Source organism: Asterias amurensis, chromosome 6, assembly GCF_032118995.1.
Source record: "Asterias amurensis chromosome 6, ASM3211899v1".
Classification (NCBI taxonomy): domain Eukaryota; kingdom Metazoa; phylum Echinodermata; class Asteroidea; order Forcipulatida; family Asteriidae; genus Asterias; species Asterias amurensis.
Genome location: NC_092653.1, coordinates 19,034,557 through 19,103,237, shown reverse-complemented (window position 1 = coordinate 19,103,237; position 68,681 = coordinate 19,034,557). Strand labels below are relative to the sequence as shown.

The window sequence follows — 68,681 nt, the reverse complement described above, 5'->3', positions numbered from 1 at the left end:
AGTAAAAGGAAAACCACGCAATTTCGAGGCAAATGTGTGTGGATCATTGTATTCTACTTTTTGTACATCTTTCTAACCATATGCATTTTATAACAAACGGTTACAAACGCTTTTCAAAGACCAACTCGACCGATCCAAGGCAACGTGGTCCTTTAAGATTCGTTAATAATTCTTCAGTCCGAGAAAGAAAAAAAAACACTTTTTGCAAATTTAGGGCTAAGCTCAGTTTGGTAAATACTCCAAATATTAAAGGCACTGGACAGTATTGGTAATTACTCAAAATATTGTTAGCATAAAAACTTACTTGGTAACAAGACCCCAGAATTAGATTTCGAGGTCGCAAAATCAAGCATCTGAAAGCACACAACTTCGTGTGACAATGGTGTATTTTCTGCCATTACTATCCCGCAACTTTGACGAACAATTGAGTTCAAATTTTTTTCACAGGTTTTTATTTTTATGTATAATGTTAAGATACACCGAGTAAGAAGACTGGTCTTTGACAGTGTCACCATAAAAACTCACTTGTAAGAAGCGCTGCTGTTATTGTTAATTTTTTTAAGAAACGATTCCCTTCTGTTTAGAGGGAGGGGGTAAAAAAAAATGTTAATCTCAGAAACGTTTCATGCGTGAAACATTTCTCAGTTTACATTTTCCAATAATTTATACGGATTATTCTTCCTGCGTAGACATAACCTCTCCAGATTGTCGGCGATATCTCAAACACGCTACGACCATTTGAAATGAATAGTTCACATGTCAGTTTGATTGTATCTACATTTATATAGGTTTAAAACAATCGACCGGTTAAAAAAAAAAGCAGGTGACTTTTATTTTGAAATAAGGGGTCTGGCTCAACTAAAGCCATTGGACACTTTTGGTACAGAAAAAAAAATAAAAGTTCACAGATTTTCAAATAACTTACAGGGTTTACCGAAGGTGATGGTGAAAGACTTCTCTTTAAATATTATTCCATGAAACGCTTTCCTTTTTGAGAAAACATTCAAACAATATCAATTCTCGATAACAAGAATTACGAATTATTTTAAAACACATGTCATGACACAACGAAACGTGCGGAAACAAGGGTGGGTTTTCCCGTTATTTTCTCCCGACTCCGATGACCGGTTGAGCCTAAATTTCCACAGGTTTGTTATTTTATATAGAATTTGTGATACACAAAGTGTGTGCCTTGGACAATACTGTTTACCGAAAGTGTCCAATGGCTTTAAGGGTTCAGGTCCAATTATTGGAGCGTCTTAGCCGAGCCGGAACAGTGCATCAGGCTTAAGCTCTCCCACTGAACCATGTATGTGAGTTTTGGGTTTCAAGCATGGCACGTTGGCTTTGGTTTTTATCCCCCAAAATTTTGAATCTGAAAAGCGTTACTGGCAATTACTATCATTGGATTGTGTGTTCAAATATGGAATATTCGTCCTGCATACGGATGGACAATATAATCGCTCCGGGTTTTCGGCGATATGAAAGCGCGACCGCCATTTTGTTTGTCTTTTCATATAGGATCTATATAGGATCAACTCCAGGTGAGTTGTGAAAGTTTAAGGAATGGTCTTAGTATGCCCGATTTTAGCGATAAAGGTGTAAAGCGCCTTGATCTTGTTAATATATTGGGCGATATAATATAAGCGTCAAGAACTATCACTGATTATCCCAAAGTTACAGAGTACATACATTTCATTTTTGTATCGGTTGGCATTGAGCAAATACACAAAAACAAAACTTGATAATGCGTGGATGAAGCAAAAATAGCTTAAGATGTCCCAGCGTTTAAGATCATGCTAGAAAGTGCAAAGTTTAGCAAAGCATGTCAACAGCCACATCCGGGGCGATTTGTGCAGACAATTATATCAAGGGTGTGTAAATAGATTTTGTGCGATATATAAGTGACATGAAGACTTGCAGAGTGCATACATTTTTCTTTTGTATAGGTTGCCATAATACGCGAAAACCCCCTAAACAAAACTTGATAATGCGGGGATGTGTGAATAAATTTTGAAGCATGGTGTCTTCAGGTCGGGCAAAATGGGCTGTCTTGGTACGTTGCCATAAGGCTGACACACCATGGCAGAGAACATGCGCTAAGTAACCTTGAATTGAGACAGCCAACTCACACAACAAACATTTCTCTTTTCGAAGATGACGGTAAGGATTAGATCGGTATTGCAAGAAAAGATCCTCTACAATTTACCTTCAGTAAATATTTCATTATGTAACACCTTGTTGGTCAGTTATTGTTCTCGTGCGACCCGTTGGTTCCACGGAGGACACATCACGAAAAGGTCAACAATTTGTTGGCTTTGCTTTTTTGTTACACTTTGAGTGAGGCTCTCAGAACAAGGCCGTTGCTGAAATCTTTAAACTGAATATATTCGACAGCGATATGTTGCTATGGCTCAGAATGAAATAGATTGTGACATCATTGTACTTGTCATTTGTATTCGAACTATTTAAATAATATAATATTCTTCAGTATAGAAGAATTGGCTTAATGGCTAAAACCCTACACAACAGTTCATGTCCAGCTTTGGACTTAAATGTAGTGGACAATATTGGTAATTACTCAAAATAATTATTATCAAAAAAAACTGATTTGGTAACCAGTAATGGGGAGAGGTTGATAGTATAAAACATTGTGAGAAACGGCTCCCTTTGAAGTAATGTAGTTTTCGAGAAAGAAGTAATTTTCCACGAATTTGATTTCGAGACCTCAAGTTTAGAAATTAAAGTCTCGAAAGCAAGCATGTGAAAGCACACAACTTCGTGTGACAAGGGTGTTTTTTCTTTCATTATTATCTCGCAACTTCAACGACCAAATGAGCTAAAATTTTCACAGATTTGTTATTTGTTGCATATGTTGAGATACACCAAAGGAGACGACTGGTCTTTGAAAAATACCAATAGTGTCCATTGTCTTTAAAGGCAAGTTATTATCTGTGGTTTTAGAACCGTTCGATTGTTTTAATCTTATGCAGATGTATACAATCAATAAAACCAACATGTACACATTTCATTTCAAAAGATGGTCGAATATTTTACACTATTGCCATGAATCTGGAGCGGTTATGTCCGCGCAAGAATAATATTCCCAAATAGATACACAATCTGAGAAGAATTAACGAGGTAATTTGGGGGCATACATTGTTTTTTTTATATAGCGCCATTTCATTTAGATCACAGAATCCAAACCATCTCTTAACATACTTCGAAGTGAAATGTTTCCGAAAATGCTTTTTATAACAAAAGCTGCTTCTAACCAAAGGTTTTTATTGGCATTAGTTTATTATTGGCCATGCGCTCTCTTTATGTGAATCGAGCAATCGGACTGGTTTTTCCTCCGTCCCTAAATAATAACAAAAACTGGACCGTGGAAGACACACGCAAAATTTCGCTATGATTTATATTGACAATATTTACACCCAAAATGACACCGCGCGAGTTCTTGCCCCTCATTCCTTTGAATAGATCTCTCCCCCAACTTACCTGAACTCTGAGAAGTCGCCTTATCAGCTAATCCAATCAAGACTATCACGAAAAGTAACTTCATCCAAGAAGTTATCAAAGCCATTGTCAAAAAGCTCAAATTTAAAACCAAAAATGGTATCTGTAGTGAATGGAGATCACCGAATCCAAACCATTTCTTGTTTTTAATTGAAGCAATCCACCAAGAAATGCTATCGGCAGGGAAGCTCCTTGCTCCAGCCCCTGGCTCTCAACAAGGCAGAACTGAGAGTGTCATAGTTTTACCCAAACAGCCTCAGGCCAATGGCGCCACCGATGCTAAACCCTAAAACCCACCTCAAAGGTAGGAACAAACGTTACAGATAAAGTAAACCTAGGCATTTTTGTGTACAAGAGCCACAAAGTAAACAAGGGTGTTGTGTTTGAAGTTCCTATAACAGGTCCAGGTTTCAACATTGTAGTCAAAGTCTTTTAAGACGCTTATATTGACACAGCGACTGCTAAACCATTCGACAGTTAAACGTAGGTGTGGTTTGTGCTTTAAAAACTAAGCCCTTGTATAGAAGAAATATAAATTATGTTATGTGTGACCGGCTTTTTTTCTGAAGTGGCTTTAACGGTGTTTGTGAAGTAATTACGAATGGGGAACTTGATTATAAAACGATCACGAGAAGTTCTACATAAAGCTTATACACAATCAACTTCAATAACTCTAAACAACCAAAGTGTGGTTTTCAAAACTTCGTTCTGGGTTAGGATATAAAACCCTTTTTTTGTAATCAATCGATGGTGGTGAAGATGATAATTATTTTATGTTACTTACAGCATCGCAAGACGCAATATCAGAATGTTTTGCAAGGCACCATAATAAACGAGTTGTGTGAGATAAGAGTAATTTTAATTTATTTTTTCTTTGACTGATTTATGGTCAGGTTTTGATTTTAGATCATGGTGGTATTACAATTCGTCTTCCATAGCAACCTCCACGATGCAAAGACTGGTATGATCCTTCGCCATTTGGTGCAATCATTGGATGGTGTGAGATCGGGTTTTCCCTTGTCTAACGTGTGTCACGCATTGTTGTCTTTTGTAACTAATTTTATTCTAGCCCGCACAAGCTTGTATAAGTTCACAACAACGACCTTATAGTGGGATATGATTTTAAAAAGTTTAGCAGAAGTGTGAACGAGCAGAGCAAAGCTTTGGAAGCACCAAAAACTAGTTAAATCTAGGCTCCAAAAGGAAAATGACCGCGTCCAGAAGGTTGCGGCAATTTCACCCATATAGCTGCAGTAGCCATAGTCACTTGATCCAGACACGGCCAAAAATGTATGCCCAACCGTTGTGCACAAATTTTGACCTTTAATGTTACTGGATTCACAAACCACAGCTACTTGTGCCTCTGCACCTATCACCGAGTAACCCCTTACTTAACACATGAATTTTTCTATGAGCTTTGGGTTGTTGTAGACTTATAAAACCAACATCACTGCTCCCTTAAATAAGGAGATTAAAATCGCATTACCCTCCTGAAAAACCATTGAATTTAGGTTGTTGGGGTAAGGTGGAATCTGTCTTTTGTTGCAATTGTCATGCTTACATCACTTGAAGAGCGGAATGCCCTAAGTTTATTTAAACACGCTGAAAAACGCATGATAATTCGTATCCGTGATTTGATTTTTTTTCATTCACCGATCCGAACTAGCCTATGATTTGCACCGGCAAATTTCCATCTCCTTGTGTCGTGGCCGAGCGGAAGTGTCGTGGCTGAGCAGTTAAGAGCACCGAATTCAAACTCTTGTGTTTCTGATCAGCAGAGTGTGGGTTCGAATCCCCAGCCGTGACACTTGTGTCCTTAATTAAGCAAGACACTTAAAATCATTGCTTCGTCCTTCGGATGGGACGTTAGGCCGTTGGTCCCATTTGTTGTGTACGCATGAGTGCGCTTATCGAAAAGAGAAGGGGTTTCGCCACGGTGTTCCTGGTTATGGCTGCTGAATGTGAACCGTAGCAGGTGCTACACAATTGGGTCTCATAATTAATCACTGCAATAACATATCTTTCTAAGAAAGTTGTTCATCTCACCGCCTTGAGTACCTTTAGGTAGATACGTGCGCTATATAAGACTTCGATGGTATTATATTATTATTATGAAACGGTCCCTGGCCATGGGGAAACGGGTGTAATGAAAGCTCAAACTTATTGCAATTTCACAGAAGTATTATTATTCTGGGGACTTCAGATTTGCAAATATTTGTTGCGAACATCAAACGGCCACTCTTTATCCTAGTGGTATGACATTCGGCATGCCCTCAAACGGTGTATTGGCTCGAATTATACCCGAGTTGGCCGGGCTGCCTATACAGTGTTCCCCTATCAGATAAAGCACTATTTATCCGCAGCTATACATCACATGACTATAGCTCAGTTGGTGTAGAGCATCATCGGAGGACGTTTGGTTCAAATCCCGCTCAAATAAATTATCCTTTGCTTAACCCTAAACAATTAATAAAATTAACAAATCAGTTTCCCGTGTTAATGTTTATAACTTGATACTACATTCGCGTGTTATGATATGACATGTCTTTTGGGTGCGGCTTTATGTGGTTTCAAATCAAATCTTCTCTGCCAGGCAGTGGATACTATTGGTAATTACTCAAAATAATTATCAGCATAAAACCTCACTTGGTAACGAGTAATGTGGAAAGGTTGATGCTAAACATTGTGAGAAACGGCTCCCTCTGTAGTGACGTAGTTTTTGAGAAAGAAGTAATTTTCCACGAATTTGATTTCGAGACCTCAAGTTTAGAAAGCACACAACTTCGTGTGACAAGGTTTTTTTTCTTCCATAGTTATCTCGCAACTCCGACGACCATTCAAGCTCAAATTTTCACAGGTTTGTTATTTTGTGCATATGTTGAGATACACCAAGTGCGAAGACCGATCTTTGACAATTGCCAATAGCGTCCAATACAGCTGTATTTAACGGGGCAAATGTTAGGTAGAGAAAAGACAAGTCATTTCTCGATGGTAAACACTAAAGGCAGAAAGAACTCGAGTTGCTCAGAGTGGTTACTCTTTCTTCATTTTCTTTAGTGTGAACCTAGTGTTGAAACATTTTCCTCGGGGCACGGGAATCCAGCCAATATTGCCAGATTGAGGGTACACAACATGATGAAATCGTCACCATCTTTACAATGTGATGATTGTGCAAAAGTATGTTTGTGTTCAATTTTATTTCAATTCATGCTGTTAGCAAGTTTCAGTCTACTTGCAGGTGAATCATAGGCGAGTCCGGTTTATTATCTTTTTTTCTCCTGTTCACGAAGTGACTTTTAATTCCACCGAGTACTGTATTTTCTTTGTACCTGCTTCTATCGGACATGTCTTGCTATTTTTATGTGGTTACGATTGTTTTTAGGAATTAATGACTATTTTCAAATAGTAAAACTAAGACATGTGAGGCGCTCTAAACTAATGAAAATGCAGAATATTAATTGTAAGAGGTGTTATAATATAAAACATTGTGAGAACGGCTCCCTCCGACGTAATGTAGTTTTCGAGAAAAAAAGTAATTTTCCACGAATTTGATTTCGAGAGCGGAAGGACTGGATGGCCTCAATAGCGTGGATAACTCTTGGCCAATTTGCTCCGTTATCCTTGTTGTGTAGAGCTATTTTGTATGTCTTATGTTTCGAACTTTCTTGGGCACAGCTTCCAGGCGCGGATCCAGGAGGGGGAGGGGCGTGGGGCGCAAGTATTGTTTATTTTAAGTGGGTACGTTCTTTATAACAACCCTGCCCTTATTAATTATTTAACTCGCTACACACAATGGTTGATTGATGTTGATGTTTTTGTTGACGAGCCATTTTAGAGAAAGCGTAAGCTCTTCATGGGTAAAAATTAAAGCAACTGCTTTTACTTGCAAGTGTTTTGCTTACTTTTATTTATAAAGATTTATAGTAAAAGGCTATAGTAAAAAAATAATAATAACTTGACGTAAGCGCAGTTCACTACTTCCAAGCACCGATTCTTTGCTTACAGTATAAGTAGAGCCATGAAATTGATGTCTGGCGCGCTCTTTCATTGAGAAAAAAAACACTGGATCCGCCCCAGGAACGTCCCAAAAAGCTTGGCGCATGATGACGCGGACTCCCTAGCCGCAGCCCGTAGCTCAACTAGACACGGACTAAGTTCAACCATACCCACTGTTCAAAATTAACCACGGCGACCCCTCAAATTAAACCGATAACCCTACCCCTTTTTGTTCCAATCCGACCCTTCAAAAGTAATTCTCTAACCAACTTCGACGATTATCACAGGTTTGTTATTTATGCATTTTATGTTGAGATGGATGCACCGAGTCAGCAGACTGTGTTTGACCATGGAGATTTCTACCTCGATGCTTTGACAAAATAATTACTGTCAAGTGTCTTAACCAACCACAACAGGTTCCCCCCCCCCTCTCAAAATTCTAACTCTAACCGACCCCGACCTATCAAAATTGACCCTCACCAATCCCCTACCGTTACCAACCCTTCAAGGTTTAGCATAACCAACCATAATCCTTAAACTCTGTGACCCAATCTCTAAAAATTAACCCTCACCTTCAAACCCACACGAGACTCCCGTGCGCCTATCGCGTACGTGAGCTGCGTCCGAAACTTCGGCCGGCTACACATTGGTGAACTGGATAAACCTTAGCACGAGAGGGCAGCAAATGTAAATACATCACAAAATGGCGACGGGCAATATGTGGGAAGGTAAGGACACGTTGGAACTTAATTTGAGTTGTCGTTTATCATTTCTGGGGTCTTTTATTTGAGCAATTTTTCTCTGGAAAATTATTGAGGCTTTAATCTTGTATATTGGAAACTTATAGGGTGTTAAAACTGTTGCCAAAGTGTTGTTATTTTACCTACTTTTTGTTACTGCGTGACGCAGTTTTGCCCTTCCTCTTTTTTCTTTTTTTTTAATATTAATAAATTATAATTCGCTTTCTTTACAAAGTTCTCATCACATGATAACGTTGTTTCGTATGCTCAATCTCTGTGTGCTTCACACGTTATATTATTATTAGTTAACCTGTTTGACATCAGGACCACTGTAGTAGACTAGTAGAATGAGTATCAGTTCACTGGTCTGTCTCACTGCTCAGTCAGTACAGTGAGTGTCTGACAAAAAAAACCCACAATTCCACTTGCAATTAAATATTCTATTTTCTATTTATTTAGTCAAGTGTTATTTAATTACAGTTACACATTAGGTCTTAGGATAACTTTTTGTATGGCGCCACCACTTTTTCACTTATTTTTACAAAAAAGAGATATCTCATCGACTCCGAGGTAAAATTAGATATTTAAAGCCATTGGACCCTTTCGGTACAGGAAAAAAAAAAAAAGTTCACAGATTTACAAATAATTTACAGGGTTTACAGAAGGTAATGGTGAAAGACTTCTCTTGAAATATTAGTCCATGAAATGCTTTACTTTTTGAGAAAACGGTAAAACAATATATATTCTCGTTAACGAGAATTACGGATTTGTTATAAACACATGTCATGACACGGCGAAACGCGTGAAAACAGGAGTGGGTTTTCCCAGTATTTTCTCCCAACTCCGATGTCCAATTGAGCCTAAATTTTCACAGGATTGTTATTTTATATATAAGTTGTGATACACGAAGTGTGGGACTTGGACAATACTGTTTACCGAAAGTGTATAATGGCTTTAATCATATCGAATGAAAAAGTGGTGGCGCCATACGGACACTTTTCCACACAGTCAAGTCAACTCAAGTACGTCCAAATAATTGTACCCAAGTCAACTCGTACCCAAGTTAACTCATACCCAGGACAACTCGTATTGTACCCAGGCATGCCAGGATAACTCGTACCTAGGTTAACTCGTATCCAAGTCAACTCGTACCTAAGTTGTACTTGTAAACTTGTACGTAGTCGTATTCAAGTCATAGAATAGATAATTTGTATAAAATAACAATTTATTCACATGATACAATACATTTTATATTTTGGTACTGGCACAATGACTGGGGTATTAAAATAACTTTGGTATTAGCAGACTTGGTCTTGGGTACGACAAGGTTTCACCTGGGTTACAGGTTGAGTTCAAAATGTTAATAACAAACAAATACCTTTCTTATAAATGTACTTTTATTTCTTCCATCCAGACCTGCGAAAGCAAGCCAGACAAGTGGAGAATGAAATAGATTTGAAGTTGGTGTCATTTAGTAAACTTGGAACAAATTTCAGCGCTCTCAATGAGAGGGACATTAACAGGTAAACGCACTTCATTATGTTCAATGTTTGTTTTGCATCGGGGATAACAAATAATTTGTTTTCACCCATACACCGATGTGTATTAAGCACAGTGTAATTTGATAACAAATCCACAGGTACATCACTTGGGTGGGATTCGAACCCACGATCTTTGCATTGCTAGAGCAGATGTATTCCGTACTCCGCAGTCACTTGACTAAATAGCAAGACAAGTCCCCAAAGAACATACATTATATCTTCACAGTCAATGGATACACATGGTATTGCAAACTGAATACATTGATACCTCACCATGCAATGCCTTAAAACCAACAATCATCATCTTCTCTGCATAGCTTTCGGCCTACAAGTGACGGCGCTAGTCACTTTTGAGGAATTCTTTAGTTTCAATAGTGCACTACTAGCATGACCTTAAAACACTGCTTTGCAGCATCAGAACCCATGACCTGTTTTCCTTCTTGCATGTCTTTGAAGAGTTTTTGTACTAAAATTTCAGCCCTGACGAGAAAGATATAATAGTTTATCTCTACTAATAAAATGAGTAATAATTTATGTATTTTCCTTCCAGTTCATCGGACTCTTCACCACTGTTGAATGCATCAAACAGTGAGAGGATGTTTGATACCATGGCAGTGGAGATCGAGAGGTTACTAATAAGGGTAAGCCTCAAGAAAATATCCACTTCAGTTTAGCAACAGAAATGGGAAAAATGGTCGACCTTGAACCACTACCCAGTGGACTTTGGGTGCAACTGCTCCCCCAAATTTGGTCAATACAGTGGGGACTGTACAGGAGCTCTTTGGTTAAGGGAGGCAGTAGGTTTGATTTGGCCAAAAATTAAACAAATAAAAACAAAAATACCAATAAGAAGTAGTTTTAGCCGGTAAAGTTGCGGATACAACAATGTATAAAATCTCTTTTGGGAGGATGGCTATAATAAAGAGTTCATGGGTGGGGTCTTGACATTTTGAACAGTGTGCTATTCTTGTTGCTGCAGGACCATGGGAGAAACACTGTAGCAAGAAGTGCAATGGGTTTATGCTGATCAAAGGGAGGGTAAAACGCGCACAAATTTGTTTTGTTTTTATTTCGTACGACCACCTCCTGATTGTCCGAGTCTGACCACCTCAACTGATATGATCGCTCAGTTCAAAACTGTTAATTTTGTATTCAGTTGTCCGACATCAACGACAGAATGGCAGACTACGCCACCAAAGTTTCCTCCACATCTCCCAGCGCAGCTCTCTTACACATCCTCCAGCGTCATCGAGACATCCTTCAAGACTACCACCATGAGTTCAAGAAGACTAAAGCCAACATCGCAGCGTGTCGAGAACGGGAGGACCTCCTGGGATCAGTCAGGAGAGAAATCGACTCGTACAAAAACTCATCCGGGTTGAATCGGAGGACAGAGCTTTATCTCAAAGAAAACGAACACATAAGGAAGTAAGTGACGTTCAATTTTAATCTGAAAACCTTCAACTGAACAAGGCCCAACTTCATAGAGCTGCTTATATGCAAAAAGTAGCTAAGCACAACAAAATTATACTTAGGAAGAAACTATAAATAAATAGTAAACTTGTGAACTTGAGAAGAGCCGGTTTGGTCTGGATGTTCCGAACAGTAAACTCTGCTCGACTTCAGAAGAATGCTTTCATGCTCGTGTTCAGCAAAATTATATAGAACAAGGTTATAGAATAAGGTTATCAGCCAAAATATCTAGCCATATGTATAATTTGTGAGTAATATCCTGCTTACTTTTTTTGTTGCTTCTACGATAAACTATGAAGTGGCCAATCAGACTTGTGATGCAGGCGATTTCTCATTGAAATAAAAACGTTGAGCAAAAAAGCCCGACAGTCTTGCAGAATTTTAACTCAATTCAAGCCCTTATTGTAGGGGATTACACAATGTACTTCAAACAAATTCCAGCAGCATCCAGCAACTCAGCATGAAGAACTTTGTATCAAGTAGTCCAAGCCTCATGCTACAAGCAGGGATAGTTTTGCAGTAGTGTTGAGAAGTCTATCAAAATAATTGAGCTGATTTTCTCTGGTTTTAAATTTCTTTTAAATAATTTTGTGTTTCTTTTTATTTACTACAGTGCTGACAGAATAGCAGATGAAACAATAGGGTAAGTCAAATATGGCTGTGAGAATAAATAATTGTTACTACATGTAAGTGCTCTCCGAATTCCCTCAAGAAAAAAAGGAAAAAAACAAACAAATAATTTGCTCCTAGAGTTGGTTCCAAACCCATGACCCCTTGTTCTAGTGCAGTTTTCTCAACTCCTACATTTGTAGACCTCTAAGCATACATGGTGAAGAGTGGGCTGCTTGATGGTTTGCTGACCAAACCTTTTTTAGAAGAATACCAAATTTCTCAAATTTTGTTTTGTTTAATCTCAGCAACTTTTGAGCTCTAACCCTACATGTATCTCCCTATTGTCTGTGACCAGAGACCCATTTATACTCCAAAATACTCTACTCCTAAATCGTTGGACTCTTATACCTGTAAGATGCAGTATGCCTGTTATGGTGATAAGCAACTGTTATTTGTGCCTGCTGTATTATTTCTTACAGTCAAACAGCTTTCGGCATTGGATTTTGGAGGATTCTGGCATTCTGGTTTGAAGGATTGGCCCGTTTACAAGCACGGTTGGCTTTACTTGATACAATTTTGGAAAACTGGAATATGTATGTAAGGAAAACTTGGAGCTTGGATTTGAGATGTGGCATCATGTTTCTAATTTTAAATGTTTTCTTTTGTTTCTTATATTTGTGCAGTGTTGCCATAGCAACGAAGGAAAATCTTATGTCACAACGAGGCACGCTGAAGAAAATAACAAATGGGGTCACCAACATGGCCAGTATCCTTTGATTAAAAATACACAGGACTCTGACTCAAAACCAAAGATGGTTGATCGCCCAAGGCAAAAGGTGGTAATCTTCAGGTAATACTCAGTATGCAATGCAAAGGACGCCATTGCAGTAAGCAACTCTTTTGATGCAACATTATGTCAGATTAGACAATGTTATTTTGGACTGGGTGATTAGTGAAATTCACTACTCGACTAGTCCTTATTACTTATTCGTGACTAGTTTTTCAATAATCTTGGCGGCGCGGCGGTTTAACAAGTGGAAGAAAAGCTGTAGTCATGAATGGAAATAGCAAGTAGTCGCAACTTAGAAGACATACTTAGACAACAGTCACACTAGTCGCCCATGCCTACATGTATGACTAATTTTATGTATTATTATTATCAACCGGATATCAAAATTGTTATAATCAATATCTGTTAGGATTTTTTTTCAAATCTGTTCTGAATCTTCATCAAAGTTTTCCTTAACGCTCCACCTGTCAGATCGCTTCCCGGTCATCAACAGTCTTGTTCAACGGATAAACCTAAGAAAGAGGAGAGACTCGCTGGTACTAGGCGGCGTCATAGCCGTATGCATTACATTCCTTCTATGGTATGCATTCCATTAGTGTAGTTTACCAGTTTTAATGTGGACTGCATCGGGCTGATTTTCAGAAAATTGGCCCTGTGGGACGGAAACTCCACGGATGGTGAACTTTTATCCCGAAACGCTGCCCTTTTTTGTAGCACTTTGTTTGTGAGGTATCACCCAACTCAAAAGGCCGGACCGCCACTTCAAGGTGAGGGCTACACTTAACTGATTTGGGCTATCGACCCAGATCAACTGCCATCAGGGGCACGTTGCCACCTCCTACTGGGGCTGAAAAAGGGTTCAGCCCCCTTCACAGTCTGAAGGATGTACTACGCATGGGTATCATCCACTATAGGAGCCTGGTAGAGCAGAATGCACTACCTTCCAAACTGTTTTGAAGTCATTATGGTTAAGTGCCTTGCTCAAGGGCACAAGTGTCCTAACCGGAATCCTAACCCATCTGCTGCTGACAACACTGGAGCTTGGGACCGCTCGGCCATGACACACCACAAGCTATAGAAGAGACAGTGACTCTGTTTGAATTTACACACTTGGTACATGTAATGTACAAAAGACAAATATAATTACCAATGAGGTACTATTTAAAATGTTTTGTTGTGATGGAAAATTGATGTGTGGGAAAGTCCCGAGTTTGACATTTTTTGCATGCTTGGTCAAAATAGTTTCAGTGAATTTTGTTTTTAATCAGAATTGTGTAGTCAACCCAAATTCCGTAGAGCTATAAAATGTTCTATGAACACCTTGTTATACTGTATACAAGGATTTCTAGATTTTCCCTTATCTTCTGTTTCTATGGTAAGGGACCTTGTCAAAGTTAATCTAGGATAACCAGCGGGTAAGTACCTTCCAGGACAAAGTATTTTTTTACCCTCTGTTGTTTTCACCTTGTTTGAAATAGGGTAGGGGAGAAAACATAGAAGTTCACAGTGCCTGGGGTTACCTTTGAGATTTGGATCACTCTGACGGAAATTAAGCAAGAGCCTACTTGACTTGTCTCAATAAAAATTCACACTACATAATTAAGTTTTATACATTGACCTCCAAACCTTCAAGATCACTCCAAGTGTTTGCAAGTTTTTTTATTTTACATTCAATCATTAGTCAAAGCTCAGAGCACCCGGCTTGGTGCGTTGGCAAATGGCAATTACATAACTGTGTGCCTATCAGGCCTGTGTGCTTCGTTTTTGAAAGGGCAAGGGCACCAAGGCATTTTCTCCTTGGTATAGACTACAAGTAATTGCTACAGGATATTAGTAAAAGGTCTATAAGTGAAAGGTAATCTCGCGAGATTTGCTTAATATCCGAGTCGTGTAAAAAGTTAGTCAAGTAAAAGGTTATTTATAGAGATTTGAGCAAATGCTCATGCCTGGTCTTTTGCTAATGCTGGACCTTTTACTTGAAAAGTGTTTGCTAGTTTTTTTTTTTTATCGGCCCTATCTCCTCTCAGAAATAGAGTCCAACAGAAATCCAACAAAGATTTATTATCAAAGAATATTTATCAAACTACCTGACCTTGATTAATTTTGACAAGACCCCTAACCTAACAACCCAAGCCTTAATATAAAGTAGGATGTTTCATCATCAGCAAACAATCAAGAAATGTAAATAATTGGTGGTCGTGATAAAAAGTAGATTTTTCTCCCGTGTAAGTCCCTTGGCAAATTGTTTGTATTTTTTTCCTACATATGCATACTTTGAATATAATATAATGCATCTATTGTACATGTGTAACAATAAAAAAAGTTATAAACTGTATTAGGTTTTCCTGCATTTACTCTATATCTACTTATGGTTGTGTTCAATTGTCTTTAAGGTACAAAAACATGTTTTCATTTTATTAGGTTTTCGGCAGACACTTGCTAATGGTTTTATTTGATTTTTTGGATGGATGTTAGACTTTATTTCACTTTTGTTATATAAATATTCCTCTGGAGGAAGTGGTAGCTAAAATGCTAAAGTGTTTTACTATAATACGGAAAATCCAAGCGCAATTTCTCGCACACTCGTGTCCAAAGGAACTAAAATGGAGTGTAGCGAGCAGCATTGTCATGGCCACCAAAAACTTGAGAATGGTTTAAGTTTTGATGATTTTAACACTTTGTAATGTACATGTAGTATCCCAAGTGCCTGTTCCTCTCTGTATACATTCAGTCAACCATTCAGCAGCCGATTTCACAAAACGCTAGAATTGATCCTATCTCGAGTTAGGACGAGTAACTCTTCTTAACTTAGGATTAATCTTAATGTCTGCATGCTGCAGTGCAGGGTTGGGACCCGTCCTAGGTCCTAAGATTAATCTTAAGTTAGGAAGAGTTTGGTGAAATCGACGGCTGGAAAGATAAGGATACAATTTGACTTGCATTACATTTTATTTAAGTCACGGCTGGATATGGAATTTTTGTCAAATAGAAAAACCAATGGTTCCCTAGGATTTGAGACAAATTAATGGGGGCATTCTGAAACAAAAATTTGTAAGTTCGGCTGAGCACGCTGAATTTAAATTGAATTGAAGTTCCTCAGAATGTTTTCCACTTGGTGTTTACTATGTTTAGTATGGTTTTAAATGCCCTAGTGTGCATCCTGGAGCATTTTGTGTGAAAATTAGTAATATTATTTTTATTTTGTTTGGCTACAAGGACGAAATTTGCACATATCAGCTTGCAATTCGCGTGTATTTGGTATTGGCCAGATATGCTAGATCGTGCATGATGGAGAACCCTATTTTTTTTCCATTGTCTTCTTTAGCCAACATTCATGGCTAAGAGCATTTGCTACCAAACTTTTAGAAGAGCCAGGTTTTCAATCAAGAAGTTGATGTCATTTTGGTTTCCGAATAGAGGAACACAAACATTTCAATAAATCATCCATTTACATGTAGGTTGACTTTTACAGATACTGTATTTAATGACTGGGTGCTAACTTGCCCTGCATTTTCAAGCCTTTCTGGGATTACAAACTACACAATTTCATTTCAGGGTCATAACCAAAGTGTATCCAAACACAAGGGGAATGATCTCTGAAAATAAATCTTTCCTGGGTGATCGTAAGCGTAAAACATGGACCTGCGTTATATGCTTAAACAAATATGCATTGTACTCATGTCAACATATGATATGCACCGATATCGTGTGAATGTTATTTCGTTTTACACACTTTGTGAAGTGTGGAATATGCCTTCCATATAGTGGGTGGCACGCCAAAGGAAAATAGTGTTTATTTGTTAATAATTATGTAGATATGGTATTTTGTGAAATATTACAATAGATTTCAAATCGACATAAATTAAAGTCATATTAAAATGTAGAGAAAAACAATATTTGTTTGAGATAATTTATTTGTATTGTAGCGTAGAATTTTTAGGTTCACACAGATTTCAGAGAGAGTTAAATTCTTGTGGTTTCTGAGCTTCTGATGAGAACTTTTATTGATACAATGCAACTCCAGACTGTACTATATAGGAGTCGCCTCCCTGGTTACCCAATCGTCCAGCAGGGGGCAGCCAGTGGCAGGAGCTTTGCTGGCGACTCCTTCCGACCGATTATCTTCGCCCCTACAGTATGCAGAACTTATTATGTTTCACATGGATTGCACAATATGCAATGTTCATTTCTTGTAATCTTTTTCATATGTTAAGAGTCTGTCATGGTCTGATTGGTTAAAATATGATGCCATCTTGTCGCGTCTTTATTTCTCTATTTAGAGTGGTGTCCTCGGTCAATGATGTTATGCCAAGGAAGTTGTCCCCCCCTGTCCCTCATGCATGTTGATATTTTTTCAGCTGTCACAAACCCAATGTCCCTTCATAGTAAATTGGATATTGGCCTTTGACAAACTACCAATGTAACACATGCTTAAAGGATTTGGGTACCTTTTCAAAATGTCCTTAGATTTACATTAAACTTACAGGGTTTGAAGATAATGATAGTGGAAAGCTTCCCTTCAAATATTACTCACTGAGGTGCTGTAGTTTTTTGAAAAATGAGTAAAACAATGTCGTGAAAATACGTTTGTAAATGCTTAAAATAATTTTCTTCTCATGAGACGAAAATTATTTTCATGACATTGTTTTACTCATTTCCAAAAAACTACAGCACCTCAGCACACAATATTTTCAATATTTTTCAATATTTTCTACTATCATTATCTTCAAACTGTGTAAGTTTAGTGTAAATCTGTGGACATTGTGTTTTTTTTGTCCTACAAAAGTTACATAGACCCTTTAAGTCTTCCATCCTTGAATTAAAAGAATTGTATATTGTTGGAATGTGTGGGAGTGATGGTGTTTGTGTTTCGCCCGTATAGTAAATATTGTATGTCACGGTCCTATATACATAAATGATTATCACTTGGTGGGTATTCGTGCCAAGTACCATGTTATACATAAAACACAATAGTAACACGAATAATTATTTTGAGTAGTTACCACATAACATGTACATGATAACAGTGTATAAAGATGGTCATGGTAAAAATTATCTTCAAATATTATAGCCTAACATTCCATACATGTGGAGAAAATAATAAAACAATGCAAGTCTGAAACTCAGTGAAAACAGTGATGGTTTGTTATCACTATTTATTTGTGAAAACCTTGACAAGTAAACTTTAAGTAGGTATAACCACAAGGAAAGTGGGATTCGAAACAATGATCTCTGGATTAATGTGCTAGCACTCTAACAACCAAACTATTCCTAGCCCTATTTTGTCAATATCTTTGTTCAGGGGTTGCCAGTCAGAATTCATGCAGTTTTTTAGTCGGGGCTCAAACCCAAGTTCATGATACAACCTGGGAATCAGCAGCAAATCACTTGGTCAGAATTGAACCCATGACCTTTGCCGTTTATGCATTGCTAGAGAAGATGCCATACCACTAGACCACCGAGCTAGCCATTGATATTTTTAAACATCTGTCCAAATATATTTGTTTAAAGGCAGTGGACACTATTGGTAATTACTCAAAATAATTATTAGCATAAAACCTTTCTTGGTGACAAGTAATGGAGAGAGTTTGATGGTGTAAAACATTGTGAGAAACGGCTCCCTCTGAAGTGCCATAGTTTTTGAGAAAGAAGTAATTTTCCACAAATTTGATTTCGAGACCTCAGATTTAGAACTTGAGGTCTCGATATCAACCATCTAAATGCACACAACTTCGTGTGACAAGGGTGTTTTTTTCTTTCATTGTTATCTCGCAACTTCGATGACCGATTGAGCTCAAATTTCCACAGGTTCGTTATTTTATGCATATGTTGAGATACACCAAGGGAGAAAACTGGTCTTTGACAATTACCAATAGTGTCCACTGCCTTTAATAACAAATGATTTTAATCGCCAAAAGTGCCCAATCTGTATGCAACGTGTGCCTTTATGCACATTGACACAATTTAGTGCAAAAAGCTCTCGCCTCTCACCACAGGGGCCATGGTTCAATTCCCAACAAGGGACATGTTCATAGAGTTATGCTTCACTGGAAAAATCACACACTTTCAATCTCTGGCTCATACTTTCAATCTCTGGCTCATACATGTATATTGGTCATCATGAAGTTGCTTTACTCTTTTTACATAATTCACAAAGCACATATAATATTTTAAATACATTTTAGTTTTTGAATAGCAAGGTGATAACTATATAAAGGAAATATTTACAACTCCAGTCACAAATAATTAAAAATTACATCCTTATTAATATTTACATAAAACATAAATCATAACAGCTTGTTTATGTTTTGAACACAAACGCCAAGTTAAGTACAATAATTCACCACTGCATACTCGTCTGCTCAAGACTATAAGGTCATTAGTGCAATTTGTATGGACTTTCCATAAAATTGCCTTTCATATTTTGGAGCTCCTGGTAAATGGGGTTTATTGATCAAGAGTGGTCGCCAAAGTGTTTGATTGAACAAAAAAAAACATTCCAGGGAAAACATTTGTTTGTTGATTTTGATTCATATATTTTCTTTTTACAATTTTCAATTAATGACTTTATGATCATTACGAGCATGAAATTACAAATAATGACCTTATAGTATTGAGCCAACATAATATTTTAAAAAACCCAAGCTGCATTTTTCACACACACAAACTTCAAGGCATGACAATAGTACTGTTTATTATAAAAACCTTACACAAACTTAGCATTTTTTAACTTCTCTATTTTTCTGTCTGCAGCCATCTCACCTTAACCAAAAGAAAGAGAATCCTGACGCATTCCACAAATTTTCTTGCAGGCAGGAGACTAAATTAAGAGAAATTTTACATTTCAGAAAGTACTTCCACATAAAAACAAGTTTTCTAAAAGCTAACATCTGACACTGACAGGCCATACATGTAACTCATTTACTCACAGGAATGACATGATTTTTGTCCTTGTGAACAAAAAAGTAGGACCACTCCACTCAAAACAAGAGCTGACCTTACATCAGTGTGTAGGCTGTAATGGACATTTCAGGCTATTTAATCACAATTGTCTGATTTTTCCAAACCATGGTCCTATCTCTATCAAGGTAAAACTATGAGGCACAAACAGGTCAGTGATTGCCTCATCATTATCAAATGTCTCTCACACACCTCTTGCTCTGAATAATCTATGCTGAAATTCTCAAGATTCACTTCCAACATTTGGGTGTTTAATGGAACCTCAATCGTATAATGCCTCACCATAAACAGTTTTAACTCATCCACACTTCAACCATAAGATAAAACTATGAGGCACTACCACCTCGCTTCAGCATCATAATCAACTTGGCACAGTGATGCGAGATAACGGAGGCGCTACTTCCCCTGGCGCTATTCTGCCTAGCGCTGTGCTGCCTGGCACTGTGTTGTCTATCACTCCTGGCTGAGTTGATACTGCCAGGGGTAGTAGGACCGGCCGACTGGACATCTTCAGAGAGACGGGTTAGCTTCTCAATGGCGTGTTGTTTCCGCAAACCCTGATGGGAAGTAACAGTTTTTGTCAGGTTCCCAGTCTACTTGTAGCAATTATGAAATAACATTACTACTGAACCAAAGAGGGGATCTGACTATTTTGTTCTTCCAACCTTGCAAGTCATTGTGGCGGACATTATTCAAGTCTTACTCAAAAAAGGCTTTATCGAACATGGCCTAATAAGGTTACACAACAAAAGGGAAGAGCAGTTGAAAATAGAATCAACACCTGTGAGGGACCATCGGGTGAGTTTGTCTGGTACCCAGGATGTATTGCATGCATAGGTAACCATGAAACATTGACTGTGGTCATAGAGTTATATATAAGAACTAGAGGGCGCACTGGCCTATATACGCGCCCCGGCATGCGCGCAAGCGGCCATTTTCTAAGTTGAGAAAACAGCCATCTCACAGCGTGTGTTTGTGCAGCCATTTTGTAAGTTGAACAAACAGCATCGCATGAGCGTTCAATAAAAAAAACCTCAAACGTGTATTTCATATTCAACGCGTGTACAGAATGGCGCGCTTGTCATCTTGCGTTTGTGCAAGCAGCATCACCAGTGCGCCCTCTAGTTCTTATATATAACTCTATGACTGTGGTTGACAAATGGTCACTGCTCGAACTTGCCCTTGGTTGTAATATGGGACTTTTGGGACACTTGGTGGCAGCATACTTACCAGGTAATTCCATTGTTCTTAACAATGTGCTCATGCTCAGAACTTTTGTACGTAAACAATGAAAATTTACCTGGTAAAAGTCTTCTGCCCCCTTGAGCAAGTCCGAGTGCACTCAGTTACTCAACCTGTGATTGTGGTCTAGTTTTGACACACTCTATAGTGGTTTAATAGCAGTAGCACAGTACATGCGAGTGATGTCTTAACTCGAACGACTCGTTTGGATGTTTAGTCAACCATCAGTCGGTATTCCATTACTTTCCGTCTTTTCACTATAGTGTCACTGATTTCCTTCTGCGCTTTTTACACATGTAAGAATGGAACAGGCTAATAGGACCAGTGAAGACACCATGGACATGAGGGGTTCAAGTCAAATAATTTACCTTTTACTTTAACCTTTTACTTTAACCAGTTGCTAGAAAAAATCTATTTCCAAACAAGAGCTTTTTCTTATTACCTGAGTGAGTTGAGAATGTCTGGCCATCGAGCGTAGAGATAACAGACACACCTCCTGGACACTGTGCTGATTATCATGACAAGCAATCTCAAGCAATCTACAATTAACCAAAACAGAAAAAGAAAAAAAATCAGACATATTTTGAAAACACAGGAATTATAACAACAATATCGAAGCAATGAAGTGCGAATTGCGGAGACACCTATTAAACCCTCTTTACGAGCTGTGTTGGTTCTGAGAATAACTGGTACTTAACAATGCATTATTTCGTCATTATTTCGTCAATGCTCTGATCGTCTTCAGGAGGAAAACAAACTAAATAAATTAATGGCTTTTTAGTGACCAAGCTCCTAGAGAAATGAGACTGCTGAGTGCTCCAAGATTCCAGCATACATGTACCATGGCAGATTTTTGGCCTTAAAGCCATTGGACACTTTCGGTTAACAGTATTGTCTAAAGGCCCACACTTCGTGTATCACAACTTCTATATAAAACAACAAACCTGTGAAAATTTAGGCTCAATCGGTCATCGGAGTCGGGAGAAAATAACGGGAAAACCCACCCTTGTTTTTTGCACGTTCCGCCGTGTCATGACATGTGTTTAAAATAAATCCGTAATTCTCAACGTCAAGAATTGATAAATCTTTTAAAGTTTTCTAAAAAAGTAAAGCATTTCATGGAATAATATTTCAAGAGAAGTCTTTCACCATTACCTTCTGTAAACCCTGTAGGTTATTTGTAAACCTGTGAAAGTGTATAATGGTTATAAACCATGGTCAAGCTTTTTTGAATCAAGTGAGTGTCTACTCAGCTTGCTCACACGACAATGTGAAGTGGAAACGTCACGCCATTAACTATTTTAAACATTTTAAATCATCTTGTCCTTTTTACATTAATTGGTAATTTTTTTTTTTTTTACAAAATAAGCTCCTACCGTTCTTGAGCCTTGTTTTGAACGAGGGCTGCACAAAGTTTTGAGGAATGTCTTGCGAGATTGCCAAGAGCGCCTATAGAATGGAAAAAAGGTACACATGTCTTGTTAAAGGTAGGGTCCTAGATTAGTAAGGACTATAAAAATTAATGAACATAAAAAAACACTTGGTGAGAAGCACGGTATAAACAATTTTGAGAAAGGATTCACTTTGAAGTACTATGGTTTGGATTATTTACCACACAAAAGAGCTTGAATCTGAGAAACAATTCATGCATGATTTCTGAGAGTTGGTGTCTGTTTGTGAATGCTTTCCATTGTATAAAACATTTTGAAAAATTTCACTTCCAAGTAGTAAGGTTATGTAAATAGATATCAGTTTTCTTGACCCAAGATTTGAATATTGCAGTAACGTTTCTCAGATTGTGTATTCCTGGTAGCGAGTTTTCTTCCTGCGTGGACATACTCGCTCTGGATTTTCTACAATATCTGAAAAACGTGTATATAACCACCTTTTTAAAGACACTGGACACTATTGGTAATTGTCAAAGACCAGTATTCTCACTTGGTGTATCTCAACGAATGCATAAAGTTACAAGCCTGTGAAAATTTGAGCTCAATTGGTCGTCGAAGTTGCGAGATAACTATGAAAGAAAAAGTCACCCTTGACACACGAAGTTGTGTGCTTTCAGATGCTTGATTTCAAGACCTCAAATTCTAAATCTGAGATCTCGAAATCAAATTCGTGGAAAATTACTTCTTTCTCGAAAACTACATCACTTCAGCAGGAGCCGTTTCTCACACTGTTTTATACTATCAACCTCTCCCCATTACACGTTACCAATTAAGGTTTTATGCTAATAATTATTTTGAGTATTTACCAATAGTGTCCACTGCCTTTAAATGAAACGTTCACACATAAGTTTGATTGTATACCGTAAAAGAAATATAACAATGAATGGTTACAAAAACCAAAGGTACATGTTCACTTGGCCTTTGACAAAGGATCAGGAGAAATTCCAAACAGCAACATTTTGAGAGATTTGAAGGCAACGTGCCTCTTTAATCATGGGTCTGGAACCTTTGATGCCATATCCTCCAATATCATGCTCTTGAACAAGGAAACAAGACCTACCTGCGGCATTACATCTAGTACGTCCTACAGGATCCATTAAGAGTTGGACTAGGGATGGTATAGCAGCACTAAGCTGGCTATATAGATCTGCACTATGGTAGGCTGCATTGCCCACAGCATAGCTGGCAGCCTGGCAAGAGAAAATACAAAACATTAGTGGAACAAGAATGAAAAAACTTGTTATATAATTATATTATTGGTATTATCATTAGTCATGTTAGTAATGGGTTATTGGTTCTATGCCACTAAAGTACTAAAAAGGTTCCTTCTAAACTAATCACTAATTACTTACTATTTCTCCCTCTTCCAACTTTGAATTTGTCTTTAGTGTTCCAATCTCTTGTAATCAAAAAAGCCCTTTCCATTAACCAACCCCTGGTCTCCTTCATTGCGAATCCCTTGCTTTTTCTGTGTGTTTTCTGCCCCTCTCCCTCTCTCTCTCTCTCTCCCTTCATGTATTTCCACTTAACTGCTTCTGTTACATCTTTATGTGTTTGTCATTTAGCCTTCAAGAAAGACTCTGCTGGTGTCAAAATGTCTGGCATTAAGGGGTTTTTATACCTTTTGTATATTAAGTTTTTGGCTACGACATGAATCCCTACTCACTATGAATGAAGATGTACATGTACATGTATGTTAAATATAATTTACCTGTAGAAGTTTCAGCTTCATTAGTCGTCAAGTTTTTGACCAAAACAAATTACAGAGCATTTTGTTCAGGAGAGCCGCCTAAATCATTGTACATGCTAAAATAATATTTGTCTCTTTGAGACGAAAATTAATATTTTTGTGACATCGTTTTACTAATTTCTCAAAAACTACAGCACCTCAGCATATAATATTTTAAGGGAAGCTTTCTAGTATCATTATCTGCAAACCGTGTAAGTTTCATGTAAATCTGTGGACATTGTGTTATGTTTCGTACAAGATTGATGCAAATTTTGCCATACTTTGCTCCTCACATGTCATTGCATTGGCGGGAAAAACATACTGTCTTACTTTTTTGACGTCTGCTTCAGGGCTTGACAGACAGGCTTGCAGAGCTCGTGCAAGCTCCTCTCGTTTCTTGAGTACAGCGTAGAAACCGTTAGAATGACGCATCAGGTTACCAAACATGCCGCAGGCCCTCGCTTGAACCGTTACGTCTTTACTCGATAGCAGCTGCTGCAGGCACTCATAGTCACCTGTAGGTTTAAAAAAATCCTTTCAAAACCATTTAAAAAAAAAAACTTTTAAGCCTGCGGGGTCTTCCAAAACATGTTTAAAAAATTCCTTCTTTTGTGTCCATCCACCAACCATCCAACCCTACATTTTTTAATATTGACTTACTTTTTTGATACAAAAAATACACAGACACACAAAATACAAAATAACAGGTGTAGACTCTGCATCACTTAAAATGATCACTACTCTGTATATTACACAGGGACATTGACCACGTTGACTTCCAAAATGGCGCATCAAAGATTGCTGTGATGGGCCCTGTTTAGTGCATAACCCCGCGATTAGCATAGCCAAGACCCTGAAGAGTTGGGCCAATACTGTTGTTTAAGCACTTTAACTATTGACGTCTCAAAGCACTTATCATCTTCTATTTCCAGACAGGTGTTTGAATTATAAGACACATTTAGCTAACACCTTGTTAGGGTTTACAAGGTGCTGTGGCGCATTCAGCAGCCACTGTCAGAAACACCGGGGAAAACCCCTTCTCTTAGCGACTGAAACTGAGTTATTTCATGTGCATTACACAACACACGGGATCTACGGCTTTACGTCCAATTCGAAAGGGCAAAGCAATAATGCTTAAGTGTCTCGCTTTAAGGAAACAAGTGTCAACACAGGGACTCAAACCAACACTCTGCTGATCAGATACACAAGAGTTTGAGTTTGGTGCGTTTGACCATTCGGCCACGACACGCCAAGCTGGCTTCCTTTCTTGAACATGTTGAAACTAGTTGAATGATTGATTTTTTGCACACCTTTCTTTCCCTGTAGCACCTGTTTGAGCATCATGAGGTGTACGGCTGAGCTGCGAGCGAGGTGGCTGCATATAGTGAGTACATCTCCCTGGACTTGGCAGGGACTGTCAGAAGACAGTAAAGAGTTGAGGAAAGACTCCGCCTGAAAGACAATCAGAACAGATGGTTAGCATTTCATTTCATTTCATTTAAAGTTAGTTATTTTTGTTGTGAAGCCAAGGACTCTCCAAAAAGGGAACTTAATCACTTTACTTTACCGTAAAGGAAGTTTCAGTTTAGAACTTTAAAACGGACTTATCAGGAATCCATTTTCTGGTGTGTCAAGGTTTTGCGTCTATAAACCTCTTCCACCAATAACTTGTTAAAGAAAAGCCACATCCCCAGGTTAAAACAAAGTTCATATGCGAAAGTTTCCAATCTGAGGTGGGAATTGAATCAGCATCCATGGAGGTTGGTAGGAAAAAAATATAACTATCTGGTAAGCCACTGAGAAAAGATCTCAGATCATCTAGGAACTAACGTCAGTATTATTTCTTTGATTTTAGTCATAAAACCACAAATTCAATCCGAATTCAAAAGTGGAAAATAAAGCCAGTGGTATCCTTAATTTTAAGACTGAAACCACAAAACCCAACCAAATTCAAATGTGAAAACCAGTTGTAAAAACTATATCAAGGCCGCCATGAAAACCTCTTACTCTACACGAAAATTTGTTTGAAAAGTACAGTTCTTAAGGGAATCATGTGTATAACTTACCTTAAGCTGTGGAATGGCCTCAGCAAACTCAGTAATGAAAACTTCATGGCTCAGTACGAAGCGAGACAATAAACCTGACAAAAAGAAAAGAATAAGATCTTATCCCCTTACCAGTAAATGACACAGTGGATGTTTGACCTAGTCCCGGTTAAAATTTCGTTATCAAAACATAGGAAGGTTGGTTTATTTTCAGGGCACTTTCAACAGAATCAGGGAGAGTTTGCAGCTCTGCAATATTCTAGAAAATAAGACAAAACCATGAGAGGAGTTTTGAAAAGACTTTGGGCAGAGGGGAGGGTCTACATGTACCTTGGCAGCAGGCCACGGGGGTGGCCTGGCCTGGGTGTAGCGAGAATCCTCCTGGAGCACCACAAAGTTAGTAGTTGGTGGCATTTGGGGGAGTGCGCTCATGGGGTTCCGCAGAGCTCCATACCCAAGGAAGGCCAGAGCAAGCCCAGAGTATTAAGAAACTCTTAATCTTTCTTACCTACTGGTACTTCCATCTGCTCAGGCTTAAGGTGTAGCATACAAGCACTGATGAGTCTAGTCATGATATGACTCTCCTGTAGGCTGGCCAGTATGGCCTCCATTAACATGTCATGAGTGTCCAGAGCAAACGGGAAGCAAAGGAGCTGAGAAACGTTCAGGATGATGTCAATGACCATGGCCGATAGATCTTGCTCTCCGCTGCTACTGCATGTGGAAAATAGTTTGGGTTTTGAAATACATGGTAGACAATGAGTTGTTACTTGGGCGTAGTTGACACATACACACAATTTTTTTACAGGGTTCAAGATTAGTGGTCGCCTGATCGCCAAATGCAAGGGAAAACAGCAGTGGGCGAGTCAAATCCCTTCTTTACTAGTCCACCAGGCGAGTCAAAAAAGCGTTCCTAGGAGGGGTACGGAAAAAAACCAACCATATACATGTACATTCCCTTTAAATACATGGTATTCCATGAATTGTTATACACGCATAGTTGCCAGATATAAATAATTAATTTCAATATTTTCAAGCCTTTATTTTCCAGTAAACAATCAATAGCCCCAACCTTTCTGAAGAGCTGGTACTTTTTGAAAGTATAGGGGACATTCAAACTCCTAAGAGCTCTAAAACAAAAGTAGCTAGTTTGCTCAGTCGTTTATCTTTAATACATGTAGGTTCCCAATATCCTCAATGACAATGAGGGTCCTTACTCTAATATTCTATCATGGAACCAGACTATTTTTCTCGTTTTGATTATACATACAGTAATTTCCTGCATATAAGGCGCTCAGGTGCAGTACCCTTAAATTACCAAAATAACATTCAAGTGTTAAAGTCTAACGAGCACCACCGGTAGATAAGATGCAGTAATTTTTGTTTGACCTTTGAAGTTCAGATAAGACGCAGCTTACATAGGGAATTACAGTAAATAGAATGGGAGTAATAAATAATGGTTAAGAGGTCGTACCTGGCAGCAAGGTAGGCCAAGAAGTCTCTGGAGACCAAGGTGGTAAGGCTGAGCATGACGACACCATCAGCGCTACAAAGAAGAGGTACACACTGGTAGGGTTCCTGTAGGGGTTGACAGTACAATAACAAACACTATTATAGTGGATGATACATCTTTATGTTTCTTTCACACTGTGACGAAAATTCTTGCGAATATGAATATTTGAATTCCGCTGTAAATTCGCCCAAAAATTGTGATTGGATAGTAAATATTTTCCTGGTCGTCCCTCGATAGCAACATCTCAATATATTAGGAATGCTTACCAACGCTTGCAAATGCCTCTCAAATAGCTAACGAACATTGCAATGCTTATGAAAATCGATGGCGAATGACTGTCTTCACAATATTCTCTGAAATTAAGGAAGCACTTCCTAAATTGACTGACCTTCATAAGGAGGTGGAGAATGACTTGTGAACGTTCCGAATTGTTTACCAACGCTTACGAAGACACGGTGAATGTTGCGCAGTTTGAGCAATTGTTAAATATTTCCATTCGTATGCACATTCGTTAGCATATTCGCCACAGAGTGAGAGAAGCCCAAGGGACTGTGAAGGGGGATAACCCTGATTCAGCCCAAGGAGCGAGTTGGCACTGTCCCTCTTGTGACACTTGGTTTGTAAGGTGATGTTTAGGCAATCTCCAATTCAAAATATATTTACAAAAATAGTGCAACAAGTGTATTAATTGCTGCTCAGAAATAACCATTTGCTACTCAATATCAGCATTCAGTGTGCACAAAACATGCTCAGTCTCAATATTTTGCACTCCAACGTTGCCGGACGAAATCATTCTCAATGAGCTATTTTGTTTACCTGAGTGAAGACGATAGTGACAATCTGTAGAGCGGCCATTAAACCTGAAGGTGAGATGAGACCCCATTGTGGAGGTGAAGCTACAGCTCCACAATCAGCTAACTCCTCATCCATGTCTTCAACGGGAAGATCGTCTGGATGTACAGCGCCAACAATCTGCAGAAGCCTGAACACAACGACAAGAGAAAAGCCCTAAAATATTAAGGGAGTGTCAAATTCAAATTTACCCAGTCAGTTTCCCTTGTGATTTGTTGAGGGAATAAAAGAGTGGCCTTTGAGAAAGACTCTGAGGGTCGAAAAGTTAGGCAATTAACCATTTTTTTTGCATTTACATGTATATCATTTTTGCTGGTAAGCAGCTTGCAAAAGCTAATTGAATTTTCTCAGAATAAAAGAGTGGCAACAAATTCTAACCGGCAGGGTCATGGCCGTGGGTTAAAGGTCCGAGCCAAAGGGAAGGGCCTTTATCCCACGGCCATGACCCTGCAAGGTTTAAAAAGGCCGTTTAAGAACTTGTCGCCACTCTTTTATTCACATTAATAAATTCCCTTTTCTTTGAAAGCGAAAAAATGCTACAATTGTAGACAATATAAGAGAATTTTTGAGGTTTGTATATTTTCAAACAGTAAAAAATATTCTGTTTGGTGCCATTTGGTTGTGTACAAATAGATTACGCGTTGGTACTAAAAGCTATAAATTGCGTTCGGTGTAAGTAAATTTTTGAACATGAGCTTGCGTACCCAACAAGTGAAGCCAGCCGGTATTAAACAGTTCCAGCTATGTCTTTATCAGCCATTAAACACCCCGATGTGACGCGCTCCCCACCAATGGGACTAGCAGAACTGTATGTGGTATTTGTGTATTTTTTAAACAACCCTGAGAGTTCCCTTTCCTGACCTTTGCCACAGCATCTGCCAGACTCCAGATTCAATCAGCAGACGACTCACGGCACTCGGACCGACACTCAAGAACTGGCACAGGAGCAGGAGAAGGCCATCCAGCACACCATAATCAAAAGGACATCTTACACAGATCTAGAAAAAAGACACATTTACACAAAATAACCTCATAAGTTAACCTGGCCTGATATTTCATGAAAGTCAAAGAAGGCAATTGCCCTAATGTCCCTAATCATTGCCCCTGCAGAAATGAAAACTTCCCCAACATACATGATGTACATGTACATGTAGGTGTCCCTTACAAGGGACTGCCTTGCCATTCTACGATAGTAGCATAAGGCATTTTACTTCCCAAAGTCGAAGAAGGCAATTGCCCTCATGTCCCTAATCACTGCCTTGGTACACTTTGAATTGCTTTAACAGAAATTCAAAGGGCACCAAGGCAATGAAATACTGCCTTGCCCTTCTGAGAATGTAGCAAGGCCTGAAATTTCCCGCAGGCAAGGGAGGCAATTGCCTCCATGTGCATTATGAAATACTGTCTTTTAATTTTTGAATTACAGGACCAAATCTGTGATGTGGTGCATATAAGACTTTGATATTATTATAATTATTATTAACCATTCAGCATCGACACACCATAGTAACTTACTGACCTGGCTGAGATCTGTGAGTGCGGAGTGAACTGCAGCGAGTAGATCATCAGTAGGCATTTCTATTGCTACACCGTGGTATAACAGCTGACTTACTAAAAGGGCTGCAGCAGTCTGGCAACAAAATAGTACAAGAAAAGTCATCCCATCATCAAGTCAAAATTAATTTTATCTAACCATTTTAATGCACCATTTATTTTTAGTGATAAAATTGATCATATGTACACATTAATTTTTGTCTTGTTTCTTTTGCAAATGGCGACCCCCAAAAAGGCAGGTCACAAAGCACCTTCTATTTCCCATTCTGAAAACTGTGTGGCTGTGCAGTCTTTATTTTTTGTTTGAAAATACTTTTCTATAGGGATTTAAATCCTTTGTGTTTACATTGTCATTGCTTGGGGTCACTAACTGTCAATACTTGGGCAGCCGTCAGAGCTACTGGTTTGTTCTTGATCCAATTTAAAGACTAAGATGCACTGTTTGTGCAGGTGTGAGTTGGTAAGGAGGATAAGGATGTATTATTCTGGCCTCTTTCTTTAATGGAGCTTTCCTGTAATTTTCCTTTAGTTTAGAGGTTCTTACAGTTTGACTGGCAACTTGTGAATCCAGGAGGATGGCAGCAAAGATTATACTGGTCTGGACGAGGCTGGAAAACAAAATGAAAGGAAATTGTTTAAAAAAATAAAGTGTACCGTGGTCTACTCTTATTTTCACCCGTGGCAGTCACAAAAAGGCACTTTGTTCCCGGCAGAGAATAATCGCAAAGATATATCCTGGGCATTATCTCACTGATATTTGGTAGAGTGAATTTATTTACGTCCACAGTTTTCATTAAACACACCATAACAACCAAACTGTTAATATTTCATCAAATTGTGTGATCAAGTTTTAGCAAACACAAGAAGAAACAGTCTTTGCTTCATAACAGTGACTTTTTGGGCATTCACATGCCACTTCTTCAATTCTCACAGTATTTCACATTAAGATACTTTTCTCTACAGGATTGGTACTGATGTTACTGTACGATCAGCTATATTGTAGCTCTTATCTTGGAATTTATTATTTTCCCGTTGATTTCACAAATCAAATTTTTTGTAATCAATGGTTTCGAGCAGGCACCCCAGAACAAAGATATTGACAAAACAGGAGGCTGCCAACATTAGGGTTGGATATGTAGCTCAATTGGTAGAGTGCCGAGTTTGTTAATCCAGAGGTTGTAGGTTCAAATCCCGCTCTAGTAAATTTTAATTCCTTTGCTTAACCAAAAATATAAAATTCCATCTATGTCTCCTCTCCATTTGGCTCTTGGTTAGTATAGTATAAAATAAGTTTGCACTCCAGAACAAAAATATTGACAACAAAGGGAGAGCGCCAACATTAGAGTAGATGGCTCAGTTGGTAGAGCGCCGAATTGTAATATGGAGGGCGTAGGTCAACCAAAAACCAAAACCTCAATCTTTTTCTTCTCTCCATTGGGTTCTTGGCTAGTATAGTGATGAAGTTAACAGCCAGAATAAATGAAATGACAAACAAAAAATTATGTAAATTTCCAACATGATATGTCTTGAAGGTGGCTTACCACTGTGGTATGTCTCCCAACTGGGTGACGATTGTGGCAAGAGTTTGTAGCGTCATTTCATACACTGTGTTCTGATACATGTCTTCGATCTCCACCTGTTGAAAGATTGACATCGATACAAAAAGCTCGTAACAACCAGACATGACTTATACTGTTGAGGTTTTCACAGAATTTTTTTCTTGTAAAAAATAACAGGAAACATTAATTTTGTTTTGTTTTAGAAAACACTATGCTAACATTGAAAACATTTGGAAAATGTCGATTTAGGACTAAATATGTCAACTTCCGTCAAAAGAATATCTTTAAATATTGTTTGACTAGTGTTTGTGTACCACAACTTGACAGAATTGTTTAAAACTTGATGCATAATTTGGAGGACCCTACGTACCTTCCCCTGTAAGATCCACAACAGGATTCCTATGTAGTCTTGATTCATAGCTAGATATTCACAGAACTCCTTTGACACTTGACAACTGAAGTACACAGTCTGCGGTTGCACAAAAACAAAACAATAATTCATAAATACCTCAGACAGTATCGCTATTCCTAGTGGTGGAGAGCACGTCACGTGGGTGTGTTTAAACCTTTGATGATGACCAGTGTTTATAACCAATTGTGAGCAGATACTCCGCGCTAGTCTTGGTGCAAGACGTTTCTTGTTAAGGGTGATGCGAGCGCTGTCGGTAAGTTGTCAGTAAGTCTCACTCATAACAAAACAATGCAACACACGGATGTCGTACATGTACATACAGAGCTCAAGCACATCAAAAACGGATAAGTTTCACAGAGTTTCTTACTTTATTCTGCCTTTTAACCAAAAAGGCATTTATGAATGGGAATAAAAGAGTAGTGACTCGTTCTTTCACGGCCGTTTAAAACCTTGCAGGGTCGTTGCGGTAATACCATGTGTGTGTCTATGTGTACTTGCTAGGTACATGTAGATTATATTCTGTAGAGAACTTATTTTGCTTTATATTACACTACCGCGGAGTAGACTGCCGGAATCCAGAAGACTTCTCAGTTCTGAAAAGAACTGTCCTGCTTTTTTACTAGTACCTGGGCGAGTGAGTTTTTAATTGGTCTCAACGCTTTGATTAATTTGCTCTAGTCATTGTCACGCTCAAACTCGAGTCTGCTTAAAATGGGTGATTCATGCAATGGTCTTACCTTGAGTGCGTTTTCACAGAGGACTGGGCTAGTGAGATACTTGAGGTAGTTATGTGTCATCTCTTTATGTTTACTCATAGATAGTTGGGCTCCAACACACTTAGCCATCTGGTGAATATGAAAGATACACATAACATACATCACTACAAAATGCTTACATAAATGCTTAGATTTAAGTCTACTGTTTGGAAAAGAACAACTTTGAGATAACAGGTATGAGTTGGTAAAGACAAAAAGGGTGTGTTAGTCTGGGTTTTTCCTTTAATAGAGCTTTTTTGTAATGCTTGCTGCTTTATGCATGAGATGACTCGATGCGTGTCAACCACACATTTGTTGTTTCTATTTTTTGTAAGAATTTAACAACATCCACTGCGGTTTTGACAGATAGATAAACTATGCCAACCTGCAACAATCATGTGGTGAAAGCACCTACACAGTACATAGTCAACCCTCCTACTGTCAGACCAATCGACATCATCAACAAGTACACATTTAGTTCTGTGCAGTTATGTCACCATACACATAACCAATGCAGTTGAATGGTTTTAAACGGTTGTTCAACTTAATAAAAAATGTCACAAAGAGTAGGAGGGTTAAGATTAAGTATCCAACATACCTGGCGCTTCCCCTGTACACACGACTCAATGCCCAAGGGTAGGAAGACGAGTTCTGCAATGGCTCCAACAGTCATCCCACATAGCTCCTCCCACCTTGCTGCAACTTCATCTGATTGGCTATCACTAAGGCTTCCTGAAAGATGTCAACAGAAACGAGGCTAAAATTATACCAAAACTAGTATTCTTTACCCCCAATGCAAATTTCCATCTATTAAGGTTCAAATTGACAACAAATCAAGGCTTTAACAGTTTAAAGGGAATGTACACGTTTGGTAATCACTCTTAAAATTGATGGCAATAAAAAACTTTTCTGCACCCCTGAACAAAGATATTTACAAAATAGAGAGACTGCCACAAAGGGCTAGTTAGCTCAGTTGGTAGAGCAAACCGGTACTTTACCTTTTGAGGTTGTTGGTTTGAGTCCCACTCCAACCAACTTCAACCCAAAAATCATTAAACAACTTTTGGTTTGAAGCGTACAGCAGCTTTTGAAAGTTTAAATCATCTTGTGAAACATTATGCTTTTAAGTACATGTAATGTAATGTTATGTTTTAAAGCCCAAAATTTGATTATTTGTGTCCCAATTACGAAACCAAGAAGTGTTAGCAGCGGGTACCGCAAAATTTAAAAGTTTTACCCGCTGCTTTTACACATAGGACTTAAACTGCCTCCAGCCATTGGGCTCTGGCTCAGAATACTGGTGGGACATCTGCTCTAGCAATGCAAAAGTTGTAGGATCAAATCCCACCCGAGTGGCCTGAGTGTTTTTATCTTCACATAACTCGGAAAAGTACTGTGTATGAAATACACATCAGTTAAGGTTAACAAACTTGTTAATCTTTCAATCCTCAATGCAGAAATATTACGTCTATTAAAATAATAGTTGACCTATATCTGACCTTGTAGTCTTTTCATAGTGGCAGGGTCCTCCATGAGGCAAGCTAGAAACGCTGGGATGATATCGGCGTGGTGAGATGCAAGACCGCCATAAAACCCTGTGGTAAACTCAACTGGAGATCGGTCCATTGCTTCACATTGGTAAATGAAACACTAAAGACACAACAATGTGAAAAAACAACAAAGGTATTATGCAAACAGTACTTCACTAAGTTGCAATACAAAAATCAGAAGTTTGCAGCACTGATTACGACCAGCTAAAAAGAGTAATTATTTAGTTTTTGTTTGTTTAAAAAAAAAAGAAACCATACACTTTTTAAATGGCTGGCGATTAAAAAACCTATGATGCTGGGGGGAAAGGTTTATATGTATGGATAGCTTTTGGACTCAACGTTCATATAATACCAAAAGTCTGAAAATAATTCATGCTTGGGTGAGCACTGTTCACTTTTGTAAAGGGTAAAATGATCTGGAAATACTTACAACAATCGTCTGCGCCCTCAGCTGGAGTTTGTCATCTTGTTTAACATGCAGTAACCATGGCAACACATCCGCATATGACAGAGACACTTCCATCAGGCCCTTGACTCTAGAAATATCATTCAGGAGGATCAGGAAAGTATAAAATAAAATAAAATGTACACATAAAGCTGGTTCAGCAAATGATGATGAAAACAGTCAGTACATGCAACAAATATTGTTTTGCAATTCACATGAAGAATGAATTAGGCTTTAAATTAGGTCTCGGAAAATCACTGAGTCACACACCATTGTACATAGATCGCTTAAAAAGGTATTTGGACATAAATTTTCGAATTTCTACAGTTTTCTATGGCACTCAACCCCCCCCCCAAAAAAAAAAAGAAATCAGCTGATCAGAGCCCAATTTTATAACTCTGCCTACCGTAAGCAAATAATCAGTGCTTACGGAAGTATTCTATGCTTAAGTCAGTGTATTTCACAGGTAGACGTACAATGCGAAGGAAATCCCCAAAAAACTTCACATCAATTTTTTTTATTCGACTACCTACATGTACACATGTATCCTAGACTAACTATGACAAGACCACTTACGAAGTCGAGGCTTGAGTGAGTGATCGTACCTGTTAAGTGTAAGGTTGGTTCCTACGTCTGACATCATATAGGCAGTGATAGTTGTAGTAAGATCCATCAGTATCTGCACACACCATGGTTGCTGAAATAAAACCACGGTCGTTGATTAAATCTACATTGCACTGGTGAGTGTAGACTCCCTGCACAAAGTGCAGTGCATTTACATGCACCTATCGTGTCCGCCAATTTGGAAGTCACTGATCAAATCTACATTGCAGTGGTGAGTTTAGACTCCTGGCACAACATGCAGTGTACATTGTACATACAATGTACGTATGTACACATGCCTATCATGTCCGCCATTTACATGTTTTGGGAGTCAAAATGTACACAATGCTTTATCACACCAGATGGGCGTCTCAAAGCGTTCAGTATTTGTAAAGTATGCAGGCAGCATGTAATGGTTTACGATCAGTGCACTGGGCTCTTTTACATGCATTACAAAAAAGTTGCGGATGGACACAGGTGTCATGATGCCAGGGACTCGAACCCACACTTGGCTGATCAGAAATACCAGAGCTTAGGTCCGATGTTCTTAGATCTGGGGTTTCCCTCCAACATCTAAAACTGAAGCTTCATTCCTTGTCTTCTCTCCATTGTGAATACGACTAGTACAGTGATTAAGTTTGCTTATCTGAGAGTCCTTGGCTTCACAACCAGAATAAATGAAATGAAGTATTACAGGCAGTTGCAAAAGTAAAACTCTGTCTAAAAATTACTGAAAAACATTGGAGAGACACCAAAATGTCTCCATTGTGTGGTGCATCACACGAATGCACAACTCCTGGCTGTGGCTGCTGTACGCGCCGTAGCACCTTGTAAACACTTGTAAGGTGCTACATAATTGGGTCTCAGAATTCATCACTGCAATAACCTATCTTTCTGAAAGTTTGTATATACTCAGCGCCTTGAGTACCTTGTTTGGTAGATACGTTCGCTATATACATGTAAGACTTTGATATTATTATTATTACAATAACACTAGCTAGAAGTGTCACCCTACTGCAGCATAATGCAAATTCACTATTCTTTTTTCTTAAGAAGTGGCGGGATCCCTTCCTTACCTTCTTAACATTTGTCTTTTCTTTGAGCTCAATCAACAAGTCCACTGGGGCCTTTGGAATTTTAACGGCAGAGCAAAAAGATGAAAGCAGCTCCAGATCTCTGCCAAAAAACAACAAACAAACAAACAAAGACACAAAAAGAGTTAAAGGCAAATGTACTGACTGGAATAATAATATTAACAACAATAGTATAAAGTAATAAACCACGAGGGAAAATGTGTAGGGTGGGGATTTGAAACTATTTTGGGTTGAACAAAGAAAACTTAAATAGAGTGGGACTTGAACCAATGACCTCCAGAAAAATGTTCCGGCTCTCTTCCATCTGAGCTATCTAGCCCTATAGACAAATCCGACGTGCACCAGGCGCGCAAGTGTTGAGCATATGCTGCGGTGTCTTCAATGCCTAGATTGTTCACAAAAAGACACTGCAGTTGGTAGTTTTCAATAGAGGGTGCTACCAATTTTGTTTCAGCAGATTGGTCTAAATTGGCGATCTCTCTATTTTGTCAATATCTTTGTTCGGGGGTGCCAGTCAGAAGCCATACAACCGCTAACTGCCGTGTAGGGATCACACCCAAATTACGATACAACCTGGGAAGCAGCAGCAAAGGGCATCACCTTGAGTGGATGCAGCTTGTTATTTCAGATATTAAATAACAAACCACAAGGGCAACTCACTGGGTAAATTTAAACATTTTTGGGTTGAACAAAGAAAGGGAGATAGAGAGCTCAGTTGGAAGAGGTCCTCCACATTATTTTAAAGGTCGTTGGTAAACAAAAATTCTTCTCTAGTCAATTTTCCTTTGTTCAACATTACTCCAAATTAAGAAGGTATTGTATCAATTATTTATTCAGCACCTTTGCCACATAGTTCAAAGCGCTGTGTTATTAGGAATGAGATCTGTGATGTGCAGCCAGTTAAAGACAGTGGACACTATCGGTAACTGTCAAAGACCAGTCTTCTCACTTGCTGTATCTCAACACATGCATATAACCAACCTGTGAAAATTTGAGCGCAATTGGTCATCAAAGTTGCGAGATAATAATGAAAGAAAAAACACCCTTGTCACACGATAATGTGTGCTTTCAGATGCTTGATTTCGAGACCTCATACTTTAAATCCAAGGTCTCAAAATAAAATTCGTGGAAAAATTACTTCTTTCTCGAAAACTACTCCACTTCAGAGGGAGCTACTACCAACCTATACCAACCTCTCCCATTACTCGTTACCAAGTAAGGTTTATGCTAATAATTATTTTGAGTAATTACCAATAGTGTCCACTGCCTTTAAGGCTTTTAGTGGACTCAAAGTTACCTTAGACAACCAGAATGAGTAAGGTTTGGATACCTTGATCTTTTGCCAATCTCACATTGAAAGTTTTTCGTTTACAGTAAAGAGATGAAGGTTCATTGTTCGGTGGATTTATGAATGTTCCTAAATGTTCGTAAAAGATCAAATTAGGTATACATGTCAGCCATTCCATTGTGACTCGCGTGACAATCTCACTGTTTTTTCAACTTTTGAAAGATCTATACTCCAAAATATAACACATGGCTCTCATGTAACTCAATTTATATAAACTTAGTGAAGAGCCCTATAATAAAAAATAAAAAAGGAAAACAAATTGTGTAGGTATCATGTTTTTATAGGAGTTCCAAAAATGTGACTCGCGTGACTGTCAAAAAATGAAAGGTGTTGCATCCCTGTATGCCATTGCCCATTCGTGAGAACTCAGAGGAACTTTTTTGTTCAGGATCATTTTTTTTTTAAGTACAAGAGAAGCACTATATTATACAATAAAAAGTACAAAATAAAAAGTAAAAAAAAAAAATGAAAATTTGTTAAATGCAACGTGACTTGCGTGACAGAAGTTTGTGACTCGTGTGACAAGTGAGAATATATACAATAGCTAAACAGGATACTGCATAACAAGAACAATTTATATCATTCAGAACACTCAGAACTTGAAATTGAATCTTTTCATTAAAGGAAACAACTACCTGAAGCAACATTTAAAGGAAAATTAAGAATCTGAACAGGCTTTGACTTAAACATGGTAATGTTGGGGTGGTTTTGAAAAGAATTGGTTGTTTAACAACACGTCTGGTCGAAACATTGAGTTGTTAAACCATCAGTTCTTTTCAGAACCACTCAAAACCATAGAGAGAACCCTTACTAGAAATTATTATATTGTTTTGTGATTGGGGAAAGGACTTTTTCTCACTACGTTTGGCAGAGTAGGTTGATAAGAAACCACCAATTTTGGTGTCAAGTTCTAATGGCATTAGACTGTGCTAGGCTGAGTACATGTACATCTGTTAAGTAATTTCTTTATTGATGCCCCCCTCCAAATCTAATTTAAGAATACTGTCTTAAAATACCCAGTTTCATCAAATATTTTTTTTCGTTCTTGTTTTAAGTTTATCATTCCTTGTATTATTTAAATAATGCAGGTAAATTATGCAGATGTGAATACATTGTACAGTGCAGCATGCAGTGTACATGCAGTTTAACATGACCTGCTGACAGTGTGCCAATTTATAATTGTACACTGTAATAATTCCTTGTTTTAACAAAAATTTATAAATTCAGGGGCATAGTAGTATGTTCCAGTGGGCTGGGGGTGCTTTTGTAACATTCAATAGCCATCATCCCCAGAATAATTTGCTAACCACGTGCATTAAGTGCATTTGCCGTGACTCGCGTGACAAACTCGAGGGCGTTTTTTTTTTAAAGTAGAATGCCTAGGTAAAAAAAAAATCATTAATTCTTGAAAGACCCTTTGAAAAGACCACTATTATGAGAGAGAAGAAAAAAAATGTTGAGGGTCTATAATAGAAAAAACACTATAATCATTTTTTTTGTGACTCGCGTGACAGTAAAACGAGGGTAAAAATTAACTCCCATTTTTCAAAAGTCAATAATACAAAAAGGCATATTTAAGTTTGGCTGTCCTTACTAATGACTCTTTGTTGTTTATACATAATGATTAAGTCTGAGCACCTATTGTTTCATGATTTTTTTTTCAAAACCTGAATTTCAAGGATTTTTCAGACTTTTGTGTACACTTTTTACCTTTTACTCCAAAGGCTGTCACAAAAACAATAAAGAATATTTTTAAAAAGTCTTTTTAAAAGAAGAAGCACTAGGTGTTCTTGTTTCAAAATAAATGTAAAAACTTCACTGATAACCATTTTAAATTTTTTACTATGAAGCGCAAATACCATGGAATGGCTGATGTACATGTAAGTCAGGAAGGTCAAGCATTCTGCTCTACCAACCAGGCTCCAAGTGGATAATACCAATGTCTACATCCTTATGGACCCTGCAGGGGTAACTATGTTTCAGCCCCAGGGAAAGGTGGCAATGTGCCCTTGGTTACAGTTGATTTGGGTCCGCATCCCAAATCAGTTAAATGTAGCCCTCACCTTGAAGTGGCCGTCCGGCTTGTGATGTAAGGCGACATGTCATAAACAATTTTAGAAAAAAGTACAACCAACTCACTCATTGAAGGCCAGTATATTAATGACAACCTTCAGCACGAGCCGAAGTCTTGAAGCGCCCTCTAGCATCCCTTCCAACACGTCGTCAGACGTATCCTTCAGCCTGGCTGCGACCTTTGACACAAAGCCCTCGTCCCTCAGCAGTGCCGCCACGGACTCTGGGTCACATGACTCCGGACTCGTCGTGTCACACAAGGTGTCCCATTCGTCTTCACTGTCCAGTTCCTTTACAAAATAACAAAATATCAATAAACCACAAGGGAAACTGAGTAGGTAATTTTTAAATAATTTTGAGGTCACACAAAAGAATTTTTTTTCAGAGTGGGATTTTAACCAACGACCTCCAGTTGAACGTGCCCGGGCCATCGCTTTACTGACTGAGCTTTCAAGCCCTATGTTGAAAGGCTCCCTACGTGCCATCTTTGTTCAGGTGCCAGTCAGAAGCCACAGGCATACATGTACCGTATTTTCCTGCGGATAAGACGCCCTGCGGACAAAGCGCAGGACGCTAAAATGATCCCAAAAAAATTCAAACGTCAGCAGACAAGGTGCACCGCCGCACAAGGCGCATGTTTAACATGTTTAACCGCACACAAAAGAACACATGGCGCCACCCGGTGTCGGTACATTGACACAAAGACGTAATATGTTGCCTTTGAGAACCTACGTATACCGACCTTTATCCAATCAGCCAACGCTGTATATTGTAAATAACATAAAGTTTCGGCCCAATCAGCGGGCAGAAACCATGGTCCACGCACTGTCTGAAGTTAATTTTATTTGCAACATGAACACAATGCCTCCCTGGACATCCGACGTCCCACAACGAGGATCCTTGCTGATACATACAGGGTGCGTTCGTTTAGCTTCCCTAGGTCGACCCCGGTGTGTGGCGGATTTTTTTTCTTGGACGAACGTGGGTTATTATCTGCACACGTTCGTCCTGAGAAAAAAAAACGCCACACACCGGGGTCGACCTGGGGAAGCTAAACGAAGGCACCCATACATTGCAACGACAGACGGACGTAGCGTGTGTGTGTAGTAATGTATCCGCCGGCCGGGATGTCGCTGCATGCACATTAGTATGCACATGTACACTGTGGATTGCGCTGCTCAATCTCGAGATTGCACAACAGATGTTGGAGACATGTGGGCACTGTATTGAGCGATGTTCGCCGACGGGTTGCGCTAGGCCCTCGCATTTGCGCTGCCTGGAAATGCGCTGAAGTTCTCACGTGACTGTGCGGATCCCAAGCATGCCCAGACACGTCTCGTCTTGTCTCAATGCATTTATTGCTGGTTCGCGTAATTTTTACCAATAGAGGGCGTTTAACTTCACGCTATTACACTGTTCCAAAACGCCCTCTAGCGTTCAATGTTTCTTGTATTTATTGTCACACGCGCAGTAACAACGACCTTAGGCGTGATATCTGCTTTTGTGTTGCGTGATTAAATTTACAGACCTCGGAACGGTTGCGTTTTTGGGCAAATTTTCTGTTTCATTTTGAGAGATTCTCGAGTCTGAACTTGGACATCGTTGATTTTACAGGCAAGTTTCATGCAAGGGCAAACATGATTTTAACAACCGTTCCTACCCGAAGTTTTGAAGCAATAAAATAATTCAATAAAATAAAATGTGTTTTCGTCCCTAATTTTTATGGCTAGTGTTGTATTATTTTATTTGGCCTTACAAACAAATACAAATCATATCCTAGTAAGATAATGCTACGTTCCCATAATACTTTTAAAAGCGAACGTCTAAAAAGAGGCAAATACAAAAACAAATTATTACCCCATCTTTTTCAAATACGTTCAGCCTAAAGCACACTTCAGAGATCATTGTTCTCTACAATAAAAACCCTCAAAGTTTACCACACAATAGCGGTTGGGTGAATGACGTTTGTATGAAGTTATTGACTGTCAATCGTTTTCGGAACGAATACCCGGCCACACAGAAAAACGTTTGTACACCGCCGACGTCTGTTGGACCGAAAGCTAGACGCATTGCGGCATTGGTGGAATGAAAGCACGGTCATGGGGAATAAACACGTTGCAGCATTGTTGAAATAATTGGACCGTCTGGGGGATTGCGGCAGTGTTCGAACGAAAATACGGTCTCAGTGTCTGAATAGCCTTGTTTGACCGCATTATTGAGTAAGGATTCTTCACACAAAGACCGTTGATTTGAACTGGACATGAAGGTATTTTTTTATTTCACGCAGTGATCATCAAAAAAAAATCAATCGTCAGCAGACAAGGCGCACCAAAAGATAAGACGCAGCGATGTTTTTGGGGTCTAAAAAGTCAGATAAGACGCGTCTTATCCGCAGGAAAATACGGTACATGTATGTATGCAACCATTAGCCACTGTGTAATCAGGGATCACACCCAATCTTTAATGGAGCTTTCCCGAAAAACACGTAAATAAAGACTTACCTCTTCCTCCGTCAACTTGACCTGTTCAATGCTCTTCCTCAGCCCATCCTTCCCCTTGGTTCCACCCTCCCTCCGAACCACTTTCCTACTCTCAACCTCCACACTGGGAAACTCCTGGGCGTAGTCTCTGGTGATTCGATCCTCCCTGGGCGTGGGCTCTACTTGCTTGACGCTGTTCCACGGTTCACTCTGATCGGTGGCGCTGGGCTCGGATTCTTGTTTCTGGGTTTCTGGCTTGGCTGCTGCTTTCTTGTTGGTCCACGCCTCTTGTTTCTTGGGGGACTGAAAACACAAATGTTGAACTTTCATTAATGATGTCAGAACTCAGCTAAACATATTTGTGCATTTACCCATACATGAATGTTTCTTTGGTACTTGTGAAAACAAGTATGAATATTTAATCAAGCAAAAGGGCTGGTTGACGTTTACATGGTGTAGGCTTAAGCAGACATTTCAGGCTTAGTCACAGTTTTTTTCAGATTTTTGAAAGGGTAAAAATAAAAAACCAGACTAGAGTAGGAAAATCATCATGCCTGTGTATGTCAAGCTCTATAAAATCAGTAACTCCCCAAATACAGTGAAGAAAAAATCCCCAGGCATTGTACTGAGGTTGGATTCGACAATCTCTGCCAGATATACATGTATGTACATGTATATTTCAAATAGATCACTTAGCTTGCTCGATAGCTTAAGGTAATTCAAATCCTCTTTTTGAGAAAGTTTGAGGAGTCTGAGTTTAACTGTTCAATATTTTGTTTTTACCTCATCCCGTGGCTGTTCTCTGCCTTTGAGTTTGCGCATGATGGTGGTGCCAGCTGGGAGGTTGCTCGCCTTCTGACGAGATGCCTTTTCTCTCGCTGCCTTCTGTTTGGCTGTAGGCTCCTCAGTGAAGGGCTGCTCTGGCAACTCCGAGCTTGATGAAGGCGAAACTGTGAATAAGATCAATGATTAGCTCCAACAAATGTTTTTCAATCAAAGCTACATTGAAGAATTTCTAAATTTCGGCCAGAAAACTTGCTTATGTGTTTTGATACCTTTGATATATCAATTTTGTGGCCACGACACTCATCTCTGAATGTGTTAAATGCATCTACACAGTAACCAGCCAACCCTCCTACTGTCTGACTAGTTACCATCCTCCACCATGATTTTGAATGATAGATGTACTATGCTAGCCTACAATGTAATGCCATGTGGTTAATGCATCCATAGAGTACTGTCAAACCTACATTACTACTGTCTGACAGTTCAATATCACCCACTGTGGCTTTGTGATAGATGTACGACGCAACATGTTACCATAAGTGGTACATGCATGTACACAGAACACAGTTAACCCTCCTACGGTCTGACTATTCAATATCATCCAGTATGGTTATTAATTACAGATAAACCTTTGCAGCCTACAGCATGCATGTAGTGAAAGCATCTAGGATGTTTGTAGATACATGTACATGTACATGTACATGTAGTTTACTCTTACCTTGAACTTTTTCTGCCACAAAAGGATGATGGAGTAAGTTGGGCCACGACAGACGACCCCTTGGGTTCTTGGTAAGAAGACCTTGAAGAAAATCCTATGAACAAGAACAAAAACAATTTCCCTCTTAAAGACACTGGAAAAGTTTGATAAACATGATAAAAGTCAAACACCTGTATTAAATCAATCGGTGAATCATAACATATTCATAAAATAACAAACCTGTACAAAGTTTGCTCAATTGGTCATCGGAGTGAGTAACTTTTTATGGTAACAATTCTTTTGAGTAATTACCAACAGTTTACGTGCCATTAAATCTGTATAGTACCGGACCAGTTAGCAACTGGCCAATGAAGCTTTTACAATTACCCTGCGTATGAATTTAGGTAAAATACCATGTTCCCTGACTTCGAAGAGACTACGCTTGAAAAACATAATTCAAAGTTTGAGTGGCCATGATAAGGTCATTTACTCGGGGACTTTTTACAACATAGACTGGTCCGCTGTCTCGAGGGAATCCCCCATTGACTCGTACACAAATAAGCCTTAGATTTGTATGATTCAATGAAGTACTCCATTCAGTGATTTTAAGATTTGACTAAAAGAAGTGAGTGAGAAAGAAGTATTTGATTCATTTTTTTCCTTACACCATAGACTAAGGCCGTGTCCGAATTGGCGACTTTGGCTACAGCTACGGCTAGATCAGCGCGTCTGTCAGTGTTGAAGAATAGCAGACGCGCACGCCCTAGCCGTAGCTGTAGCCGAAGTCGCCAATTCGGACACGGCCTTAGTCTATGGTGTAAGGAAACAAATGAATCAAATACTTCTTTCTCAGTCACTTCTTTTAGTCAAATCTTAAAATCACTGAATGGAGTACTTCATTGAATCATACAAATCTAGTTTCACAAATATCATAATATACTTACTTTAAACTCAGCACTCATGTTCTTGGGCCACTTTACTGGATCCTGGACAACAGAAAAAACATCAAAGTGAAAATTACAGATAGAAATATTGAACATACTGAATCTGAACCAGTGCAAAACATTCTTTCTTGGCCTATTTTGTTGACTGCTTTCTTGACTAGTGCTGGGCGAATAGTGAAATTTTGTTATTCGGATACCGCTGGCCAACTATCCGAAATTAACCGGATATTCGAATAGTTTTTTCGCCGCTAGAGGGCGCTATTTAAAAAAAAAAAAATAATATTAGTTTTAGACAGTGTCACTCGGTTCATTCATAAAAATGACCGGATCTAATTTAAAGATGGCGATTTGCTTTTTCTTTTGATCGTGATTTACTCTACGTGAAGGAAAACTTTTGTAATCTTTGAACAAATTACGTCAGAAATGTCATTGTTTTAACTCTTCACGGAGGTGAGCATAGTTAAATACTTAATATATGCTGTTTTATGCTGTCTTAATAGAAGTTTCATAAGGATTCAGACAAAACAATTCATATCAGTTGTCGCCCGACGTCCGCGGATATTCGGATATTAAAGAATATCCGGTTACTCGGTTGTAATTACAGAATAATCCGGTTTGTAAATAGGTATTCGCGCCCTATGCGGATATCCGGTTAAGAAAAAAAAGGCATTCGCGGTTACGGATAGGAAAACCTATTCGCCCTTAACCGGATATTCGAATAATTCGCCCAGGCCTATTCTTGACAATTATCATTTATTTTATTTTGTGCAAAAAGTAATATTGGTAGCATGCTCTAGTCATGTCGACCTCTTAAACATTGCACTATACATTTATAATGAATGTATATTTTAAGTGGTTGGACATCAGTGGAAAACTGCTTTCATGCTGAGCTGATTTCTACTCGGGATACATGTAAGTATTTAAAAAAATAATTACAAATTTGAATGTTACGCTTCCAATCTCCATTATGTTTCTCACTCGTATAATGGAGGAAGTCAAGAATAATAGGCTTTCTAACATCACAGCACGCAATTTGTCAACAGAGGACCTTACCGCAGAAGGTGAAGGTGTGCAATGTAAAGACAGCGTTTTTTACATCAAGCACCATGATCATTATTTGATAAATCTATAATCAATTCCTATTGGCAGCATATTGCGCCATAGCACCCTGTAAACCATTACATGGTGCTTAAGGATTAGGTCTTATATCTCAAACTTCGTCCCACTCCTTGCAGTAATAATACCTGGCGCTATCCTTTGGCAAAAGGCGCGTTATAAATACGATTGTTATTATTATTACTATAGTAAGTATCTTTTTTTTTGCAGTAGCAGTACGCCATTATTAAAAGTTCACCTACCTTGATGATAAGACTGACTAACTGGAAGATACTATTTGTGTAGAACGGGGGTGTCCCAACAAACAGTTCATACAGAATGCAGCCTAAGGACCAGAGGTCAGCTGTGTGATCATATGGCTTTTCCTCGACCAACTCCGGTGCCATGTACAATGGTGTCCCCTTAGGAAAAATAATAATCATCATGAGTACACACACTAGTGTCCACCCAGGTGGGCACGCATTGTGAGAATTTGCTCCCTCTGAAGTAACAACGGTTTTAAGAAAAAAGGTATTTTCTTACTCAATTTTAAAAGATTTCAGGTCGGAAGCCTTTTTTAGGCATCTGAAAGTAAACAAATTGGGCAACAAGCGACAAGGGTGCTGTTTTTTTCTCTTCATAATTAATGCAAAAGCCTCAATGAAATATGCAATGAGTGAAAATTAGATTACAAGTATTAAAGCAGACTACAAATAAGCAGCTTCAACAAATGAGTTTTTAACAGAGACTTAAAACAGTGTAATGAACTAGGCTGGCGAATAGGCATAGGAGGATTATTCCTAAGAAAAAGATGGAAGAAGCTCCTGTACAAGTAGTTGTGGTGATCAATGACTGTTGAGAATGTAAAGTCCACGTAGGGGAAGAATGATGAACAAGTTCAGATAAATAAGCAAGAGTTTCAAATGTTTGAGCTTTGAAAATTAACAAAAGAATGTTCATAGGAAATCAATCCACATGCAACCCTGGTGGGATTTGAACCCAAGACTTTCTAATGCTAAAGCAGGGCCCAATTTCATAAAACCTGTAAGCACAGAAAAATCTGGCTTAGCAGAAATTGGGTACCAGCCAACATTTTATAAAATTTGCATACATGCTTGGCTGCAACTGGTCAATTTTTGCTTAGCAAATACAATTGCTAATCAGTATTTTCTACTTAGGCGGCTTTATGAATTTGGGCCCTGATGTCTGGACTATTAGGGCAACCTACCTTGATTGAGGTGAGCACCAGCGTGTTCAAGCTCATGGCTCGTGCAAAACCAAAATCACAAAGTTTGACGATCCCTCCCTTGCCAAGTAGGATATTCTGGGGCTTCATATCCCTATGTAGGATCCTATGGGAGTGAAGATAGTGCAAAGCCGATACCAGCTGGGCTGCAATTACTTGAACCTAAATAGAGAAAAAGTTTGAAATTTAAACCCACACCAGATGAGCTATTCTTTAGAACCTTGAGTGCAATGCAATAGACATGACAAACCACTTGGCCACGACATGCTACACTGACACATGGCTCTGCAGTCTGCATACAAGTAGATACAAAGTAAGCATATCAACATTAAAGTCAGTCTGAAACATTATATACATGTATAGTCAATATCAAAGATTGAAAGAAACTTGTACAGCTTTGAAAGAAAGTGTCTGTCACTAAAAAGTTTACCTGGCATTCTGGTAGGTTACCATCATCTTCAAGAATCTGGAAAAGTTCTCCTTCCGCGTAATCCGTCACAGCAACCACCTAATCAACAACAAAACATTCACACCATTGAGTTTAGGAAAGATTATACAATGTATGCTTTTTAGTTTTTCCTAAACTACAGGAATAAGGGAATCATTGTGTGGTGAACAGGTTTTCAACTAGTGGTTTAATCCCATTGAGGCATGGTTCTTGATAATTTTACCGAGAAAAAGTCTTGATTCCCATTCATAAATACCTGTTCGGCCACACTTATGGTCAAGGAAAATAATTGCAAAATTTTTAATTTTTCAATGATTTCATTTCAACACAACACCCCTCCAGCTATGAAATGGTAAGGCCCAGTCAAGGCCCTCGGGTAAACAACTTGACCGACATTGTCTCGACCGTTGCTCTTGACCAATAGGAATGAAGAAACTATCTTATAAGCACAGGTGCAAACTTGTGTGTCACGCCCATGTTTCAACACTTTTTACTGGTCATTGACAAAGGTTTATACACACCCACATGACATGCTCTCCAGCAATAGGAGTAGCGAAACTGTCTGAGGTATTCATTTTGATGATTTCATACAAATGACAGTCATCAATCAATCAATCCTAACATTTACATGCCATGTTATATCAGTCATTGCTCATATGGCAGCCAAAAATGGGTGCTAATCATTCGCATCAACAATACTACCCACGCAGGTACCCAATTACGCCTAGGGCAATGAGAATCACGTCAACAATTCTCCCCAAGAACATTCAGGTACCCAATTACGCCTAGGGCAATGAGAATCACATCAACAATTCTCCCCAAGAACATAACAGGTACCCAATTACGCCTAGGGCAATGAGAATCACGTCAACAATTCTCCCCAGGAACATACATGTAACAGGTACCCAGTTACACCTAGGGCAATGAGAATCACGTCAACAATTCTCCCCAAGAACATAACAGGTACCCAGTTACACCTAGGGCAATGAGAATTACATCATGAACTCTAACTACAAAGTTACCCAATTATTCCGAAGACAATAAGAATCATAATGAACAATTCTACTCGCCCATCCAGGTACCAACTTATTCAATGAGACAATGAGCAGTGCAGTTCTAGTCATGTGTCTCACTCATGGACACAATACTTTATGACCAGGATTCACAGCTACGGCTATGGCTTGATTTCCACGTCATCAAGTGTTGAAGTACATGTATAGGACGTCCTTAGCAACACCCTGAGCAAAAGTCGTAGCCATAGCCATAGCCGCCCATTCGGATTCAGCCTTACACTCTAATGACTTCGCCATAAGAACTACATTGGATGTGACAAAGTGGAGTGGTGGAAATATGCGAGAGCTAAGGATAGTGGCAATTGAAAGAGAACAGGGCCCAATTTCAAAGCGCCGCTTACGCTGCTTAGCGGCCGATTTGTGCTTACTGTGCCATTTCCTTTTCAAAGCGCTGCTAACCGTAAGCACACAAAAAATGCATGCTAATCTTCCGGTGCTTACCGCACAAAAACAAATGACGTCACAATGCAAATCCATGCTAAACGCCAAATTTTGCTGCTAACCTATGAAATACGCTTGCACCATAGTAATTTTTCTGCTACAGTAGGCATGAAAATTTGCTTACCGTTAAATTGGGCCCAGGTGATGATGGTGACTCCAGTAATGCACCCCTATTACAATCTTTGAACAAGGCTGACACAAACGCAAATGATGATGATGAACATTTTCGGCTTTAAAGCAACTCTTATCAAATTGGACCCTGGAGAAAGTATGAACTTCTCAATGATTGGCAATACTGTTTAATATTTAATAGGCCTACTCACTTCTTTTTCTGTTTCAAAGCTGTCCAACATCTCAATGATGTTTTCATTGTGAAGACCTCTCATAATCTCAATCTCCTTCATCAAATTCTCAAGATCCTTTTTGCTTCGTCCAAGTTTTGGAATGAATTTCAGTGCGACCACCTTTTTAGACACAGAAAAAAAACATAATAGTACACTCATTTATGTGAAATAAACAAACAATTATTCATGTTATTTAGCTGTTGCAAAATGCTTATTAACCAAAATGGTGTGTGACATGATTGAAAATACTCTTTTAATGGCCTCATATTTAAACCTAGCAGAACCTTTCTAAAGCCCTGTTCACACTGTACAGTATCTCTATCCCCATGGGGAGACCCTGGGAGTTTTTTACCCCACAGTTACCCCTTTCACACTGTCCCCACCTACTGTAAGTCCCTTTTTGAGGGAGGGGGGGGGGGTGCTTGCACCTTTCAAGAATACCCTTGAAGGGTTTTACAGCTTCTCCAGAGCAGGGTTGGCTATTGCCTGGGCTATGCCCACTTGCCGAGTGCGAGGTACACGTAGTTCAGGGATAAAGCGATCCAAGGTCTTTAAACTGTTAAAGGAACGTTACAGAATTGGTAAGAAACAAAAATCGTGAAGGTCTAATGATGATGATAGTTGAAAACATCCCTGGAAAATTATCTCTGAAACATGGAGTTTGGAGCTTATCGCTCAGTGAGCGTTTTATTCATTTTTATTTTGGCATCGATGCAATGCAAAATTTGTAATCGGTTTTTCACTATTCTCTCGTGACCCAGATGGATGATCGATCTCAAACTTCTACAGGTTTGTCAGTTTATGTATACAGTGGATTACATAAAGTGCGTACACTGCCAGCAATTGTTTTGTTAGAAAAAAAACAATTCTGTAATGTTCCTTTAATCATGTTAGAGATGTTAGACAGGTCTACATACACAACGTACCTTGCCAGAATATTTGCGTCTCCCTTTGTACACTTTGCCGAAAGATCCTTCACCAATCAACTCCAGCACATGGTAGTTATCCATCTTGATTGAAACCGGTAGATTCGCTCAGACGAAGGAAACTATTGATCTTGACAATGAAAGAAAAATGAGTAAAAGTCGACAAAATGGAAATGGAGATAGTAGGAAAATAAAAATGACGTAAGTTTTGAAAATAAGTTAATAGGCTACTTAATAATGCACTGATGTCATCTTGCTGCCATCTGATAAAGAAGGAAACATAAGATGAAACAACTTAGTTTTTAACATTTTTGAGATAGCGGAGTGGATTCTCTGGTCGTCCCCTCGGACATTGAGATATCAAAGTACACATATATAGAGCCTAATTTTGGCGAGATTAATACAATAAAATAAAAGAGAGCTTTATGATTCCAAGATTTATTGAACCATGATTGAACCATCACATCATCGTTTAACGCGTGAGAGATATAAACCTATTATTAGGTTATGCGAGACGATAGCCGGACGAAACCGAAATAGTTCTCTAGGATAGGATTACCGATTACTAATCGGATTAGTAGGACTAGTAGTAGGATTATAGTAGAAGTATCGTTAGTAATCTAATGTTTCATAACAAAGTAAAAGAAGGTGGTGGCAGGAAACGAAAGCTTTCTCCCATTTATGCAATAATTATGTTTGTTTCTCCCTCAATTATCAATATCCTTATTTGGCGCTATCAATCAATCACCATAACAAACAAGTATCATTTCATAACGTCAACTCTCCCATCATCATAAAAGCAAACATCACCATATTTAATTTTTTGAAGACAGGGAGAAGGCGACGAGTAGTGGTTAAATCCCATCAACATATGCATGGGTCATTGGGTGCAAGTAAAACTGTCTAGCCAAATTAGCACCCGATCTGTACTTACCTAACTCCCATATTTATCATGTGAAAGCAAATCCAGCCAGACGGTGAGACGAAAATGACTTTGATTTTTGAATTTGACGGCGATCGAAATCAATCTGCGATTGGAATTAGCCTTCCCATCATGATACAAATTTCTTATTATAGTCTGGCCCTCTCTGACGCTCAACAGAAGTACGATAATCGACGCGGCAAGTGAGTCCAGGAACCAGACGACGCAGACTAACTCGTCGCTACGACAGAATTTCCTAGGAAAAAATGTGTCTTATTGGTCCCCCTCCATGGAGGGGGGTGGGGGCGTGCAGATGAGGGCTGTTCATTAGGGAAATCCATTAATAGGGCAAATGACCATAGAGCAAGAACACAAGTCGTAATTAATATTTTTTTATGGGTTATGTTTGTATTATTTTGTATCATTCATATCCGACTTGAAGTAATTTAGCTTCGCCGTACAGAATCTCAATTTTTCAGCAGGCCAAAAAGCCGGATTAAAAGGTGTCATTTTTTTCCTCCATGGTAATTAAAACGGAATGCAAACAATTACACCAAGTCTGAAAATCTCATGTTTGCCCCCACGAATTGGTGAGAGGCAAGGAAATGCATGGAGGTACACCGGGTCAGGGATAGCTCGGCATACTTGGGTGGGTGGGGGTGCCTTAAATTACGGGAGAGCGCAACTGGCGCCCCCTAGCCGCGCATTAATGAAATTCAGGAAAGAGTATAATACACTGTGCAGTAAAAGGTGGTCAAATTTTGGGTCTGCCCCTCCTTTCTTGCTTTAACGATTTTTTTTTTATTTTCTGGCTTTATCGTTATTGTTTTTTTCCATAATATTTTGAATAAATCATTGACCAAATTTCAAAGGGAGAACTAGATTATCCGGCTGCATAACTAGTGAGTAATTTAGCCACCGTAATCACTACCGCACCATCCAGACCATGATAGGGGGGGGGGGGGGCCACAGGGGGACATGTCCCCCACCTTTTGGAGGGTGGGGGACACAATATCAAATGTCCCCCACCTTTTTGACCACCTTTATCATGAAGCCCAAGTTTTGCATTGTGTAAGACGAAACCCTGTGTCCCTTTGGGCATTAATCCTGTGGGCAAAGGATGACGCAATATCCCCCCTAAAAATTGGCCCTAGATTGCATCACAGAGCGTCTAAAATGCCAAATTTTCCCGGGCCCTTAATTGGGCCCGCACTCCGAGCCGTAAAGGCTTCTCACACGCATGCTCCGTCGTGGACAGATTTACACCTCCCCCTTGAAAGAGTGGAAGGGACGTGTACCCCACCCCACCCCACCCCATTTTTGAACAGTATCAAATGTTCCCCGTGTCGTTTGACCACCTTTATCATCAAAATCGTGTTTTGCACTGAGGAACTGTGGAGCACTGGAACACAATATTCTCATTGTTCTGTTTCGTTTGCCATTTGGCTGCAAAATGGCCTAAAGATTGCACCACAGAGCATCTAAAAATAAAAAAATTCCCGGGCCCTTGAGCGGGCCCGGGCCCATGCCGTAAAGGCGTCACACTCATGCCTCACTCTTTGACAGTATTTCCCCTTAAAACTTGGTTCATAGTTTCGCACTTGAAGAAGGTTCTACTGCTACTCACATTTTACAGATATTCCGTTCCGTTCTGTATGCCTCTTATTCGCCTAAGATTGCACCACAGAGCATCTAGAATGCAAATTTTCCCAGGCCCGGTTGGGCCCGGACCCATGCCGTAAAAGTTTGCACTCGTGAGCTCACTCTTCGACAGATTTCCCCCTAAAACTTAGTTCATAGATCCCGCTTGAAGATGCTGTCAACCCAAAAGGTTCTACTGCTGCTTACATTTTACAGATGTTCTGTTCCATTCTGACAGATGTGCCCCATAAAACGTGTGTCTTAGGTCTGGTGATGATAGGGATGAAACGCCGTCTGAGCATTAGAATGCAGAAACATCATGGATATAACGAAGCTATGATTTTTAGGTACAATAACCATGATAGCAAGAATAGGTGCATCATACCTTGAAATAGGCATTCAATTCCAACATCTGAAAGGGGGGAACATCACCCCTCAGATCCACTAGATTGCACCAGAGAGTATCTACGGGCTAAAAAGAAATCCGGGCCCTAAAGCGGCCCCGGACCCCACGCCGTAAATGTGATGTCCCCCACCTTTCAAGACGGATTGACGCCCCTGCTACTAAACAAAACTTGCACCCAAAGTAAATGTACCCTTGTGCAGAAAAGACAACATTTTATTCCATCATCTGATAGACCGTACCTTTGGGCACACTTCACTTTTGGATGGAGGAAGCTAAATCGGTCTACTAACTAATACCTAATTAGCCGCTCGAGTACACGCCATTTTCTACACACTACGTTAACCGTATAGCACAGAGACCACCTTTGACGTAAAGTAAATACACCCTTCACGGTACATAAAAAACGGAATTTTATTTCATAATCTGATAGCTCATACCCATAGAGCTATGGCTCTATGCTCACACCTCTAGGCAGACTTTATTATTATAATTATTTTTTTTCGTAGGGTGGGGGGGGGGGACTGATTCGGTCCACTAAATAGTATTAAAATTAGCCAGAAGACGATCAGAGCATACTGATCGAAACGTCGAGTTAGAGATAGTCAGTACATGGTATTACCGCAAACCTTTCTATATTGTATTTGATCCACCGTGCAAAGTTTCAAATCCTACTTAATTAAAATTAGCCCTTGAATACACGCCTTCTGTGTCACTTCAGAGGGAGCCGTTTCTCGCGATGTTTTATACGTGATGACCATTTCTTCCTTGCTCATTATCCAAGAAAGTTTTTATACTCTGAAATATTTTGAGTAATACCAATCTAGTGCCTTAAACCGGTTTTGTAACCTAAGTAAACCGCTCTATGAAATTGACCCCGCCCCTGGACGTAAGTTACATTCTGCCTCGTTTCAGAGGTCACCAATCATAACACAGAAAGTAAAAGCCCGCGAAGTTTCCATTGATTACTACTACTACGAGATCGCAGTGATTAAAGACCAGCGCTTTCAAGATCCCGTTTCTTTGTTATTTTGGGTATGGGGCTTGCATGCTCCCTTGGCTAATTTGAAAACAAACACTGCATGGTCGAGTGGACTCGTTGCTACGCCATGGTTGGGAGTGTGGATCCCAAGTTATCTGTAAAATGGACGGTACCATGTTACTGTAAAATGGCTGCAGTTAGTCGAGAGTGATTTGCCTTACTTTCATTAGTGCACTAATGATGTGTGCTGTGCTTTGTGAGTACTCTTTTTTCTTAGATAATAGGCGTATTTCATCTTTTTTCCTCAGGACTCCTAGACCTATACTACAATACCAAATGAATTTCTGCTAGTGCACCACTTCTATTGCTACGGAACGTCTCCTCGAACCTCAAACATTTTGCTCTTCGTGATGCACCTGGAGTGCTATGAAACTGGATCTAACGCAATAATAAGTCTCTATAAGTTCTTGTCGAGAGCTCAGCAGTGTGGGTCCAGAAAAAAATCCACCCTGCAAAAAAGAAATTGCAAAAAACATTTTCACCGTTATTCAAAATCCTCGCCTGCCGTTTATAATGGCCACCGACAACAACCCCACCGCCCGACCCCAACGCCCCCTACCACCACCGCCCGACCCCAACGCCCCCTACCCCCACCCCACCCCACCCCACCCCCAAATAATAAATCATGTCTTCACTATATTTTTAAACCTTCTGTTCACATCGCAATTGAATTGTTTCAAATTTAGACTAAGTTTCATATGAGTTATAGTGTCCGCCTCGTGTTTGTTTTCTTTTAGTTCTTTCTTTTCTTTGAAATCCCCTAATCCAAGTTACCAGTAATAGCTTACAGGCAGTGGACACTAATTACTCAAAATAATTATTAGCATAGAGTCACTCCTTATTGCAAAAGCGACAGATTTAAAACTTCAATCAAGATATTGCTGCTTAATTACATGTCGACAATATGAACAGCTGAAACTGAAGGAGGTTATCACAGGTGAGCTAAAACAATGAAAACCTTAAATTGAATGGTCATCACTTCATTATTAATGTATCCACCCCTTTGACCATGATCACTGATTGTTGTTTCTGTGATTGGTTCTATATCTGGCGAGTGACCCAATCCACAAGTGGGGCTCTTGGGGCTGGCCCGAGGTGCACTGACGTCGATGACGAACGTGGGGTAATTGTGAGCCCACGTTCGTCCTGGAAAAAAATAAAATACGCAACATCGGGGTCGACCCAGGGAAGCTAAACGAACGCACCCAATAAAGGGATCCCAAGTGCGCCCTCAGTGTTGAACTTGTATAAAGTTAACTTTTGGGGTTGCATGTCACATTCACTCTTTGTTTCTATCATGTTTATAACAGCTTCGTTTTCTTGAAAGAGCATTTCTCTCTGTTTTTATAGGGACCATTGCTCTGGCCATGCTCCTAAAGCTTAGTCACGTGAATCGGATAAGCTCATAGAGCCACTCGTGAGTATTGTTTAAACCGTCAGTTTATCAGATGTAATTGTTATAATATTGTGACTTCTTTCTAGGACCTAAGTTTTTAAGGTATTATTATGGCTTTTTCTTTGAATTGGAAAAAAATAATTATGCCACATATAATGATGCCCTACCTTCGTTTTGTTTATAAGAAGTATGCGCATATTTAAAACTTTGTAGACATTAAAATCTTCACACCACACACCGATCTTCGATGATTTCCCATCGTCCCATTTCGTTCGAGTTTTTCCTGTTTTCGAGGCAAACGAGAAAGTATGGTTTCCCGGTGAAGCCATAACGCGGACAAAACATCTGCAGTGATTACAAATGTTCTGTGAGACTTTGTGTATGACTTTATAGCCAGCAGTTGTTTTCATTTTATTCAAAATATTTTTTATGACATTTAATTCTTTTTAAAAATTACGATGGTAACTTTAAAAATTAAATTAATTAAAAATGTGAATAGTATTTGGCTTCAAAATCAAATCTGATTTTTATTAAGTCTTTTTTCCCCCTTAACATTTATAATAAACTAATAAATAAACAGTAATAATTCAATCACCAAGTCGATGTTTAAAGCCATTGGACCCTTTTGGTTCAGAAAAAAAAAAAGTTCACAGATTTCCAAATAACTTACAGGGTTTACAGAAGATAATGGTGAAAGACTTCTCTTGAAATATTATTCCATGAAATGCTTTACTTTTTGAGAAAACAGCAAAACAATGCAAATTCTCGTTTAACAAGAATTACGGATTTATTTTAAACACATGTCATGACACGGCGAAACGCGTGGAACCAAGGGTGGGTTTTTCCGTTGTTTTCTCACGACTCCGATGACCGATTGAGCCTAAATTTTCACAGGTTTGTTATTTGATATAGAAGTTGTGGTACACAAAGTGTGGGCCTTGGACAACACTGTTTACCGAAAGGGTCCAATGGCTTTAAATTTTAATATTAATAATAATAATTATGAATATTATGAGGGTTAAAAAAAAAATCTGAAAAATTAGAAAATTATATAAAGGCAATTGGCGTCTTTATTGGCCTCTGTATTTTTTCCCCAGTATACCTTTTAGAAATGCCAAAAACACAAAACCTTTTTGCATTTACAACTGCAACTAACCAGAGTGTTTCTAAGTTTTGGTCAAGGGAGTGGAGACTCTTTGCTTGGCAAGTCAAACCAAAAACATTGGAAGTGTTTACATCGCGCACAGAGAGGTAAAAGATTTGCCTCGATTTTAGGGACACCTTGAAAACAGCACTGTACGAGTTTACAATAATGTAAAGTCTAAAGTTAAAAAAATATAAAGAAGTTTATCAAATGTATATAAAGTTTCAAAAATAATATAAAGTTTACAATTATATAACATATGTTAATTATAAAAAGTTACAAGGCAAAGTTTACAAAACGTATAAAGTTTAAACAATATAGTTTACAGAAATATATGATGTTTAAACAATGTTTGATGTTGACTTGAAACAGCACATGTCATTCTGACCGGGACGTTGACTGAACCATCTAACGGAAGTGCTGGAATCGACCTGTTCTTCTACTTCAAAAGGTGGATATTTTTTCTTTAGACAAAGAAGTTTTTAACAAATCCAATCTGTTTAAGGCTCTATTTAATTCAGAACCTTTTATGTTTTAATTTTTCTTTGGATGTGTTATTCAGGTTGGCTGCTTGATGTCTGACCGGGACGTTGACTGAACCATCTAACGTAGTTGCTGGAATCGACCTGTTGCTGTATCTGGACGCCTCACTCTCTACTTCATAAGGTAGATGTTTTTTCTTTTGATAAAGAAGTTTTGGACAATATCAATCTGTTAAGAGCTCTATTTAATTCAGCATTTTCCTGTTTTAGTTGTATTTGATGTGTTATTCAGGTTGGCTGTTTAATGACTGGTTGGGACGTTGTCTGAACTGCCTCATTCTTTACTTCAACAAGTAGATTTGGTTTCTGTTATTTTTACATTAAATAAAAACGTCACTAGTATTTTGACACAATCTCTAAAGGTATGCCATTTTATTCATTACCCTACTAACCAAACTTGCACCTCCATCCGTCATGGTTCACAGGGTCATATGTAACAACCACCCACACCATTTATCGCACCGAATATAATCCCAAACTAATAAGAAGAAACCTGGTTTCTAAATGTATTTTTAGATTGTATGTATTTGTTTTTTTATTTCATGTAATGATGAAATGTGACTGAACCATCCAACGGAGTTGCTGAAAGTGACCTGTCGCTGTATCTGGATGCCTCACTCTCTACTTCAAAAGGTGGATATTTTTTCTTTAGACAAAGAAGTTTTTAACAAATTCAATCTGTTTGAAGCTATATTTAATTCAGAACCTTCTTTGTTTTAATTTTTCTTTGGATGTGTTATTCAGGTTGGCTGTTGATGACTGAGCGGGACGTTGACTGAACCATCTAACCGAGTTGCTGGAATCGACCTGTCGCTGTTTTTGTACGCCTCACTTACTACTTCCAAAGGTAGATATTTATTTATATTTAGATAATGAAGTTTTTAACAATTCCAATCTGTATAAAGCTCCTTTTAATTCAGACACTTCTTTTTATAGATTTCTTTTGGTGTGCTACTCAGGATGGCTGCTTGATGTCTGACCGGGACGCTGACTGAAACATCTAACGGAGTTGCTTGAATCGACCTGTTGCTGTATCTGGACGCCTCACTCGGTACTTCATAAGGTAGATATTTTTTTCTTTAGACAAAGAAGTTTTTAACAATTCCAATCTGTATATAGCTCCTTTTAATTCAGAAACTTCTTTTTTATAGATTTCTTTTGATGTGCTAGTCAGGATGGCTGCTTGATGTCTGATCGGGACGTTGACTGAAACATCTAACGGAGTTGCTTGAATCGACCTGTTGCTGTATCTGGACGCCTCACTTTCTACTTCAAAAGGTGGATATTATTTCTTTAGAAAAAGAAGTTTTTAACAAATCCAATATTTATAAAGCTCTTTGTAATTCAGAACCTACTTTGGTTTATTTTTTCTTTTGATATGTTATTCAGGCTGGCTGTTTGATGACTGACCGGGACATTGACTGAACCATCTAATGGAGTTGCTGGAATCGACCTGTTGCTGTAGCTGGACGCCTCACCTTCTAAAGTGGATATTTTTTCTTACGATAAAGAAGTTTTTAACAAATCCAATTTGTTTAAAGCTCTATTTAATTCAGAACCTTTTCCTTGTAGTTTTCTTTTCATGTGTTATTCAGGTTGACTGTTGATGACTGAGCGGGACGTTGACTGAACCATCCAACCAAGTTGCTGGAATCGACCTGTCGCTGTATTTGGACGTCTCACTCTCTACTTCATAAGTTAGATATTTTTTCTTTAGATAAAGAAGTTTTGAACAATATCGATCTGTTTAAAGCTCTAATAATTCAGCATTTTCCTGTTTTAGTTGTATTTGATGTGTTATTCAGGTTAGCTGTTTAATGACTGACTGGGACGTTGACTGAACCATCTAACGGAGTTGCTGGAATCGACCTGTCGCTGTATTTGGACGCCTCACTTACTACTTCCAAAGGTAGATATGTTTTTTCTTTAGATAAAGAAGTTTTTAACAAATCCAATCTGTTTAAAGCTCTATTTAATTCAGAACCTTTTCCTTATAGTTTTCTTTTCACGTGTTATTCAGGTTGGCTGCTTGATGACTGAGCGGGACGATGACTGATTCATCTAACCGAGAGTTGCTGGAATCGACCTGTCGCTGTATTTGTACGTCTCACTTACTACTTCAAAAGGTAGATATTTTTTTCTTTAGATAAAGAAGTTTTTAACAATTCCAATCTGTGTAAAGCTCCTTTTAATTCAGAAACTTCTTTTTTAAAGATTTCTTTTGATGTGCTATTCAGGTTGGCTGCTTGATGTCTGACCGGGGCCTTGACTGAACCATCTAACGGAGTTGCTGGAATCGACCTGTTGCTGTATCTGGCGCCTCACTCTCTACTTCATAAGGTAGATATTTTTTCTATAGATAAAGAAGTTTTGGACAATATCAATCTGTTTAGAGCTCTATTTAATTGAGCATTTTCCTGTTTTAGTTGTATTTGATGTGTTATTCAGGTTGGCTGTTTAATGACTGACTGTGACGTTGTATGAACCGCCTAATGGGGTTACAGGGATCCACCTGATGCTGTATCTGGCTGCCTCATTCTTTACTTCATCAAGTAGATTTGGTTTCTGTCATTTTTACATTAAATAAAAACGTCACTAGTATTTTGACACAATCTCTAAAGGTATGCCATTTTATTCATCACCCTACTAACCAAACTTGCACCTCCATCCGTCATGGTTCACAGGGTCATATGTAACAACCACCCACACCATCTATTGCACCGAATATAATCCCAAACTAATAAGTAGAAACCTGGTTTCTAAATGTATTTTTTGATTGTATGTATTTGTTTTTTTTATTTCATGCAATGATGAAATGTGACTGAACCATCCAACGGAGTTGCTGAAAGTGACCTGTCGCTGTATCTGGATGCCTCACTCTCTACTTCAAAAGGTGAATAGCTTTTTTCTTTAGACAAAGAAGTTTTTAACAAATTCAATCTGTTTAAAGCTATATTTAATTCAGAACCTTCTTTGTTTTAATTTTTCTTTGGATGTGTTATTTAGGTTGGCTGTTGATTACTGAGCGGGACGTTGACTGAACCATCTAACCGAGTTGCTGGAATCGACCTGTCGCTGTTTTTGTACGCCTCACTTACTACTTCCAAAGGTAGATATTTATTTATATTTAGATAATGAAGTTTTTAATAATTCCAATCTGTATAAAGCTCCTTTTAATTCAGATACTTCTTTTTATAGATTTCTTTCGGTGTGCTATTCAGGATGGCTGCTTGATGTCTGATCGGGACGTTGACTGAAACATCTAACGGAGTTGCTTGAATCGACCTGTTGCTGTATCTGGACGCCTCACTTACTACTTCAAAAGGTGGATATTATTTCTTTAGAAAAAGAAGTTTTTAACAAATCCAATATTTATAAAGCTCTTTGTAATTCAGAACCTTCTTTGGTTGAATTTTTCTTTTGATATGTTATTCAGGCTGGCTGTTTGATGACTGACCGGGACATTGACTGAACCATCTAATGGAGTTGCTGGAATCGACCTGTTGCTGTAGCTGGACGCCTCACCTTCTAAAGTGGATATTTTTTCTTACGATAAAGAAGTTTTTAACAAATCCAATCTGTTTAAAGCTCTATTCAATTCAGAACCTTTTCCTTATAGTTTTCTTTTCATGTGTTATTCAGGTTGGCTGCTTGATGACTGACTGGGATGTTTACTGAACCTTCCTACTAAGTTACTGGAATCGACCTTTTGCTGTAGCTGGACGCCTCACCTTCAAAAGGTGGATATTTTTTCTTACGATAAAGAAGTTTTTAACAAATCCTTTCTGTTTAAACTCTATTTAATTCAGAACTTTTTTCAAATAGTTTTCTTTTGAGGTGTTGTTCAGGTTGGCTGTTGATGACTGAGCGGGAAGTTGACTGAACCATCTAACCGAGTTGCTGGAATCGAATTGTCGCTGTATTTGTACGCCTCACTTACTACTTCAAAAGGTAGATATTTTTTTCTTTAGATGAAGAAGTTTTAACAAATCCAATCTGTTTAAAGCTCTATTTTATTCAGAACCTTTTCCTTGTAGTTTTCTTTTCATGTGTTATTCAGGTTGACTGTTGATGACTGAGCGGGACGTTGACTGAACCATCTAATGGAGTTGCTGGAATCGACCTGTTGCTGTAGCTGGACGCCTCACCTTCTAAAGTGGATATTTTTTCTTACGATAAAGAAGTTTTTAACAAATCCAATCTGTTTAAAGCTCTATTCAATTCAGAACCTTTTCCTTATAGTTTTCTTTTCATGTGTTATTCAGGTTGGCTGCTTGATGACTGACTGGGATGTTTACTGAACCTTCCTACTAAGTTACTGGAATCGACCTTTTGCTGTAGCTGGACGCCTCACCTTCAAAAGGTGGATATTTTTTCTTACGATAAAGAAGTTTTTAACAAATCCTTTCTGTTTAAACTCTATTTAATTCAGAACTTTTTTCAAATAGTTTTCTTTTGAGGTGTTGTTCAGGTTGGCTGTTGATGACTGAGCGGGAAGTTGACTGAACCATCTAACCGAGTTGCTGGAATCGAATTGTCGCTGTATTTGTACGCCTCACTTACTACTTCAAAAGGTAGATATTTTTTTCTTTAGATGAAGAAGTTTTAACAAATCCAATCTGTTTAAAGCTCTATTTTATTCAGAACCTTTTCCTTGTAGTTTTCTTTTCATGTGTTATTCAGGTTGACTGTTGATGACTGAGCGGGACGTTGACTGAACCATCCAACCAAGTTGCTGGAATCGACCTGTCGCTGTATTTGGTTGTCTCACTCTCTACTTCATAAGTTAGATATTTTTTCTTTAGATAAAGAAGTTTTGAACAATATCGATCTGTTTAAAGTTCTAATAATTCAGCATTTTCCTGTTTTAGTTTTCTTTTCACGTGTTATTAAGGTTGGCTGTTGATGACTGAGCGGGACGATGACTGAACCATCTAACCGAGAGTTGCTGGAATCGACCTGTCGCTGTATTTGTACGTCTCACTTACTACTTCAAAAGGTAGATATTTTTTTCTTTAGATAAAGAAGTTTTTAACAATTCCAATCTGTGTAAAGCTCCTTTTAATTCAGAAACTTCTTTTTTAAAGATTTCTTTTGATGTGCTATTCAGGTTGGCTGCTTGATGTCTGACCGGGGCCTTGACTGAACCATCTAACGGAGTTGCTGGAATCGACCAGTTGCTGTATCTGGACGCCTCACTCTCTACTTCATAAGGTAGATATTTTTTCTATAGATAAAGAAGTTTTGGACAATATCAATCTGTTTAGAGCTCTATTTAATTCAGCATTTTCCTGTTTTAGTTGTATTTGATGTGTTATTCAGGTTGGCTGTTTAATGACTGACTGTGACGTTGTCTGAACCGCCTAATGGGGTTACAGGGATCCACCTGATGCTGTATCTGGCTGCCTCATTCTTTACTTCATCAAGTAGATTTGGTTTCTGTTATTTTTACATTAAAAAAACGACACTAGTATTTTGACACAATCTCTAAAGGTATGCCATTTTATTCATTACCCTACTAACCAAACTTGCACCTCCATCCGTCATGGCTCACAGGGTCATAACATCCACCCACACCATCTATCACACCGAATATAATCCCAAACTAATAAGAAGAAACCTGGTTTCTAAATGTATTTTTTGATTGTATGTATTTGTTTTTTATTTCATGCAATGATGAAATGTGACTGAACCATCCAACGGAGTTGCTGAAATTGACCTGTCGCTGTATCTGGATGCCTCACTCTCTACTTCATAAGGTGAATAGTTTTTTCTTTAGACAAAGAAGTTTTTAACAAATTCAATCTGTTTAAAGCTATATTTAATTCAGAACCTTCTTTGTTTTAATTTTTCTTTGGATGTGTTATTCAGGTTGGCTGTTGATGACTGAGCTGGACGTTGACTGAACCATCTAACCGAGCTGCTGGAATCGACCCGCGCTGTATTTGGACGCCTCACTTACTGCTTCAAAAGGTAGATATTTTTTTCTTTAGACAAAGAAGTTTCTAACAATTCAAATCTGTATAAAGCTCCTTTTAATTCAGAAACTTCTTTTTATAGATTTCTTTTGGTGTGCTATTCAGGTTGGCTGCTTGATGTCTGACCGGGACGTTGACTGAAACATCTAACGGAGTTGCTTGAATCGACCTGTTGCTGTATCTGGACGCCTCACTTACTACTTCAAAAGGTGGCTATTATTTCTTTAGAAAAAGAAGTTTTTAACAAATCCAATCTTTATAAAGCTCTTTGTAATTCAGAACCTTCTTTGGTTTAATTTTTCTTTTGATATGTTATTCAGGCTGGCTGTTTGATGACTGACCGGGACGTTGACTGAACCATCTAATGGAGTTGCTGGAACCGACCTGTCGCTGTATTTGGACGCCTCACTCTCTACTTCATAAGGTAGATAGTTTTTTCTTTAGATAAAGAGGTTTTGGACTATATCGATCTATTTAAAGCGCTATTTAATTCAGCATTTTCCTGTTTTAGTTGTATTTGATGTGTTATTCAGGTTAGCTGTTTAATGACTGATTGGGACGTTGACTGAACCATCTAACGGATGCTGGAATCGACCTGTCGCTGTAGCTGGACGCCTCACTTACTACTTCCAAAGGTAGATATTTTTTTCTTTAGATAAAGAAGTTTTTAACAAATCCAATCTGTTTAAAGCTCTATTTAATTCAGAACCTTTTCCTTATAGTTTTCTTTTCATGTGTTATTCAGGTTGGCTGCTTGATGACTGACCGGGACGTTGACTGAACCTTCCTACTAAGTTACTGGAATCCACCTTTTGTTGTAGCTGGACGCCTCACCTTCAAAAGGTGGATATTTTTTCTTACGATAAAGAAGTTTTTTACAATTCCAATCTGTATATAGCTCCTTTTAATTCAGAAACTTCTGTTTTATAGATTTCTTTTGATGTGCTATTCAGGATGGCTGCTTGATGTCTGACCGGGACGTTGACTGAAACATCTAACGCAGTTGCTTGAATCGACCTGTTGCTGTATCTGGACGCCTCACTTACTACTTCAAAAGGTGGATATTATTTCTTTAGAAAAAGAAGTTTTTAACAAATCCAATCTTTATAAAGCTCTTTGTAATTCAGTCCCTTCTTTGGTTTAATTTTTCTTTTGATATGTTATTCAGGCTGGCTGTTTGATGACTGACCGGGACGTTGACTGAACCATCTAATGGAGTTGCTGGAATCGACCTGTTGCTGTAGCTGGATGCCTCACCTTCTAAAGTGGATATTTTTTCTGACGATAAAGAAGTTTTTAACAAATCCAAAGCTCTATTTAATTCAGAACCTTTTCCTTATAGTTTTCTTTCCATGTGTTATTCAGGTTGGCTGCTTGATGACTGACGGGGACGTTGACTGAACCTTCCTACTAAGTTACTGGAATCGACCTTTTGCTGTAGCTGGACGCCTCACCTTCAAAAGGTGGATATTTTTTCTTACGATAAAGAAGTTTTTAAGAAATCCAATCTGTTTAAAGCTCTATTTAATTCAGAACTTTTTTCAAATAGTTTTTTTTTTGAGGTGTTGTTCAGGTTAACTGTTTATGACTGAGCGGGAAGTTGACTGAACCATCTAACCGAGTTGCTGGAATCGAATTGTCGCTGTATTTGGACGCCTCACTTACTACTTCAAAAGGTAGATATTTTTTTCTTTAGATGAAGAAGTTTTTAACAAATCCAATCTGTTTAAAGCTTTTTTTAATTCAGAACCTTTTCCTTATGGTTTTCTTTTCATGTGTTATTCAGGTTGACTGTTGATGACTGAGCGGGACGTTGACTGAACCATCCAACCAAGTTGCTGGAACCGACCTGTCGCTGTATTTGGACGCCTCACTCTCTACTTCATAAGGTAGATAGTTTTTTCTTTAGATAAAGAGGTTTTGGACTATATCGATCTATTTAAAGCGCTATTTAATTCAGCATTTTCCTGTTTTAGTTGTATTTAATGTGTTATTCAGGTTAGCTGTTTAATGACTGACTGGGACGTTGACTGAACCATCTAACGGAGTTGCTGGAATCGACCTGTCGCTGTATTTGGACGCCTCACTTACTACTTCCAAAGGTAGATATTTTTTTCTTTAGATAAAGAAGTTTTTAACGAATCCAATCTGTTTAAAGCTCTATTTAATTCAGAACCTTTTCCTTATAGTTTTCTTTTCATGTGTTATTCAGGTTGACTGTTGATGACTGACCGGGACGTTGACTGAACTGTCTAACTAAGTGGCTGGAATCGACCTGTTGTTGTATTTGGACGCCTCACCTTCATAACGTAGATATTTTTTTCTTTAGACAAAGGAATTTTTAACAATTCCAATCTGTATATAGCTCCTTTTAATTCAGAAACTTCTTTTTTAAAGATTTCTTTTGATGTGCTATTCAGGTTGGCTGCTTGATGTCTGACCGGGGCCTTGACTGAACCATCTAACGGAGTTGCTGGAATCGACCTGTTGCTGTATCTGGACGCCTCACTCTCTACTTCATAAGGTAGATATTTTTTCTTTAGATAAAGAAGTTTTGGACAATATCAATCTGTTTAGAGCTCTATTTAATTCAGCATTTTCCTATTTTAGTTGTATTTGATGTGTTATTCAGGTTTGCTGTATAATGACTGGTTGGGACGTTGTCTGAACCGCCTAATGGGGTTACAGGGATCGACCTGACGCTGTATCTGGCTGCCTCATTCTTTACTTCAACAAGTAGATTTGTTTTCTGTTATTTTTACATTAAATAAAAACGTCACTAGTATTTTGACACAATCTCCAAAGGTATGCCATTTTATTTTTCACCCTACTAACCAAACTTGCACCTCCATCCGTCATGGTTCACAGGGTCATATGTAACAACCACCCACACCATCTATTGCACCGAATATAATCCCAAACTAATAAGTAGAAACCTGGTTTCTAAATGTATTGTTTGATTGTATGTGTTTGTTTTTTTATTTCATGCAATGATGAAATGTGACTGAACCATCCAACGGAGTTGCTGAAAGTGACCTGTCGCTGTATCTGGATGCCTCACTCTCTACTTCAAAAGGTGGATATTTTTTCTTTAGACAAAGAAGTTTTTAACAAATTCAATCTGTTTCAAGCTATATTTAATTCAGAACCTTCTGAGTTTTAATTTTTCTTTGGATGTGTTATTAAGGTTGGCTGTTGATGACTGAGCGGGACGTTGACTGAACCATCTAACGGAGTTGCTTGAATCGACCTGTTGCTGTATCTGGACGCCTCACTTACTACTTCAAAAGGTGGATATTATTTCTTTAGAAAAAGAAGTTTTTAACAAATCCAATCTTTATAAAGCTCTTTGTAATTCAGAACCTTCTTTGGTTTAATTTTTCTTTTGATATGTTATTCAGGCTGGCTGTTTGATGACTGACCGGGACGTTGACTGAACCATCTAATGGAGTTGCTGGAATCGACCTGTTGCTGTAGCTGGATGCCTCACCTTCTAAAGTGGATATTTTTTTCTGACGATAAAGAAGTTTTTAAAAAATCCAATCTGTTTAAAGCTCTATTTAATTCAGAACCTTTTCCTTATAGTTTTCTTTTCATGTGTTATTCAGGTTGGCTGCTTGATGACTGATCGGGACGTTGACTGAACCTTCCTACTAAGTTACTGGAATCGACCTTTTGCTGTAGCTGGACGCCTCACCTTCAAAAGGTGGATATTTTTTCTTACGATAAAGAAGTTTTTAACAAATCCAATCTGTTTAAAGCTCTATTTAATTCAGAACTTTTTTCAAATAGTTTTTTTGTTGAGGTGTTGTTCAGGTTGGCTGTTGATGACTGAGCAGGAAGTTGACTGAACCATCTAACCGAGTTGCTGGAATCGAATTGTCGCTGTATTTGGAAAGCCTCACTACTTCAAAAGGTAGATATATTTTTCTTTAGATGAAGAAGTTTTTAACAAATCCAATCTGTTTAAAGCTTTTTTTAATTCAGAACCTTTTCCTTATAGTTTTCTTTTCATGTGTTATTCAGGTTGACTGTTGATGACTGAGCGGGACGTTGACTGAACCATCCAACCAAGTTGCTGGAACCGACCTGTCGCTGTATTTGGACGCCTCACTCTCTACTTCATAAGGTTGATATTTTTTCTTTACATAAAGAAGTTTTGGACAATATTGATCTGTTTAAAGCGCTACTTAATTCAGCATTTTCCTGTTTTAGTTGTATTTGATGTGTTATTCAGGTTAGCTGTTTAATGACTGACTGGGACGTTGACTGAACCATCTAACGGAGTTGCTGGAATCGACCTGTCGCTGTATTTGGACGCCTCACTTACTACTTCCAAAGGTAGATATTTTTTTCTTTAGATAAAGAAGTTTTTAACGAATCCAATCTGTTTAAAGCTCTATTTAATTCAGAACCTTTTCCTTATAGTTTTCTTTTCATGTGTTATTCAGGTTGACTGTTGATGACTGAGCGGGACGTTGACTGAACCATCCAACCAAGTTGCTGGAACCGACCTGTCGCTGTATTTAAACGCCTCACTCTCTACTTCATAAGGTAGATATTTTTTCTTTAGATAAAGAAGTTTTGGACAATATCGATCTGTTTAAAGCGCTATTTAAATCAGCATTTTCCTGTTTTAGTTGTATTTGATATGTTTTTCAGGTTAGCTGTTTAATGACTGACTGGGACGTTGACTGAACCATCTAACGGAGTTGCTGGAATCGACCTGTCGCTGTATTTGGACGCCTCACTTACTACTTCCAAAGGTAGATATTTTTTTCTTTAGATAAAGAAGTTTTTAACGAATCCAATCTGTTTAAAGCTCTATTTAATTCAGAACCTTTTCCTTATAGTTTTCTTTTCATGTGTTATTCAGGTTGACTGTTGATGACTGACCGGGACGTTGACTGAACTGTCTAACTAAGTTGCTGTAATCGACCTGTTGTTGTATTTGGACGCCTCAACTTCATAAGGTAGATATTTTTTTCTTTAGACAAAGGGGTTTTTAACAATTCCAATCTGTATATAGCTCCTTTTAATTCAGAAACTTCTTTTTTAAAGATTTCTTTTGATGTGCTATTCAGGTTGGCTGCTTGATGTCTGACCGGGGCCTTGACTGAACCATCTAACGGAGTTGCTGGATGCGACCTTTTGCTGTATTTGGACGCCTCACTCTCTACTTCATAAGGTAGATAGTTTTTTCTTTAGATAAAGAGGTTTTGGACTATATCGATCTATTTAAAGCGCTATTTAATTCAGCATTTTCCTGTTTTAGTTGTG

At 38.6% G+C, this 68,681-nt stretch overlaps 2 protein-coding genes across 4 annotated transcripts; one reads left to right on the top strand and one right to left on the bottom strand.

The window, feature by feature from the left end:
• The first annotated feature begins 8,212 nt into the window (after nucleotides 1-8,212).
• Nucleotides 8,213-16,178, top strand: LOC139938312 (Golgi SNAP receptor complex member 1-like). The gene is made up of 7 exons (XM_071933747.1): nucleotides 8,213-8,243; nucleotides 9,670-9,778; nucleotides 10,347-10,437; nucleotides 10,953-11,224; nucleotides 11,883-11,912; nucleotides 12,565-12,647; nucleotides 13,143-16,178. The coding sequence occupies exons 1-7, from the start codon at nucleotides 8,219-8,221 to the stop codon at nucleotides 13,265-13,267; spliced, it is 735 nt and encodes a 244-aa protein (XP_071789848.1). The 5' UTR covers nucleotides 8,213-8,218; the 3' UTR covers nucleotides 13,268-16,178.
• A 150-nt stretch (nucleotides 16,179-16,328) lies between these two features.
• LOC139938308 (serine/threonine-protein kinase 36-like) lies at nucleotides 16,329-51,395 on the bottom strand. 3 transcript variants are annotated; one of them, XM_071933738.1, is made up of 32 exons: nucleotides 51,268-51,395; nucleotides 50,334-50,463; nucleotides 49,387-49,527; nucleotides 47,532-47,609; nucleotides 47,084-47,263; nucleotides 46,119-46,277; nucleotides 44,761-44,802; nucleotides 43,838-43,931; nucleotides 43,117-43,283; nucleotides 42,355-42,636; nucleotides 39,920-40,143; nucleotides 36,415-36,514; nucleotides 35,341-35,432; nucleotides 34,721-34,826; nucleotides 34,240-34,390; nucleotides 33,339-33,472; nucleotides 32,723-32,830; nucleotides 31,944-32,042; nucleotides 31,556-31,650; nucleotides 30,559-30,622; nucleotides 29,980-30,090; nucleotides 29,322-29,458; nucleotides 28,425-28,590; nucleotides 27,570-27,673; nucleotides 26,604-26,809; nucleotides 26,117-26,190; nucleotides 25,361-25,502; nucleotides 24,381-24,565; nucleotides 23,382-23,511; nucleotides 22,250-22,322; nucleotides 21,316-21,412; nucleotides 16,329-20,188 (listed from the first exon to the last, which is right to left on the bottom strand). In XM_071933738.1, exons 2-32 carry the CDS (start codon nucleotides 50,415-50,417, stop codon nucleotides 19,958-19,960), a joined length of 4,056 nt encoding a protein of 1,351 aa, XP_071789839.1. In that variant the 5' UTR covers nucleotides 50,418-50,463; nucleotides 51,268-51,395; the 3' UTR covers nucleotides 16,329-19,957. The 3 variants fall into 3 exon arrangements, with proteins under 3 accessions (XP_071789839.1, XP_071789841.1, XP_071789840.1); XM_071933740.1 differs by lacking the exons at nucleotides 50,334-50,463; nucleotides 51,268-51,395 and having other exon boundaries at nucleotides 47,084-47,207; nucleotides 49,387-49,525; XM_071933739.1 differs by lacking the exons at nucleotides 49,387-49,527; nucleotides 50,334-50,463; nucleotides 51,268-51,395 and having other exon boundaries at nucleotides 47,084-47,256.
• Nucleotides 51,396-68,681: the final 17,286 nt, after the last annotated feature.

Bases quoted from the DNA above. Each gene is read 5' to 3' on its own strand.
- LOC139938308 (XM_071933738.1), bottom strand. From the start codon at position 50,417: ATGGATAACTACCATGTGCTGGAGTTGATTGGTGAAGGATCTTTCGGC. The intron at 26,191-26,603 runs GTAAGAAAGATT...TCTTTTTGTCAG, and splicing joins GCAGATGGAAGTACCAGTAG to GTTTATTGTCTCGCTTCGTA. The intron at 21,413-22,249 runs GTAGGAGCTTAT...GGTTAATTGTAG, and splicing joins CAAAACAAGGCTCAAGAACG to ATTGCTTGAGATTGCTTGTC.
- LOC139938312 (XM_071933747.1), top strand. From the start codon at position 8,219: ATGGCGACGGGCAATATGTGGGAAG. The intron at 9,779-10,346 runs GTAAACGCACTT...TTTTCCTTCCAG, and splicing joins AATGAGAGGGACATTAACAG to TTCATCGGACTCTTCACCAC. The intron at 10,438-10,952 runs GTAAGCCTCAAG...TTTTGTATTCAG, and splicing joins TCGAGAGGTTACTAATAAGG to TTGTCCGACATCAACGACAG.